This window comes from Lagopus leucura, unplaced genomic scaffold (assembly GCF_019238085.1).
Source record: "Lagopus leucura isolate 7727_CA_CO unplaced genomic scaffold, USGS_WTPT01 Super-Scaffold_100002, whole genome shotgun sequence".
Lineage (NCBI taxonomy): Eukaryota > Metazoa > Chordata > Aves > Galliformes > Phasianidae > Lagopus > Lagopus leucura.
The window spans coordinates 67,712,114-67,784,202 of record NW_024962263.1 but is presented as its reverse complement, the minus strand read 5'-3'; positions in this window follow the sequence as shown (position 1 = coordinate 67,784,202).

The following is a 72,089-nucleotide window of genomic DNA, read 5'->3' as shown; positions in this document are numbered from 1 at the left end:
AAGAAGTTAACCATCACAAACATCTCAGGCAGTTGACTAATATCTTCCCAAGGATGCTGATGAGTTTCTGCCAAAATATTTCAGGCAGCAAATGAAATTGCTTCAGTTTTGGAGCTACCATTGCCTGGTTGCCCTGGTCAGCCTGAGAGCCACAAGGGGTGGCTAGAATGGGGAGGTTATAAATAGTCTCTACAGAACAGACATGACACCTACAGTGAAAAGATAGGGTTAGAAGAAAGGTGGGAGACAGGAAATTGAGGATTTTGCAGGAAAAGTTGCTTTTTCTTTAGGGAATTTCCTTCAGCAGGTGCCTCCCTGGTCATGACACAGCTTAACTGAAGTGTCCATTGAGACCTCTGTTTCCAAAGCACATGTGAAGTTCATCTTCAGTTTTACCTGATAGTTCCAAACACTGTGAGTGCTATAAAGATGTTTTCTTATAGTGACATGAAAATTGATTTCTGGTCAAACCAAATACTCAGGAATGCCTATCCAAAGGCCATAAATAGAAAAGCTGATATTGTATCAGTGAAGGCTGGCAAGCGTGGGGAAAAGAGGTTTATTCATTCTGCCTAGAAGAGCTATGTAAACAAAAACAAAACAGTCTTTCAGGAGAGGACATGAAGAACTGGCAAGAAAACAAAAGTGTAACGGAGAAGATTTCTAGGCCACCCAGCTGCCTAATTACTGGCAGCATCTCTGGATTTTTACAGCATGCCTCTCTAACAGTCTTTTGGAAAACAAAATGCCATATTGTTGCAAAATAGTTACAAATTTAAAGTATTCTGCACCCTGTAGAATTCAGTTTTTACCTACAGTGGGATTTTTAAAAGATTTGTACTGTAGATTGAAGTAAATAGAGAAACTTAACTGCTTTTTGTAGTAAATCAAAATTTAATTTGCCAAGATGAGGGAATTGAATGTCTAGTTTCATTTTCCAGCTTGATCTGGAGGACAGTGTTGGCATTATTCACCATTTCCTTGGGACAGTAAGGAAACTGCTGGATTCGTACAGCCTTACACTTACAGTGTCCAGACTGTGCTGTTGTGGAAGCACTCTCAATAACTTTTTATATCTGATTCTTTAATGACATTATTAAGACTTGATTGACTAGAGCTCAGAATGTTTTTGAGCTTTGTTAACGCACTCTTGCAAGATGAAATTCCAGCATTTAAAAAAAAAAAAAAGAAAGAAAGAAAAAAAAGGCCTGTAGAGGAAACAAATAAGTCTTATTCCATTTCCTGAAACTGGCCTTGCTTGCTTGTGGATAGAAAAGACCTTTGCTTGTTTTAATAATGCATTCCTAATCATAAACAGCTGTATAAGATAATGCAGATGTATGTAATTATAAAACTATTTAAGTTTTCTAGGATTGAATCTTTGCAGTCTTTCTGGGTTCAGAAAACAATGTTGTAAATATATATTTTTTATTTCCAGATCTGAACAAAAATCCCCCATCATTTTATTTTTCTTCAAGTTGCTGCTCTCCCATAATGCATCATTGATGCTGTTAATACTTTTTCTATGTATTAAACCTTGTTATCACAGTATTACTGAGGGAGTAATTGCAATCCATTTAGCAGAAGAAAAAAAAAAAAGAAAAAAAAAAAAGATGAGAGTTACTTACTGCTGTTTCTGCTGTCTCTAGTGACTAGCATTAATTAACTCTGGTTTCATCTGCACTATAAAAATGAGCAGTTTTTAAATGGTTGTGAAGTAATCTCGAGGCTCTACTATATTTGTAAAATGTATTTCCATTTTTAATCCATGCAACCATCCGGCAGTTTGGACATCTTGCAGATCACTCCAGGTAATATAAAAGTCATCTCAGGTATGTTATGTGTAATTCTGTTTACCAGAAAGTATCAGTATCTAAAGCTTCAAACACAGGAGAATCAAATGACTCCAGATAGGGGTGGTTTAATTTGTCTTCTCTTACTATTTGCACATTTAAGCCTGTTTCCAGCAGCACCTTCTGCCCTGGAGGAGTTTTTCCTCAGAGCCCACTTCCACCCTAAACAAAGCTGTCTCAAGTGTTTTCTCCTCTGTCTCATTGTTGTCCATTCCTACACAAGGGGATCAACAAAGCCTTGGAATCCATGAAAATTAGATTACTGAGGGGATCTGCATATTTCTGTGGTTTTGGGCTCTGCTCTTCCTGCCTTGAGGTGTTCAAGGCCAGGTAGGATGAAGCCCTGGGCAACCTGGTTTAGTTCCAGATCTGGAGGCTGGTGATCCTGCCTGCGGCAGAGGGGCTGGAACTTGATAATCCTTTGGGTCCCTTCCAACTCAAGCCATTCTATGATTTTATGACTCCTTCAGTCATTACCTGTTTTACCCAAGTACACTGCTTGCCTTCTCCCAAAAATCTGAACACCAGGTCAGTAGTTACACATCACCCTTAGCAATGCTTAACCCAAAATTCGTATTGGTTTCTCTGATCACTGGCAGGTAAGATCACATTTATTATTGCTCATAAAGCAGTATTTAAATCTTTTTATGTGCATAGTGACTGTAAATGAGGGTTTGCAAAATCATTGTCATGTGGTCCCCTTCCAATGCAACACAGCCAGCTCAGCACAGGAAAAAAAAACTCTTATAAAGAAGGAAAGAAGAATCTAGTTATATTGATGCAAAGCATCCTAGCACAGAGTGCATTCTTCTACTGTGAAGTCTCCTGTTAAAAACAATTTTTAGACACAAATGACAAAAACAAACCACTAGCAATATGCACTCTGGTGAGTGTCCTAACAAACTCCAAATTGAGCTCTGTCTGGCAAGTTCCACTGTTCCCAGAGGATAAGAAAGATTTCAGTATAAAATTTCAGCAGGAAAGTTTGGTATGTTGGCTGATGATACTCTGGTTGTTTTTTTGTTTGCTTGTTTGTTTGGTTTTTTTTGTCTGATATTGCTTAAATATATTACTCCAGTAAGGAAGTGGCAGGACAGTTGCTGCATATTTCTGAGAAGATGTTCTGAACTCATTGCCTCAGGTGACTAAAAATACCATTTTATTCTGCATGCAAGTACTGATTATTTATTCTCACCGACTCCAGTTACAAATGAAAACTCTGTGGTGGACACTAGATAACATATCCTAAGGTGATCCTTAGCATTTAGCCTATTAATCTAAGACCTCACCCAGCTCAGTTGTGATGGATGCATCTTTGCTGCCCAGACTTCTCATGTGTTTTTTTCACTAGATTGAATATGAATAAGTGTATGGTGACATACACCAAATCTGGGTGCTACACTGTGACGTGGGCTGCTCGAACCTTTGCAATGCTACAAGGGTAGCTTTCAGTTATTTTAAACCTTTGATATGTAATAGAGAAAAATTCTTGCTGGACTATAAGTAATATTGGTTTGTTAATTGCTACTTGTGTTAAATCTTTGGTATAAGCGGATTGCTTACAAAGAGTGGGTAGCTGTATTCTGTCTCATTTAAAAACAGAAACCAGAAAATGTTACATTGTTGCCTAACAGATCTTGTATTATCTTGGATTGTTATGACATTTCCACACGTAGTACAACATAATGGCAAGAGAAAGTGAAAAAGCATTCTGGCCTGTGAGAATGTTGATGTAAATAGATAATGAAGATTTCCATTGTATACCATGATAATAGCCTTGGAATAGAAACAGATCTTTACACGATAGCAGCTTTGATTTATATATTTACTTGGATTTATATAGGCATTCATCGTGATTCTCTACTCCGGCACAAATAATTACATATAAATTCCTCATGCCAAGATATCAGAGCCATTATCTGCAGCAAGGTCTTTTTCAATTGTCTAACCAATTTAGCCACTGAATAGGATAAAACTTCTTTCACGCTAAACCTCCTCACTATCCAAGACCTTTTGAAATGCTGAATTTTGGACTTCTTTTAAAACAAGTGAAGGGATGAGTTCATTCAAGCTCATTGCATCATAAGTGCTCAGTCTTTTCAAGCATGAACAACTGAGGCTTGGCTTTGTGGCAGTCTTGCTACAGCAGTATGACACTAGGAGAGAGCTACTTTCAATTGGACTCTAGTTGTAGTCTACTTATTAACATTTTTAGCCCATACAAGCCAACTACCAACACAGTCTGTCAGTCAGTGTGAGGTCTGGTTGCAGCATCAGCCTCATCGTGGAGATTCCATGGCTTAGACAAGTATGGTGAGAGACAAACACACTTTTTTCCAGTAGGATATCAAGAACTGATGTGATCCTCTGGTCTCAGACATACAAGAGCAGTACTGCAAGTATCTCTGACTCCTGGCATTTCTGCATCTCTCACCTGCTATCTATGAGTGAATCATACAGACTGACTCCTAGAAGCCTCCTGTGGTGCAAAATGACCTGAGATATACATCAGGGTTACCTCTGAGAGTTTAGAACTGCAATGTAGACAAATTTGCTGAAGGCTGGAAGGTATGATATAGATGGAGTTTTGTATTAAGGGAGCTGTAATGTTAAACCTATATGTCAAAGGAGAAACAGTCTGCTATCACTTGAAGTCAGAGGGTCTTGACAGCAAGTTAAATCTCCACAGGGAATAAAAAGATCAAAATAATTTGAATTGGGAACCCTCCCCCTCCCTGAACAGTTACAAACTGAAATAGTTTAAGGCTTAATAGAGCAATAACAATGTTTTACATTGCCTTCAAAACAAAAAGCAATCTGATACAACCTGAGAAACTCTGCTCTAAGTGTATTTCTTGGTGGTGACAGCAAATGGGCGTGTGGGTATTCTGCTCCCAGAATGGGACTTTCAAATTCAGTAAGAGTTACCACTGTCCCACAAAAAGAAATTGTGTGTAATGTAGAAAAGAAGAAATGAAAAGCTTTTCCCCCAGCCATTTTAAAATTATTTCTTCTGAAGCATTCTCTTCTGCTACGTTCACCTTGACCACTGGACTGAAAGTCCCTTATTTGAAAAATTTTGATTAGCAGCCAAGAGAAAGGCATTATAACAGCTCTCAGGTGCATCGGACTTTAGAGAATTTGTAGCTGGACTATGTATTTCCATAAACACTTATACATTAGATTGAGCAGAGAAAGACAAGAAGAAAAGAAAAACTGGTGCTTTAAGACATCTTCTTAGGTAACTTGACACTGGACATCCAAAAAATAAGGTGATTCAGGAAAATGGCATGAAAAAGGGAGGAATAGAAGGCAATAGCTGGTGATAAAGATACTCAGGAGCCAAAGCTCTTGGCAATGTCCATCAGGAGCTTGACAGTGCCAAGATACCATGTGCTCTGAACTTGATGGACACCTCTAATCTCCTGCACCACAAAGAAAAAAGCAAATAGTTTCACTATGAACTGCGAGGTCAGATTTACTACATCATTACTGGAGATTCTTTAATTGCATAGCTTAATAAAAATGCAGAAAGTAAAAGGAATTAGAAAGAACAAACTCTTATATACTCAAAAGTGATAAGTATATATATATGAGTATATATATTATATACTCATAAGTGAAAAGTATATATATTTTCAGCCCTTATAAGCAGTCCTTATATTATGCATGTTAATATGTATCTTTGAGTGATATTAAAAATAGCATTCTGATCATATGACAAACCAGTTGCTATAGTAACTACATTTTTTTTTGCCATAGAACAGCAAAGTAATAATGTGTAAAATGTGTAAATTATCAGTGTGTAAAAGCAACTGGTGTATCTTCACTCTGCTATTCTGCTTTAAAATGAATCTTTCTATGAATATACATATCTCATTCATGTATTCTTATGACACTCCTGTGGCTGGCTCCATCTCTTCCATTGGCTACCCTTGTGCTTAAGTGAGACGTGACATTTCAGCCAAAAGAAAGGAGCAGAAGCAGCAGAGATAATGGCCTCAACCCAAAGTAGAAAGGGTTGCACTGATTTCAGTGGACTTTGCCTCAGGGCTTATGCAAACAAAGGTGATTTATGAAGGATAGCATAAAAAGGCAGAGCTCACTCATTTTTGTGTGCTTGTTACTACATTCTCTTGCTGAAATCTGAAGAGATGTTGCATTTGACATTGGGGAAGATCAAGCAGTAACATATTGGAGATTTCCATAGCAGCCTGAGAATCTGTGAATGTGGAACCAATTTTCCAGACCTCATTTCCCATCACCCCAAATTCCAAGCTTCTAGATTTACATGCCTGTCAGATGTGATTGGGTTGTTTGTTTGTTTGTTTCCATTGAAATTTCTTACGGTAGATAAGTGTGACTAAAATTTAAGAGTGGATGAAATACATGGATTGAAGTCCTGGTGTACCTGAAATCACCAGCAAAACTGATGGTATTGCACTTTTTCTGTTTAGTGTTGCACTAAAGAGAGCAGTGACCTGCTGGCCTGCAGGAGGTTTTAACCCCCCAAAAAGTAACAGAGATATTTAGGGTAGGCTCCAGAGAGAACAACAATGTTCATAGCAGTGCTGGCTGCAGATCAGACCTATTCCCATCTAGGGGGAATTATACAGTTAACCAGCACATCATCTGACTCACTCTCTTTAATTATATTAGGTGATGTGATATTTTGTTTTACTAGGCTTTCTCATTTTGCTACAGTCCTCATTTTAAAACAAGTTAGTTGAGTCATTCCTAATTTTAAAGTTTCTAGGTATTGTGTTTTCCTAGTTGCAACCACAACGTAGATGTAATTATAATCTGCCTTGTAACAGCACCTGCCTAAGTGGAACAGATATTTACTAAAACTCCAGGAGGGGCTCCAGATTGAAAGAGACAGCTGTGTCTCTAAACTCATTGGTATCTGAATACTAAAACTTCAGTCCAGATTTACTGTAGCTGCACTTCATGATACAGCCCACACACTGTTCTGCACAATACAAAGGCTTTTTGCTCAAATAAGCCAAAAAACATTACTGCAGCAAATACAAATTCCAGAATTTATTTAAGTTGTTATCAAGATCTTCTGCCTTTCCTTGGAACATTTGAAAGGCAAAATCATTGTTGCCTTAAATTCATCTGCAAACATGCATTCTGGGACATTATGATACCAGTTCAGCCTGTAACTTGTTGGATCAAAGCTTTTTATAGTCATTTTCTGAAATCTACATATGGAAACCAGCAGGGTTGGTATCAAACTTGGTATGTACAGAACAGTTTTGTTACCAATTCTGTATGACACCAAACTAACATTTTTCCATTACCTGTGGGATTTCTGCAGTGGGATTTTTTCATTCAGCTCTGTCACTGAATGCTGGATTTTAGACTCTACATCATGAAATTGTGACGTAAGAATTCTGTGGAGATTCCCTTTCTTTCTGGTAGGAAATGTCAGCTTTTGGCATATATATATCAGAAATTGGTTGGTTGGAAGCGATGCTTTGGTACCTGCTGCTTTCTTTTTGTGCTCTTCATTCAGCAGCTTAATGGACTGTCATGATGCACTGTAGAGGTAGCAAAAGCTATTGAGGTGGCCAAGGATCCAGAAAATGCGGGGCTCCAAAATGCTGAGTGCCAAACAGCTTGATTCACACATCCATTACTCTTGATCATGTACTGCTGCCCTAAGATACATGCCTGTATTTTTATACACACTGTTATTAAGGCAATTGCAGTGGTAGAGACGCCAGCCCAAACAAGATTGGAAGCATGAGGTGTCTGACTTACAGTCCTTGTAGTGTATTGCAGAGGCATTTCCAAAAAGTACACCACTAGTTTCAGTTTTAAGAAAAAGCCTTGAGATGAGGAGATTATGTTCACCTGCACAGTCTTCCCTTTGACATCCGAGATCTCTAGGTGGAAATCCAGGGTTTTAAAACAAAGGAAAACCCTTTTTTCTCCCTTGATTATCCAAACTACAATAGCCTCAAAATAGAGGAAAAGCTTACAGGAAATATTTTATGAGAAGTAAAGCAGGCAAAATAATGATGAATAATCATAAAAATAAATATTCTACAAATGATTTGTGGTAGGAAATTTTTAGGAAATGTAAACTCTGCAAATTAGTGACTGGGTGGTTTATTGTTCAAGTTCCCACATATACTTCATTTCCTCAGATAATCATTTTTATCTGACAAGAAAGAGTTAAATATATTTCTTTGCACTTTTTAAAGCCAAATAGTAAAGTATGTCCTGCTGTATGTCTTCCTACACTTCCTTGATATTGAAGCTGTAGCCTTTGTTAGCAAGTCACCTTAAACTTGATGAGTCATCTTGTGGAGTCAGAATTGAGTTATTTGAAACACTTGTCTTTCTAGCAGTGTGATATTTACTGATGGTTATGAAATAAAGGTGATGATTAGGAGCTGGTCAGGATTTTCTGACAACATAATTGAAATCAATTAGTTGACCTTGAAGTTATGGTAAGAACCAATTTCTTGGGTTCAGTCTGAGATTCCTTAGCAAAACAAAGACGTTGTTGGCTACTCTTAAGTCATCTCCTTCCCTCTTGCAGTTGTGTCCATTTTAAAATCAGGGCTTGCAGCTCAGCAGTTAAGGATTTCCCACTCCACTGGAAGTACACCAGGATTTTTTTTCTTCCCCTTTGCTGTTTCTTCTTCAAAGCTGCTAATTTTCAGTCATCATAGATTCACACCGGTACAAAGGGGATCTTTTTTAATGGAGGAAATTCTTTCTGAGTTTGGAAGATTACTGCATGCCCAGCTGTGATCTGAAGGTATAACCATCCATATCAGCGTTTTCAGGTAGGAGATATTTTCCTTTCAAATGGGGAGCAGACAGCTCCCAGATGCACCCATTTGGTTATGAAATCCAACACCTTCACAACATGTAGCTTGCACTTGGTAGCTTAAATAATCTGAAGGCCTAGAACTATATAGGAATACTCAGGGAACACTGTACAAATCAATGAAGGAAAAGACAGCAAAATCTAGATTTCAGTTTGCCAAATATCTGGACAGAAGCCAGAGATCCATTTACATATAAATATACAATTTATAATATGGAAATGCTTCAAGGCCTTGCATGCAAATGCTTCAGATTTTCAGAAGAAGAAGAAAAAAATTCTCTTGTCTTTTGTTTCAATTAAATCATGTTCCATTGTTGCATGCATTACAATAAATTAAGAGGGCAACCTTCTCTCTCTTTGCGTAAAACTGCCATATAAATGACACTTCCTGCATGACATAAAAACTCAGATAATTGTTGTATAATTAATTTCTCTAAATTAATTTTAAACAGAAAAAAAAAGTATGTTTTTGTTATAAATGTATCAAGATCATTCAGAGAATAGACAGAATTTGTTTTCTAACTATTCTACTCTCTTCAAAACACCATTCCTCGTAAATGGACTAGGTGTTGGCTTTTTTTTAGCTACTACTGTTTTTCTCATTACTGTTTTTGAATGTCAATACATTTCTGGATTCTGGCTGAGTTAAAAGAGGTAAACATAAAAATAGCATATCTGAGAAAATATTTCTGAAAATATTTTCAATATTTTAGTTTTCTAACTAAAACTTTGTTTCATGCTTATGTTCAGTTGCTGTTATAGTGAATTTATTTTATTTGCCATTAGTAGCACCAGCAATTGTGAGGAAAACAAACTGACTTTGCAGCAGGAGCCTCTGATCACAGGAATTATTATTATTATTATTATTATTATTATTTGCTAGGAACTGGTCTATCAATTGTGGATAGATTTTTTAATAAATTGCGCTGCAGTCATTTATTCAGACCTAAAAGAAATTCTTCAAATATCTAATGAACAAATACATGAAAAAATACTTTTGCTGGTTAATTGATCCCAGCAGGGGAAAAAAAAAAAACAAAACCAAAAACAGCAAATTCGTACCATTTCTTCAAATTCCAAAAGAAAAGCCCTTCCCATGGGAATAAAGATCTCTTGAATGTACAGATTAAAGAAACACCAGAATTTAAAAGAATGGACATTGAGAAAGAGAGTTAACGCTGATGAAGAAGCTGGGGAGAAATATAGTCCTGCCTAGTTGACCAGAAAAGATGATGAGAAACAAGAATTTGGCAATAAATTCAGGCACCTGACTAGAAACACTGAAAAATACATTTTCCTGGCACAGGTTGTGTAAGCAGACATAACAAAGATAAAGGAAAACCGGTCAAAGACAGCTTGGACTTACAATGTAATAATTCATGGAGATGAGGGTGAAATTGCTCGAGGAAAATTAAGAAAGAAAATAAAAATGAAAGTAGTACAGGGTTTTGGATGCTAACAATATGTTAAACTGTTAGAAAAGGATAGAGTGCAGAAAATAACGTGTTGGAATGAAAACATTTTTCAGAAGGCTTAATAAACACATTGTTTTCCATGTGGTAGTAATAGTAGAGTTGGTAACCAACACAATTACATTCAGACTGGCCAAACATTTATTGAACAGAGAAAGTGTTGCCAGGAACTGCAACACTGTGCTGTTAAAGAAGATCCCAACAGCAGCCTAAAAAGCACCATTTGCTTGTGCAGCTCTGTCTGGACATGGTGTTATGAATGAATGGACCCAGAAAATCCTCTAACTTGATCAAGAGTGGTTTCATTCTAAATTAAATGGAAAGTGGTTAAGTAAGTTGTTAGGTAAGGTTAAGTAACATTAAATGGCAAGTGCTTAAGTAAGGTTTCCTTAAAGTGCTTAAGTAAGGTTAAGGAAACCAGTTAGGGAAGTGAGCTGGATTGAAAGGTTCAGTGACTTGCATATGGATGAGTTCTGAATAGTTTAAAGTCAAAACAGCAAAATCTCTCTAAAATTTTGAAGGCAAGGAATGTAGAAAGGATGTCAGGTCCAAATACACTGTAAGTAAGAGTAATCGTAAAGGACAAAAAGAATGAACAGAGAAGCCACAAAGAATGGAAAAAGTTATTGATCAACAAAGAAAGCTACTTCAAAAGTGAAAAGCTGTTGGATAGGTAAGAGAGAACTCCCTTAAGTCAGACTGAATTAAGCATTGCAGAGGGAATTAAACAGCAGAAGGTTTAACAGTAGTAAAGCTAAGAAAAGAGCAATGAAGAAAGCCATTTTCCTATGAGGGGGTTTGGGTTAAGAATTAAGATTTACCTAGAATAACATTCCTTTTTTTTGTGTTTTTTTTTTTTTCTTTTTTCGCCAGGCTTGAATATGTTGAGCAATTATTTGTCTTGCTAAATAGATCAAAATATCTAATGAAAAAGAAATGTTTAATCTGACATCATAGACTCACATACTTCTGTTCCTTTTCTTAAGAAAGAAATTTCCACCTTTGAGACAGAATAAAAATCCAGGAAGTTAAATATCATCAAACAAAGAGAGAAAACATGCGCATAATTATCAATCCCATCAATCTCGTATGAAATAACCAGAGTTGTTAGCTATTATTTTTACATATTATTTCAATAGGTGAAGAGTATGTCAGGAGAACAGGATTTACAAACCTATGCTATTTGTGGTCAGTGGAGTTAAATCCAGTTGGCGGCCAGCCACGAGTGATTTCCCCCAGGACTCAGTACTGGGGCCACTTCTATGTAACATCTTTGTTAACGATCTTGATGAGGGGATTGAGTGCACCCTCAGTAAGTTCGAAGACAACACCAAGTTGGGAGGGAGTGTTGATCTGCCTGAGGGGAGGAAGGCACTACAGAGGGACCTGGACAGACAGGATTGATGGGCCAAGGTTAACTATATGACTTTCAACAGGGCCAAGTGTCAGGTCCAGCACTTTGGTGATATCAACCCCAGGCAACCTTACAGGCTTGAGGAGGAATGGCTGGAAAGCTGCCTCATGGAAAGGGAGCTTGATGTAGGTAGAATATGAGTCAGCAATTTGCCCAGGTGGCCAAGAAGGCCAATGGCATCCTGGCTTGTATCAGGAATGGTGTGGTGTGCAGGACTAATAAAGTAATCCTGCCCCTGTGCCTCAGCATTGGTGAGGCCTCACCTTGAGTACTGTGTTCAGTTTTTGGCACCTCAGTACAGAAAGGACATGGATGTGCTGGAGCAGGTCCAAAGAAGGGCAACAAGGCTTGCGAAGGGCTTAGAGAATATGTCCAACAAGGAGAGACTGAAGGAACTGGGGCTGTTTAGTTTGGGGGAAAGGAGGCTGAGGGGAGACCTTATAGCTTTCTTCCAATACCTGAATGGTGCTTACAGTCAGAGCAGGGTTGATCTCTTCTCACTGGTGACAGGTGACAGGATGAGGGGAAATGGCCTCAAGTTGTACCAGGGTAAGTTTAGGTTGGATATCAGGAAAAACTTCTTTACAGAAGGGTTGTTAAGCACTGGAATAGGCTTCCCAGGGAGATGGTTGAGTCACCATTCCTGGATGTGATTAAAAACCGTTTGGATGTGGTGCCCACGGACATGATTTAGCAGAGGGTTGTTAGAGTTAGGGTAGTATGGTAAGGTTGTGATTGGACTCCATTATCTTTAAGGCCTTTCCCAAACTGAGCAATTCTATCATTATGATTCTATGCTCCTATATAAGGAGAAAGTGTGTTCCAAATTATTACAGGTTCATGAACTGAACCTCAGTAGTACATAAAGTTTGGAATGAATTTGAAAGGACAATCAAATGCATGAAACTAAAGTTAAAAATTCAACTTGCTTGTACTAAAGTTAACCTGGTATTTCTTAGAAAAATAAATGGCTTATTCAGCTTGGTTATAAGATAGGTAAAATCTGCTTGGACTTCAGTAGGACATCTAATGAAGCTCTCTGCTGGAATTTACCACTTGCAGTAGAGAGGATGGGAATTAGCAGGGAACTTGTAAAACAGGTAGAGAGCTGACTGAAGGCAAGGTAATCATGCAATGGCTTGTGATTAAAGGAAATCATCAGGTTGGTAGGAGGTACTCTGAACTCTTGAGGGATCATTAGCAACTGACTATGGAGACCTAATCAATTGTCATGACTAGAGCATGTGGTTATAGCTTTTGTGGGAAGTATTTCTTTGCAACCTCTTGACCTTCATGATAAAAACAAAGCATGTCAGCAGCTAATGTACAGTTAAATGACATTCTGGCTTTCCCTACTTTAAGCAGTTCCTTTGCCTATACCTTCACTTAATAGCTCTAGTAAAGACAAAGACATATAAAGTGGCAGTGTGATAATGAGACAGATTGGAGATTTTGTCAAAATAAAGAGGTTCCAAGTTTAGTGCAGGAAGATCTGTGTTACCTAAAGGACTGTAAAAGTAGAAAAAAGTTGCAACTCAATAGGAAAATGCACAAGGTCAACTACAGGAGCAACTAAAAATTTCTTTGAGCTGAGAGCTCCATGGCAGGAAATGGCAGAGGAGGAGAGGAACAAGGGTACACTCACCAGCCTTAGAAGATGTTGGAGCCATTGGAGGATTGCTTCCAAAAAGGTGACAAGCATGAGCCTCACATACACCAGCTGATTCCCATGTCAGCCTACAGGTATTAATAGGAGTTTACAGAAAGTGTTCTGCAGTTCTCTTCACCTGTACTAACAAAAGGAAATTCAAGCTGAAATATTGATTGTTTGGGGGAAAAGACAGGTAGTTTTAATTAGAAGAGATTGGAAGATCTCAGTTGGTTTACCTTGTGAAGGAAAAAGGACTGGGAGAGAAAATTACTGCCTAGCAGGGGAATAAAACCCAGCATCTGATGGGTCTTACTGGGAGCAGGACAGGATTGGTTAAAGTCATAGTAATGAGTGGGCCAGGAGTGAGCTGAATGTCAAACTGGAATTAAAAGGTGTCTGATTATTAGAGAATAAATTCTTGAAATTCCTTCGGATTGGAGAGTCTTCATAGCCGTATGAACTGCATAGGAGTAAAAACCAACAACTCTATTTTAACAGAGGCTATACTTAATGACTTGGTAAGCTCTCTTACAGTCTATAAGAGGGCTTTTTAGTACTGTAAGAATGGTGCAGCTGTCCGATGAAGTTCTTGGCAGTAGCCTGTAGTTAATTGTATGCTAATGTGCAGTTCTTACTGAGGAAGGGCTTAAGGACATGTGGAAATTGTCTGCAGAATTAGGACAATAGAGATGTCTGGAACTGCTAGTTAAGTTGTGCTTATCTACTGTTTTAGAGTAATTTTGTTCTGCCCCGTCATTTTAAAATGCATAGCAGAATGTTTTAGTGCTGTATTTTTATATGGTACATTTGAATTTTTTTCCTGTTTACAGAACTCAGTGTAAAAGTCAGGAAGATATAAGTCCTCTTAATAGTATGGCCATAGCTCTTTCAAGTTTCTGGCAGCAGTGAAAGTTCACGTTCAAATCTGTTCCTTTAATTATGATCAGAATAAGTATCTATCTCTATCTTCAAGTGATAACATATAGATGTTCTTGCTGGATAATTAGTGTAAGTAAATCTTTGTCTTTGACTAGGAATATCACTCAATTGAAATTATTTTTCTGAAATTTTTTAATGTTTCCAGTCCTACAGTGAATGAAGGCCATATGGACTTCCAGATGTAACCAGAATTTAAAAAGAAGTGGGGGAGTCGATCCATAGTCCATTGAAACCCAGCAGTTACTTTTAATCTTCAATGTTTGGAAATACACTTATTTCCTTTAATCTGAAACTCAATGCGAAAAAATCCTTGATGATTTCAGCTGAAGGTTGCACAGCTGCAATGGAAGGTTGCTGTAAAGCAATTTCAAGATGGGCGATGCATGTAGTTAGGTAGCTGGAGGCTTCAAAATATTTTGCTATACTGTAGAAATGCAAAGGAAAATTTGGGTCTTTGCAACACTGATGTATGAAGATTTCAAAACAAAAAGGTTTGAAACAGTGGAAATTATGTGTAAGCAAAAGGTTTCACTGTACAGTAGAGAACAACAACAAAGTTAAAAGTGATCTCCAGATAATAGTATACAGTGGCCGTCCATGTGAATCCGTCTGAAGGTGCAGTGCTCACCTTAGGTGAGTGCTTCCAGGGAGGGGGCATCCACCACCTCACTGGGCAACCTGTTCCAGTGTCTCACCACTCTCAGACTAAATAATTTCTTCCTAATACCTATTCTAAATTTACCCTCTTCTGGTTTAAGGCCATTTCCCTTAATCCTGTCACTACCTGCCCTTGTAAAAAATCCCTCCCCTGCTTTTCTGTAGGTTTTTCTTCAAGTACTGGAAGGCTGCTGTAAGGTCCCTCCAGAGCCTTTTCCTCTCCAGGCTGAAGAGCCTGTGGAGGTACTTCAGTCTTCTCATCGTCTCTGTGGCCCTTCTCTGGACCTGCTCACATATCTTAATGACCTTCTTGTGTTGGGGGCTCCAGAACTGAATACTGTACTCAAGGTGGGGTCTCACAAGAGCAGAGTAGGGGGGCAAAATCATCCCCCTCAACCTGCTGGTCATACCGCTCTTGAGGCAACTGAGGGTATGGTTAGCCTTCTGGGCTGGAAATGTACGTTGCCAGCTCATGTTGAGTCTTTTATCAACTGACATTCCCAAATCCTTCTCCTCATGGCTGCTGTCAAGCCATTCTCTGCTCAAACTCGATTTGTGCATGGGGTTGTCCCTACTCAGGTGCAGAACCTTGCACCTGGCCTTCTTGAACTTCATGAGGTTGATATGGGCCCATGTCTTAAGCCTATCCAAGTGCCTTTGGATAGCATCCCTTTCCTCTAGCAAATCTTACTGGCTTGTGTCATCAAGAGAAATAAGAAGGCTGAGATCGTGGGGGCATCTGAGATGAAAACTTCTGGGAACAGGAAGAGGTGGAAGGTAATGGTAGAACTTGACTTGGCATTAGGCTGCTTAGAAAAGAAAGGAAATACTGATGGGCTGAGCTACAGAGCAAAGACACTGAAGAGGACTCTTTTCACCCATCCTTCTGCACAGGTCTGCTTCTCTCAGATACTCAAAATCCCTTCTTACATCTTACCATCTCCACTGTGGATTGTTTTTTCCAGTAAGGATGTTGAGGCAGTGGGACAGGCTGCACAGAGAGATGGTGGCTGTACCATCCCTGGAGATATTCAAGGTCAGGCTGGAGGAGCTCTGAGCAACCTGATCTAGCTGTAAGTGTCCCTGTTCATTGCAGGGGAGTAGAGCTAGGTGATTTTTAAGGGTCCTTTCCAACTCAAAAGATTCTAACTGTACTCTTGCGTGCCTATAAGAAGAATTCCATTTCACTGCCTATGGGAATATCTGACATCTAGAAGCTGGTGAAATTTATTGATCTCAAGTAAAATTTTTTTCTGGCAAACTGAGTATTTACATTTGTTGCCCTTAACACAAGAAACTATTTTAAGCATGAATACGAATAAAGTTATTTTGCTGGATGTGTGGAGTACTATTATTCTTTGTACCTCATCGTATCTGGTGTGTAAAAATACTCTCAATGGAAATACCTGGACCAAAACCAATGAGGAAGCTGCACACACACTCCAAACACCTGCATATCACAAAAAAATTTAACAGTGCCAGCACCAAATAGTTCTGGTTTATCTCAGAAGAATGTTTGCAGCTAATCCTCTCTTGTGGACATAGATAAACATACCGCAGCTAATACATACTTATCATAATTCAGCTGAGACATTTCAGAGTGCACCACTTAACTGCTTTTCAATTTCTTTTCCTGTTTTGTCATTATCACTCTTTCTCAAAAAAAAAAAAAAAAAAAAAAAAATCATTTGCAGGTGATTGTTTGGCCCTGTCTTGGAGCTATAACCTGCAGTATACTTTAGCTTTCTTTTACTCTCACTGTTCTTTCTCTGTGGGTAGAATTCTACAGAGCTGTGAGAGAGGTTTCTGCTGAGCACCTTTAGCTACTCTGCAAATTTCTCAGGCCCTGTGCTGGCATTACTAGAGTTGCTTTGGTGTAAAGAAATAATATATATATTTAGTTGGTTCAAAAATTAATATATATATATTTAGTTGGACAGTTGATTTTGAGTCAGGTTTCAATTTTCACATCCTGAGTGATTTCATTCAAATCAGTGAAATGCCATTTATCTTTACCTTTTTATTAGATATAGTATCAAGTTCTAATCCAAATTCTGTATAGAGTAGTTTACAGATACACCACTATATCCTAGCTGGTTCTACACATTTCTGACCCTGTGTTCCTGTATGAACTGCTGCCATGTATTTAAAAAATTCTCTCTATAAAGATGGTATTCTTCTACATGGCTCTTCCCTCCTGCATATTCCTCAGCAGCATATTGTAAGAAATTTGCTGCTGGCCCTTGGCTAGGCATGACAGAAGGCTGAATTTTGACACCATTCCCTGACCAACAGGCTTATCCTGCTTTAGTTTCCTCATTGTCTGGAGATTTTCCTGAAACATTTTCCTTCTGTGCTTCCACATCATCACTCCTTGTGTGGTCTTCAGTAGTTTTATGAAATTTCAGGGAAAAAAAGTTATTGTTGAGTGTAGCAAACTTCTGGCTCTGAGGTAAAAAAGAGTTCTCAATTCCACTTCCATAGTGTGAAGCACTCTGATACGTTTCCACTGCTTTGATTTATCTAACATGCTTTGGAGCGCATGCAGAATGAATGTCTTTTGTCTTTGATTCCATGGCCTTTTGGGCTAAGAGCACATTTGCAGCGTGTCCAGGTGATAGAGCCATTCTTGCTACTCTGTGAACGTTTATACTCAGCCAGGGTTTATGGTGGCAGCAGGGTAGAGTTTCCTTCTGCTACACCAAAGGTCATGAGGTCATACCTTGAAGAAAAAGGAAGAGAGTGTTAATTTGTTACATTAATTCAACCATCTTTAAAGGAACTATATGTCACAGATTCCTCATTCCAAATCTATCCTTGATCATGCATCCAATAAATCAGATGTCTTGCCTCTGTGTGAATGCCTCCTGATGGGCTCATTCTTTGATTGTATGTTTACATCTCTATCCTCTATTTGCTGCACAAGCTTACCTAAAGCATGTTGCATCTGAGATCAGGAATTAAACACAATCTTATTGCATTCTTCTTTGCAAGATGTGGCAACAGCAACCTACTTACCTTGTACATCAACATGTTCAATGTGTATTTTTTCTGAGATTCACTATAGTAGTTCAAAAACTTTTTTTTTTTTTTTTTTTTTTTGGCAAGGCACATTCCTCTTTTACATAAATTCTTGCATGCTAATCTTTTGGTGCCAAAATGAATTGATAACCATTACTCTTTGAGAGGAGACAGAAAGCATGCCAGTATAAAGCTGGTGGATATTTCTTACAGATATGTGTAGCATAATATCTGTGAGAGGGCATCCATATATAATTTTGCATATAAAGTGGGCTTGAATCATTCATAGGTATTAAGGAAGTGCCTGTAAGCCTGTTTTCACCACCATGGTAGCCCTGGAGCAAATGTAATGCTAATACTCCTGCTTAGTGATTTTAAATAGTTTGTAAGCTGCTGTAAAAAAAGAAAAAAAATGTGTTGTCAAACTCTGCAACTAATTTACTCCTTCCAGTCTATAAAACAAGGAAAGGAAACATCTGTTTAAAAGGAAATGTAACAGCAACAGGGATTATACTTCTCTCGTCTCTGTTGTTGTTTGCTGTGCTTAAGAGGTTTAAATATACAAAAATGAATGTCACTGATTAATAAGTAGTAATATTTATTAAATCTTGAGACTCTGTATAAGCCTCTATAGATGAACATTTCTGTGACACTGCTGGCATTTCTGAAATAAATTAAGCAGATGTGGGAACATTCCAGACATTGCTGAAGACATAGTTCACTCCACTTGGATGAAGTCATGGCGGAGTTAGTGCAGATGACTGGAGCTATCAACACAACTTCTTTGTCCATGAATTCTTCACAGAAAGGGTTAACATGTAGCAAAAGACGTGTCCTGCATGGGAATTTTCATATTCCTCTGTGTGATTCATTTATTTATATGTGTTCTATGTCTGTCTCTCAGATTATTCAACCCCTGGTACACAAGAATAAATGTTTTGGAAAGCTTAGCTCTGCTTGCAATAAGCCAGCCTCATCATCTTCAGGACTTGCAAAACCCAGAGACTGTTTCTTGTGTTCATTTTACAATACCTTTGAAGAAAATGTACTAGAACAGCATTCAGTGGAGTGTGAAAAACACTAAAGGGTTTTACACTGGCCATTGTTTACTGTGAAATGTCAGTCTAGTTCTCTAGCGCAGCTTGGGCCGAGGGGCCTTTCCTTGTCCGCTCTATTCTACTTGGCTTTTCTTGGTCTCACAATAGTGTGGTTTTTGTTTCCTGCCTACAAACTGAGAAGACAATCCAAGGTTAAGCTGTTGCTGACAGAAAATAAATAAATAATTTGAAATAAATATTTTGACATAATCAAGTAAGATGAACAAAAATACTGGGGGCATGTTCTATTGATCATTTCTTACTCTGGAGTGTGTAGCACTCAGTTACTGAGCCATGAGGACCCTGGAAAAAACCTAACCAAGCCATGGGTGTTACTCTATAGATTTGGATATTGATTAGTATTCAGAAGTTGTAAATGTGCGTGAATAAAATAGTGTAAGAAAAAATTTTATTGATTCAAACACTTCAGCAGTATGTGTGAGAGCAGCCAGGAGAAAGTTGAGGAGTAATTGCTTTAGAACAAAGAGCAGAGAAACCTCTGTAGAAAATACAGATGCTCTTGGGAATCCAAAATAAAATATAACGAAATGCAAGGATAGAAGGTATGTGCTCTTAGACCAAAACAATAAATAAAAATATCTTGGGGAAAAAAAGAAAGGAAAAAAAAAGGAAAAAAAAAAGTACTTGCGGAGATGTCCACTAAGTTACAATGGACAATTCAGTACAATGAGTTGGCAGCAGTTCGTGTTTGAGTTCTTCAAGCACAAACAGAAACTTTTGCAGTATACTGGCTTTAAAGTGACATGTAAAGTTGGGATTCTCAAAAGAGATGGTGCACCGTAGCCAGGGCTAAATGCTCCCGTACTCACTGTGCCATTGCAGATACATTGCATGTGGTCATCATGTAAGTGTTTGTGGCTTGCCTCGGGTAGCTGAGGTGGCAACCAGAACTCTGTACAGTTGCATAAATGGGTCTTGAGTATTTCTTATTATTCTCATTTCTTATTTCCTAAATTTTTTTTTTTTTTGCTTCTAAGCACTATTTTCTCTTCATCAAATCTTTGTGCTCTGTAATACATAATGCATGATTTGCAAAGAGTTATTCCTCCTCCTCAATGACTGATAGAATAAAATCAATGGTGGAGCACTTCTGGTGGGCAGAGAGGTAAACAAGTGACACGCAAATTGTAAACTCTTGCTGAAAGGTCAGGGCACTAAACATAAGACTTAAATCCAAATGAAGCACAAATATGAGTCCAATTAACATTTCAGTATAAAAATGAATATATTTTTTTCTAAACTTGAATTTTCTGAACTAGTGCTCAGGCAGCATTTCTGAAGTTTAAAGTCAATTTATAAGACCAGCATGTTTTTTTGTCTAACTGGAAAAAGGCAGCTTGACAGCAGTCTCTAACACAGATTGTATCTCTTTATTTTCTTTTTTTCATATTTATATATTTTAATCAATCTGGAATGCCTAAGGCTGATGCTGTATTTTTACCCTCATAACACCCAGTAGCTACTTGCGGTTGAAAAGTGAAATTCAAGGTTGAAGAGATTTATTTCAAAAGAAATATACATATGTATTTAACTCAGTGAAGACACTAAGATGAAAGGAGGGACTTATTTTTACTTTTTGTTTTAAATTCTTCTTAATTTCCTTGAAGACTCACCAACCTATGATTTTGTAAATTATTGTCTTACCAATGGAGAAAGGAGAAATAAATCTGTGCTTTGAAATATGTCCTCTTCACATGAGCAGTGAAGTTCAGCATATGCAATGCCTCATCAGAAGATGAGCGACTCTTTTTTCAATGTCTAAATGGCAACCATCGCTTTTACAAGACCACAGAATGGTACAGCTTAAAAATACTGTACATAGACTTTTGTCTATGTTTGTCAAGTTTGTTGAATAATGTCAGTCAGAAAAATTTGAACCAGTGGGAAATGATGCCATTGGTTTTCTAGCTTTGATCACAAGAGGGAGTATTTGCAAGTAATCTTTCCTTGTAAAAACAAAAATGCTGCTTAACGATATGAACAGTAGATTTGGGCAATTGACTGTTTTCTGCAGTGCATCAGCAGCATCCATCTCAAGCTCACAAATGCACAGTCAGAGCGTACACTTTCTTGTTGTATGTTTGTGGAAGTGCACATGATGAGGACACCTTCAGAAATTTGATACAGATTGCATACCTACCATAATGAATTGTTTTAGAGGGACAAATTGTTAGTCTAGCACTTGGTACCTTAAAGTCTTTGTGTCAAAGAAAGAAGTAAGTCTTTCTTCCACTTGTACCTTTTTGTGAAAAGCAGCTGGCCTTGCCACAAAGGAACTTTGAATTTTCATTAGTTATCATCTTTTTTAAAATGATTTTTTTAATTATAATTTTTGAGAAAATAGCATGTCAGTGAAAGGAACATGTGGAGTGTAAAAATAAAAGAAGGCCATTTTGGACTAGTGTGATTTAAAGGTCACTGTTTAAAGCTATCTGCAAGTTCATAACAGCAACAAAAAAGTCCTCATTCATTACCAGTGACATGACTTGCAGCTGTGCTTCGTGCTGATCTGTTATCTTACATAAAGAAAAAGGAAGACAACCCTGCTAGTAGAATTAAAACAATAATAAGAAAACCCTAATGTTGCCACAGTACACTGCGTGTACCATGCAAACATCTCTAAACTGTGATATGCATTAGTAAAACTCCATAACTTTTCTGGAAAATACGGAATAATTTTTGCCCTCTCTTTGACCTATAAGCAGATTTTGATCCAGAGAGGGACACATTGCTCAAGCGGTTGGAGGGCAATGGTGCAAAGAAAGGATGAGAGCCAGCATTGTTGTGAACATAGAGAATTGCTTGAGGTTTCAAACGAAAATGGCCAGAGGTTTCACAACTCCCAGATTACTGGGTTAACCTTTTCCTTGATTAAAAATGTTACAAAACTACTTGGGGATCAGAGGAACATGGAGCAGGGGAAGGATTTGCTTTAAAGCCACATTGTCATATCGACGAGTTATGCTCTATATAAATGTGATTTTTTGAAGACTGCAAGATCAATAGAACATTTACATAAAATCAAATGTGGAAAAATCCCACCAGGGGAAAAAAAGAAAAAGAAAAAAAAACCAAAAACTTTTGTTTCTATTTAACCATTCTACTACAGCGTCTGTGATCCAAAGAAAACAACTGCGTTCAAATTATTCAGTGCAAATTTTTCTGGCCTTCTATGGGAGCAATTAATCATTTCATAATAAGGAGAACTGCTCTTTGTGGTTGACATGTACTTTTCCTGACCACACGGAGGTGTTCTGTTGATGGTTGGCAGAGCTGCATGTCACGATCTCACTTACTGATTCTGGTGATAGGTGGTAACGTATCAGAGCCAGTGGGAATGTCTGAGCAGCCAGATTGTGAAGGGCTGGAAAATGCCAAGGCAATGCTCTGAGGTGTGAGCACGGATGGTGCTTCTTTGCCTTTCCCCTCTAAGCTGTCATGCACACCTGCTGGCTCTGCAAAGCACTATAAAGATGCATGCTTGAGGATTGCACATGTCAGCAGGTAAGCAAGGTAGAAGGAGGAGGCACAGATAACCATGGCCCCATGTGTGTCTGTCTTCACACTTTGAGGGATATGTTGTTGCTGCCTAACAAAGGGAAAGTAAAACTTCATAGCTTAAAGTGAGTTTTTCTTAGCACTGGGTTTGTTCATCATAGTACATAGATTTGCCATAGAGTCATAAAATGGTTTGGGTCAGAAGGCACCTTAAAGACCATCTAATTGCAACCCCTCAGCTGTAAAAAGGGGCATGTTTCACAAATCAGATTGCCTGAAGCCCTAAACAGCCTAACTCAGATCATTTCCACTGCGATGGCATCACAACTTCTGTGGGCAACCTGTGCCAGTGTCTAATCCTGCTCTTTATCTTCTATTCTGTGCCAGGAGTCACTCTCATTAATGCCAGGAATAAGCACAGAAAATAGCTTTGCTGGAGCCAACTCCTACCTACCCTGTCCTCTGATGAGTGCTCTTCTTGAGGGTACCATCTTGTGCAGAAGAGGCAATAGAATGAAATCCATTCCTCCCCAAATTAGAGAGTCCATGTCTTGGGGAGACTGCTAGGAAACATACCTACTTGACAACCCCAAGAGCCAAGAGACAGTGGCTTTTTTTTGGCTTTAACTACATCAAGGAAGCTTTCTAGCAATGAGTTGAGAGAGTTTCCTCAAAGTCATCATTTTTTCCCAACTGTTACTCAATTTCTCCTACTTTTTATGATTGATTTCTAAACTGCTTCTCTAAAAGCTGCATGTTCCCTTTGTCACAAAGTTGCCCTTAAAAACAGGATCAAGAGAAAGAGAATATCCCTTCAGCTCAATGTGAATTGCAAAGCAGAGCTCTCTCCTTCCATTCTTAAACACGAAGGGTGGTATGAGTAGCAACGCTGACAGTGTACATTTGCAGATGCCACCATATGGGTCTTGAAAAACTAGTTGCACCGATGATTCCCTGCACATGTAGGAGACAGTTTGCATTGTTGGCATCGTCCCTGCACAGAAACAAGCACAGCTTAGCAAAGCTAAGCAGATGGCACTAGATCTGGTGCCAGGGAAGCACTGAATTAAAGGTTATACCCACCAGGTTTGATGCGGTGCCAGTTTGAATTGGTACAGAAGCTTCGGCCCACCTGCTTATTGGCCCCATGACATCTGGCATCTTTTTTTTTCCCCCCTTGGACTAAGCTAAATGCAGCAAGGAAAAATGTCATTTTAAAAGCTAGTTACCAATAAATGGGATTAAAATTCTCTAAGAAAAGTGAAAGCTTTACAAATAGATTGTGCTTAACACCATTATATTAGAGAATTTGGGACAGCTTTGGGAAGCTTATATGGTGGAAAATAAGGGTCTGGGTAAAACCACAGAACCACTTTATGGTCAGGGCGGCACACTAATGAGCACACTTAACTGTTAGGAGTTCATGGCTATCAGCAGCCTGCACATAGCAGCTCACTGTCTTCAGACTGTCACCATACATATGTTATCACTTACAGATTTTATGCCGTGCCACCTGAGTGTGGCCAGTGTATGTGCCTAAAGAACAGCAATGCACTCCACTCAGCATATTGTTCTGATCCACTTAGGTTCCTCCCCCACTCATTTCTTTTGTCCTACATGCTGCACAAGTCACCTTGTGGAGATGGCTATTTTTTTGAACCAGTCCCTTCTTTCTCTTCACACGTTCACATGGTGTATACACCAATAAGCTGCAATGGGGACTGTGCTTGTTGCAGAGACTAAAACTGTTTATATTTCTTCTTCATGAGGGATTTAATCCTTGCTCTCTTGGTGTGAAATGAAAGCATGCAGCTGTATGGCACTCTGGAGATGATTACCATTAAAGCTAAGCTTGAGTTTATACACACCATGAGCCAGATTAATCAACAATTTATTGACTCAAAATTGAATCCATACAGCATTGTTTTGAACTTCTTTATTTATTTATTTTTAAAGGAGGGAGTTGGGCTGCCTGTATAATTTTGGTGTAGAATTGTCAGAAAATCATTGAACCAGATTTATTAAATATCTGAAAAATAGTGACAGGCACTGTGTGATTTCTAAGGCTCCATCACAGAATGGCAGGGAAGTCGATTTGCTTATAAACTGTAGACATACATTTTTAAATCATCCGTGCTGGTTTGGCGTTTTCATTACAAAAGAAAAAAAAAATGATCATCTTTGGAAACTGCCTTGAATTTTCTTGGCTGCTCTATAGTCAGCAACAATGTTTAGGAAAAAAAAAAAAAAAAAGAAAAGCTGATAGGAATGGATAAATAAGGCAATATATAGCTGCAGAGATAAATGCATAGATGAACCAGTTACAACATTTTGCAGCAAAAGGGTGTTGGTCTCCTCCACAGTAACATCAAAAGCACTGGATGCTTGGCAATCTTTAGATTGAGAATGTTTAAACAAAGCAAAACAAAACAAAAAAAAACCTGTGAACATTATTTAGCATCCAAATTTTCCACTTCTGATGTTTGAGATAGAAATTATTTGCAAAACCCACTGAAGTCAGTGGAAAGTCTTTTGGCTTATGTCCACCCTTTCTTGACTTTGATGTCAGTTATCTCTGCCTCTTGCTTTCTCCAGAACAGACAAAGACACAGTGCTTTCTACTGCTGGAAGCCATCTCAAAGATTTTTTTCCAGCTCAGATATGCTTTGAGTTTCAAGTTGGCCACTGACTTTCTAAACTTTCCTGCAGCAGCGCTTTGGAACGTACCTTGGCTATTGATTTTCAGAAGTCCATAGCTTTCAGCCCTAGCCTTCAAGATTTGCAGCCTATGGACAACAGCGTCATTGCAGTAACCAAGGATGCAAGAGCTGGAAATCTTTGGCAAGGTACTGGTGATGATCAAAGTCTTAGAGGTAACTTCCTTCTCCAACTCTCTCTGATGCAGCCTGATCTGTGAATATATGTGTGATTCTCCAGACATTAGAGGTACAGGTGTGAAAGGACAACTCTGTTTGCTTTAAGATCAGGTGGGGAGAGCCAGGCTGGCTTGACTTATTTGTCTTTAAGTGTTGCCAAAGCAATGTTTGGGCTACCATCTTGTGTTCTACTGAATGCCTACATTTATATAAAATCAATGGGCCGAACTTGGAATCTTTAATTACAACAGGTCCTCCTCCTCATCATCATCCTCTTGGGAATTTGTCATTCAATCCAGTAGCAGAACCAATTGAAAATTAGTTTGTTTGTTGTTGGCTTTTTTTTTTTTTTTAATTTCACTAATGTTTTATTTATATAACATATTGGTAAATAGTTTGGAGCAAAAACGCTTTCACTGCCTCCTCAAATTTCCTTCTCAAGTGCTGTTTTCTCAGAATATAACCTATTAAAATGATTCCTTTGCATTTTGAAATTACAGGCCATATCTCATTTAATCAAGGAAAATGATGCTGAATTTAAGATACCATCCATATAGACAAAGGTCATAAACGAAATGGTTTATTACATATTGTAACCAATATACAATGATAATATAAATCGTTCACTAACAATTTGCCTGAATTCAGTCTATTTTCTTCTCTTATGGCTTATTACTCAGATGTTTCACTGAGAAACTCTTCATCACTTCTATCACCCTCTTCATCATCTTCAGCTTCTTCCCCACTTCTAGTGCTTTCACCATTCTCAACTTGGAACAAAAATCTTCATTGTCTCCTCACAAGGAATTTCAAATATGGTATTTCCTATAAACCTTCAGTGTAAACTCCTGGTTTTGTCTTATCCCATACTGCCTTAAAACAATGACAAAGCAGTGCTGCAGTAGAACCTCTTTATCTTTCCTTTAGAGGTTACAGCAGGATTCCCCATCAAGAACCATAAGGGCTACAAATGCTCCTTAAAGGGATGTTCTCTAATACATCAGGCACCTGCAGTTGTGACATTCCTCCTGGTACGACTGCAAGAGTAATATTCTTTTCTCCAATGATGTCCTTAACAGCTGATGTTAGATATCCTTTGAATGTACCTAGGACAAATATTCTCTTTTTGCATTCCAGCACACCTGGTCTCTTGTTCCAAACGATGTTCAGCCAATACTTCATTAAATCTGTAGATATCCATCCTTGGTTTTGACATCTAACAATTATTCCAGTAGGCAGCTGGTCCTTCAGCATTGTTTTACGCTTCAAGATCACATACGGTGGCAATTTCATACCATCTGCTAACACTGCCAGCACTGCTATACTACACATTTTTTCATTCCCCAAAGTTTTGATGATGACGGATTTTGTGCCTGCTTCTTCAATGATGTTATTGGTTGGCTTGTCAAAGGAAACTAGAGTCTCATCTGCATTTCCTATTTGGCTCAACAGATAATCGTGACCTTTATACAATCCAATCACATACTGCTGGAATGGAATGAATTTTTGGGGTGAAGTCAGAAGGTAGATGTTGGCAAAGCAAAGTCCTTCTCTGTAGGCAAAAGCCATTATGACTCATCACCTGCTTGCAGCAGACATTAATGGTCTTGAATTTTTGCCATGGAATTTATTATGCTTGTCCTATTTCTTGAGATTTCAGTTTACTAATTTCCTGGTTAATGGCTTTTATTTTTTTTTTATTTTATTTTTTTGAGCACATGCATTTTGCATCTTATTGTTCTGCTTGACACGGGGAATGGACTAGAAGACCTTCAGAGGTACCTTCCAGACTCAACTGCTCTGTGGCTCTGTGTGCTCTGATGATCTATGGGAGTGTCCTTTTTCAGGGACTGAAGGATTTCTGCATTGAGTTAGTGCATAACAGCTTCTGTTTTGATTGTTTCCATCTTGGCACATTTGCCTCAGTAACATTATATTTCCTCTTGAATTCACAATTGTGTTTTTTTTCTCTGCATACAGTACCACTGCGAGATTAAAATTTGCATTGTAACTCCTGCTTATACTATTTTTATGTCTCCTTTTGCACAGTCCCACTCATCCCCCGATATTTTGCTGTTTTTCAATTTCCCTAATACTACAAACAAACAAACAGACAAAAAGAAACCCATCCCCATACAGTGGAATTCTCTCAACCACCCTTCTGCTTAGCTAATGAGTGATAAAAGCAGTAGCAAATCACTGTATTGTCCTGTTCAATTCCCAGGCCATTTTGGGCATAACTGAACATATAAACTAATGAATTTCTCGTGCTGCATTGCCATGGTGTCATATCATGCAAAGGGATGTCAACTTTCACATTTTAATTTAAACTTTTTGGAAATAAAACATCCTAGTCTTACTTCTGGGTACATGCAGTACTGTTCAGTATTGTTAAAATTTTAGTCAGATTTAGTCGGTGGGTTTTGGTGGTCAGGAAACCATCAGTACATTCAGTCTGTATATCACTCAAGAATAGCTAATTGCATTTATTTAACTATTTGTTAAACTAAGTCTGCATACCACAAGGCCTGTGAAATCATCTTTTTTTTTTTTTTTTTTTTTTTTTGCCAACTGATCCTGTAGAGACTGCATGTACTCCCTAGTAGAGGTATTTGGCTGTGTAGAACCCATAGCTAACGCCAGGCCTTATGCCCCATTGAGGCACACATACCTCTGGTTTACTGTCCAGTCAACCAAATAGTATTTGTGTACCTCCACATTTCTTCTGGTACTCCCTTGCTATAGGGTATGTGACAGTTATACTGGATATTTAGCATAGACATTTCACATGAACAACATACGGTACATAAGCTACATAGACAAACCGTGTCATGTTAAGCGATCATAACAACCCAAATACAAACTAATTTGTGCATAAATGCATAAAAGAAGCTATCAGGAAGTAAAACTCTGGTAGTGAAAAGATACTGTCTTGAAATATTTTCCCAACTTTTTAAAATACGGAAGTCTATAAAAAATAGAATGAAATGATCTGCATTAAACTAAAAACTAAGCATACAATTGCTTGAAACTAATCACTAGCACTGTTTGAAAATAACAACAAAATAAATTGGTAGCATCCTACCCTTCTACTACCTTAATCCATAACAGTAAATACTGAACTTCAATTTTTTTTCAGCCAGGGACCAATTCCAGATAATAAACTTTGTGTTGCTGTGATGCCTCATAGCAGTGGAATGTATTTAACTTCTTTAATTAACCTACAACCGGATCCATTTTAAAAAGAGCATTGTTAGTTCATTATTTTGGTGGGTTGGATTTAACTTCACAAGTTACAGAGTAGAACTATTTTATAGACTTTCTTTATTATTTGAATGGTAGACAAATAAAAGTGAACATAAAAAAGGTCATTTGTTTTTGACTGTTTTATTGCTACAGTTGCAGATAATACGTATAAGTGTAAAATGACTGGGGCCATATTAGTTCCGCTATATATTTCTGGTTTTGCTCTTTAAATTAAAAAAGTGTGATGGCATGAAAAACAGATGCGTTCAGCCCATTTTCCTCCAAAGTGAGAAAAAAATGCATGTTCCTTCTGAGATGCTAGGGAAATTGTATATAGGGATGGATCATTCCAAAAATGTCTCTAGTTCCTACACAAAATTATTTGGAATTAGCATAGACAACATTGTAATTCACAGACTTAAATCTATATTTTGGATGTTGGTGCTTGAAGGCTAAGAAAACAAAGGTTCTGTTTGTTACAGAATCAGTGCAAAGCCTCAAAACAAGACTGCATGTACATGTGTTGCATCTTACTTTCTGGTAGAGATCTTGAAGCTGGAGGTAGCTGAATTGCTGCAGATCTGCTCCATGCTGAATACTTCTGCAGTGCACAAATGCAATGTGCTGTGAAAAGGGAAGTGACTGGAAATCTTCTCTTGGCAGGTCTGCATAATCTTGCTGCTTCTGAGTTTAGTCAAATATCAATGCAAGTCGATCTTTACATTCCCTTTACTCCAGATATTCTTGTATATTCATAGTAACAAATAAACCTAGGACAGCTTACAAACTCTTCTGTGGGTGTTTAGATTCCTCTTTTTGATAAACTTCTTATTAATTAGTGTTAATGTAATCTCTTTTCCGTGATATAATATGCTAATTTTTGCCTGGTTATTTCTTAAAATGTTAATACATACTATTTTTTTTTCTAGTTTGATTTTGCACTAAGGTTATTTCACTTTCAATTTTATCTCAAGAAACTTCAGAAATTTTATGCTAAAATTGAGGATAAGTGTTAAGAGTACCAACCAGAGTAAATGTTAGATTATCAGTAGAGTATCAGACCTCTTTTTTAATGCAGTTTTGTACTGGCACATCATGTACATATGTCAGTTTCAAGCACTAGCACTAGTAGACAGTCCATGAAGTGTCCAGATAGAAAACCTGCTCAACTGGTACTGAATTTGCATTTAAAAATGGGATTTTGCCTGTAAAAATGTTCTCATTTTCTTACAGCTGACAGTGACATCCTCAAGACTGATCTCTGACAAAACTCAAGGAATCATCACTTTAAAATTTGGGTTTCAAGATCAAGTTCAGCATTATTCATATTACCCCCATTGATTTCAGTACTGGCATTTCTAAGGGCATTTCTTGTCTTTGCAGTTATAAAGCTTTAACAGAATTTGCAGCATGCTCTTCATTTTAAAATCAAGAACATTTGAGTGGGAGAGAAATGTGGGAAAAGGACTTTAAGAGCTTCATCTTAAATACAGCAGGTGAATAATTATGTCATTATAATCATACATATACATATATCATAATAATGTTCAAACTCTGTTAAATGTTTATATGGTCTAAGTATATACATATGTATATTTCCTTCTCTAAATGTCCTTGTGACATAACAGAAAATACATGCTTTTGAAACTTGTCTTAAATGCATTTTCAGTTTCCAGTGTAGTATTTCCTCAAAAAAAACAGAATTAATGTTAACTCAGTGATGGCTTTTCCTTGGACTCAACTGTCAGTGAGAAGAAATATACCATTTAAACTGCTTCTTTGGATACATTACTTAAGCATTGCTTGTCAAATGTATGCAACACAGTAGCTACAATTACAGAATTATAATGAGAAATTATATGACAAATGGTTTTAGAAAAGAAAAAGATTATTTGTTTGTGAAAACATGCAAACATAATTATATGCTTAATTATTCACACAGCGTTATTATTGATAACAATTCCAAGTCCGGAAGAAATGCTTTCAGTATTTGGACAGTAAAATTAAGAAGCACCTATAAAACGTGGAACTGGCTGTAAATATAATTAGGTCCTACTTCAATTTGAAATTAGTGTGGATGTAAGGACCCAGCACTAGGTCAGTAGTGAGCAATGGTGACAATTCTTTGTGTGACAGTCAAAGCATCTAGTGGAAGTACCCACTACAAAATGTTTTTCTCATACCTACAGGTAAGAGATAACTAAGCAGTGACTGCTGTTATCAGAGTTTTCCATGCAAAAGATTCAGTGTGCTCTAAAAAAGTATCTGACGTGTGACTACAATGTCGCTAAGTTATGACAAGGAAATATCTGTGATATGACAGTGGCATCGTACAACTGTCAATATAAAGTAAGTGCGATGGGATTGCTCTGTACTCTAAAGCAACTGTCATGTAATGCAGGCTGTGACTAGGCTGTAATTGCAATGTGACTGCAATATGCCAGCAGAGTGACTGATAAGTAACTCCTAGAAGAGAGGACTCTCAAGTAAAATCAGCTCTAATAGTTTTAAGTGCTGTGGACACTATCTGCGGTGACAGCAATGCCCATCAACCTCAATGGGCTTTCAGTTGGCAGCGCATGAGAGGCCAAACCAACTTATTGCTTGCGGCTGCATCATGGATCAAACATTCTGATGCCCGGTCAGATTCTTGAGGAGGTCCCAGTGGTCTGAGTGGTCCGGGCCACTGTCTGACCCTCTGCACAGATCAGGTTCTCCTTCTCTGTGGAATTAGTCCGAAGCTCTGAATGCTGCAGGCAGTTGGCAAGTGAGGAGAGAGAATATTACAAATTAATTAAGAAACAGGGAAGAAGTATTATATTCATATCACAGATGGAGATATTGGTGTTCAGATTAATTGATTTACCCTGAAGCTATGCAGCATGTCATTAGCAGCTTTGTGATTGCAGTGGCTTTGGTTGAAAAACGGTTGTCACGGATTGTATTCAATTTTCCAATTTATCAATGGAGTATCCTAATTCTCTGAAGGAGAAATATATTTTTTTTTGTAAAAAGAAAACTGTCAGAGATTCCAGTTCTTCTCTGCTCCCTGACTCAGATTTCCTTATCTTTGCTTCAAACATTACAGCTAAAATGAGGAAAAAACAGATGAAAGAGTAAGAGTATTTGTGCTTCATGTTTCCTTTTATCTTTTGGGAGTACAATGATCATCTTTACTCTTTAAGGAGTTCTGGGTGGAAAATGAAAAGATGCATCAGAGCGCCAATTTTGCATTTAAGATGAAGGCATGGTTATGTTTTCATCAGTGAGAATGAGGAAGTCAGTCCTCTTGTTAGTTCTTGTTTAGCAGAGATCAAACTTATTCTTATTTTCTATACTGCAATAATTAAGAAAAGAAATATGATGTGCAATAAAGGTAATAATAATTGTTAGCCCAAAATAATCTGATGGGAATTACAATCTGTAGTCTGTGTCTCTTTAAATTCGGCCAATACCTTAAGTAAATGCTTTTGTTTTTTTTCCATATCACTGTATTTAGTGTCCTGATCATGCAGTTTAAAGCCTACTATTTGCTGACTTCTATCTATATTCTGTTTTACTTAGTACTTACTGGATAGACCCAATAGATGTGCTGGAATGTGGTTTGTAGCATAGCAGGTATTTTAGAAAACAAGATAATTTGGAGAACATTCCTTACCTGGGAGATTGTACAAAGTGAACTTTGGACCCATCATGTTGTAAAGGCTCGTGTGGAATTGCTGCAGTCGGTCATACTAATTATTCTTACTGCCCTTGGAGTCAATAATCTGAGCAGTAATATTTCCTTAGATCTATTTTGTCAGTCCAACTACTGGATGTGCAATTGACCCAGAAATTCAAAGAAGTTATGTAGTCAGATCTCTGTCCCCTTGCACTATCATGTTTAAGAATCTCAAATACCTTAGTTCATGTAATGGATTGTTGGTATGTCTGTCATTGTATTCAGGTCACAAATCAAACCAGCTGTGTTGAAAAGGAATGCAAACATCACTCAGATGAAGAGTAATGTTTCATACTAAATAAAGGAGGAGAGGAGGAGAAGTTTATCCTATCTGAAAATGGTTCTGTTTCTGCATACCAATGCCTTTTATCAGCAGAAACACCTGCAGCCACCATAAGTTCCACCCTTCAAAGGCAACATTTTCATCTTTTCTTTTTTTTTTCTTTTTTTTTTCTTTTTAATATAAAGGAACAAAATAAGTATACTGATGTGCAATTAATTGTAAAGGCTCACTGCTGAAAAGATTTACTTGTGGTTCAGCAGTGTAATCATCTGTTGGGCATTTGCTATAAATCATGGGTGTCTGCTGTTGTCTCCACTAATTAGTACACTAACTTATTATTAAGTCCCTAAAACATTATATGAGATCTGGGCTGCACACAGAATTACTGGGAGAAGGGAAACACTTGAAGTTTTATTGCACAGCTACAAAGCATACAGTAAATGTCTGGGTGGTGGACAGTTGTAATGCATGAGACGGGATGGAATGTATATCCTTTAATAACAATTCTACCCATCCATAAATATAAAAAACCTTTATTGTGCAGGCTTCAGTGTGCCAGTTCAGTCACTCAGGCACCAAATAAAGGTCTCAAGAACAATAATTCAAAGCAACTGGTACAGTAGAAAGTGAAGTTTTAAACAACAGTAGACAAGTTGATTAGAGCCTTTGGAGATGCAAGCCCTGAAAAAAGGTTAACCTTTGTGAACTTTGAATACAAAGCTTTCAGATGAATTTTATATGAAATCTGGTGACAAAGAAAAGCACTATTCAGCAAGGGCTGATTAATTGAGTTACACTTCATTGTAAACCCCTGACAATGATGGAAAATAAATTTAGTAATGTGCTTTGTATCCGTGCAAGTTGATGGGATCTCACTAAAAAGCAAGAAACAGACCACATAAAAGCCCTGTTGAATACCTCTGAAGATAGTCTGGTGAGTGAAATGTAAAGCCAGGATTTACAAATATTACATAAGTGAACACTGTTACTGCACTCAGGCTGAAAAATCCTGTTCAAATCCAATAAGTGGTTTAAGATGTGCAAATAGAGGTTTCTGCAGGGAGTCAGGCATTAGAAGCCACCTGGAGCATGTGGTAAAGATTGTATCCATCAATACAGCAGCTGGGCTGAAATTATAAAGAGAGCTGCTTTCCATCACGCTTGTTTTAATGCATACATTTCTCCTGTCACTAGCACCCCAGGAAAACTACTAACTACAAAAACGAATGGTACCCATTACCTGATATTCATACTTGTGACAACAGGGACAACAATCACAACACAACAGTAAGCAAAAAAACTGATATCCAAATTATTTTTAAGTTGTTGTGGTGGAAGGATCTTGAGAAGCAGTTAGTTGGTAATATTTTAATAACACTGTAGGTTAGAAGAATGAAGCAGGCATCTGGCATTCAATCTAAAGTTTCCTTCTGCTCCACACATTCCATCAAATCATGCACCAAAGCAGTTTAAACAAAGATCAGTAACATTTTGTTCCAAGAGGGGGAACCCCATGTAAAGTTCAGCTGCATGCCAGCACCGAGGAAAATGTGACAGTAGTTTTCATTGTGATTGTTTCAAAATAACATGGATTTGCCTTAAATGTGTTCCCTATGCACAGAGAGTGCTTGTTAGTTATACAACTAGCATGCAGGGACAGCAGAAGCAAATGCAGAAGGCAGCTGCTTGCCCCAGGTAGCCCAGAAAAAATATTGGTTTCTACAACTGGCAGGGGCGAAGGGGTCAGAGAAATGTAGGCCTCACATTACAAAAGCTCCTGAGAAAATGATGCACAAATGCCACTCAGAAACAGGAAAGGAAACTGTTAAATTTCTTGCTGTAAAGTCGTGTTAAAAAAAAAAGAATAATAAAAAAACAAGCAAGCCATATTGCATTAGCAGGGACAGACTGTGCCACTAAGTCACAGGCCCATGCCGTGGGTGGTGTTGGAGCAGCATTGTTCCCCAGCAATTAAAATGAACATGCATGCCACACGAAAATGCAATGTGTTCTTCCCCTGCGAGTTGTGCCCTCCTTCTGCCTGCGTTCTGTTCACCAACACTGTGATCATGACAAGCAGCAGCACTCCTTGGTGTTTCGGAAGAGCTGTGTGATTGCAAGCGTTGTTGGTGTCTGTGTGCAAAGAATGGAACTGAGCTAGATTCCTCAGGTGCTTCTGTTCCCTCTTCCAGCGTATCAATTGCAGAGTAAGGAGCTTCCAATCCTGTACTGAGATCACTGTGGCATTGCACGCTGATTTGGAACAAATGCTGATGCTGGTTCAGCAGGTTGTGCATGAGTGGGTGAGATGCAGGTTGTGTATGCATCTCTGTGCAGGACAGATATGCAGGGAGGTGCCCACTGTCCTAGATATAGAATCACAGAATGGCATAAGTTGCATGGCCCCTTAAAAATCATCCAGTTCCAAGTCCCTGCTATAAGAAGGGTTGCCACCCACCAGCTAAGGCTGCCCGTGGCCCCATCCAACCTGGTGCTGAATGCCTCCAGGGATGGGGCACCCCCAGCTTCTCTGAGTGGCAGTGCCAGGGCCTTACTGCCTTCCAACTTAAGAATTTCTTCCTATTATCTAAACCTCCACTCACTTAGTTTAAAGCCATTCCTCCTCATTCAATCCCTGTCAGACCAAGAAAAAGGTATGTCTCCCTCCATTTTATAAACTCTCCTCAAGTACTCAAAGTCCTCAGTGAGGTCTCCCCAAAGCCTTCTATTCTCCAAGTTACAAGCCCAACTTCCTCAACCTTTCTTCATAAAAGAGGCCCTTTAATCATCTTCATGACCTTTCTCTGAATTTGCTCCAACAGCTCCACGTCTTTTCTGTGTTGGAGGCCCCAAAGCTGGATGCAGTACTCCAGATGGGACCTCACAAGGGCAGTATATAGCGGATCAATCCCTTCCCCCTTCCTGCTTGTCACCCTTCTTCTGATGCAGCCCAGGATGTAGTTGGCTTTCCAAGCTGCAAAAGCACACTGCGGGCTCATGTCCAGCTTTTTGTCCACCAGAACTCCCAAGTACTTCTCCACAGGTCTGCTCTCAATGAGTTATCCCAGTCTGTACACGTATCTGGGACTGTCCTGATCCAAGTGCAACACTTCACTCAGCCTTGTCAAACCCCATTGGATTCTCATGGGCCCACTTTTCAAGCCTGTCTGTGTCCCTCTGGATGCTATCCTTTCCTTCTGTCCTATCAACTGCATCACCAGATCAGTTTCTTACCATTTTTTTTTTCCCTTCCTCTGATTTTTTTTTCTGTAATTGTCTACAAAGAGAACAGCAGGTTTGTATTCAAGCTTTACACAGAGCAGCTTTTTTATCAGTTAATCATTTGTTGTGTTTTAGGAGAACTGACAACAACCCAAACTCTTTCATTGTCTTCTTTGCTGTGGAGCTTATTTCCTCCGTAGCCAGTCCAATTCAAATGTTTTGATGAGCTACCACAGCCCTGCCTTGAGCAATTAGTGGACCAAACTCATTGAGACATTTCCCTTCTTCTGTTCTCCCCCTTACCTGAATAGTGATAGGGATTGCAGGCTGTAAATAGCAGGGTGAGAAATCCTCCATGTCTGACACGTGCACACAGATTCTCATTAATCTCTGCTGGGCATCCTCCAACCCAGCTCCTTTTTTCCAAGACTCTTGCTTACCAATCTGAAACAATATAGTTATTATAACAGTCCCCATAATCTTTGAGGACTGTTTTCTGAAGTACTGATGGAGGAGGGGAGAGAAGAGATGTTTCCCACTGTTCTTTCCTCCAAATCGTGGATCCTTTTCACTCAGAAGAAATCTATATCTCTTTCTGCTGCCATGGTGATTCAATGACTTTGAGATTATTTTGCTAAACCTGCCTCTCCCAAGAGACAGTGATTTTGATTCTTGCTGTTCTTAGACAGGTCAAGAATCGCATTAGCTCGGGTCAAAAATGTTCCCAGTACAAGGAGGTGAGTTTCAAGATCTTGACAGAGCAGCAAAGAGGACTCACTCTTGGTTCTTGTGATAGACATTATGATGATGTCAAATAAAAGCTGTTTTGCTGAAAGAAAACTCTCAGGGTACTGCTGTGGGCAGAGATAGATGAGAGGTGGGGGTAAACCATCCATCTACAGAGGAAGATTAGGAAGAATTGAGATAGCACTGGGCATAATAAAGGAAGAGATGGCAGGAGGATGACATTCTCATTTTACATCTCTGAAGCCATTTAATTTGAGACAAACTGTGTGGTAGCCACTCAGTAGCCCAAAGGCAGAATCATGTTTATGCTTTGCATATCTGTGATTTGTGTCAGACAAACAGCAGTGGAAAAGGCCTCTGTTCTGGGTGTGCATGTGCATGCAAACTGGTCTATTCACAAATCTACTTTCATTCAATGCTCTTATTTCTGTACACCAGTCAGCTATATAGTGGAGCATGGAGCCCTTTCTGAGGGTACAATTGAAAAGTTAACCTACTTATCTTGAAACAGAACTGGGTAAAAAGCAGAACTTTTATGTCCCGTGTCAAAAACAATTCTAAAATAAGTGATCTATTCTGAATTGTGATTAGAAAAATTACAGGAATTTCCCAAAGTGGTTAATGGTATCTTTATTATGATTATGTCTGATACTGCAAATAATCTATCCACATTTTCAAGATGAGATTTTATTTCCTATTTGGGAAACTATGCTGAGAGATTCCACAAACTGGTATTTCCGAATCTTTCTTTCTTACCACCAAAAGCTCAGTAAAAATTGTTTAACCTGTATCTATCTTGAAATTCTCTCATCATGCAAACTTCATTTGTGTTTTAATATCTTACATGCCAAGATTCAAACAACAACTGCAAAGCACTTTACAAGCGGTGGGTTGTATCTAGTGGTAATTATTACATCCATGTTACGGAGATTTGGGAGAATGCTGGTCATATCAACAGATTTCTTACTTTTCCTTAGTCTCACTTTGAACATTCAGTAAATCTGGGCTCATTCTGATGTTCTGATGCTCACTGGGGTGGTTACATTCATGGCTGTGTTTTTCCAAGGCTTTAGCAATTCTTCAAATTCTGACACCAGTGCAGTATAAATACAGGACTCACAGAGACAGAGACACAGCTCAGGGTACACCAGGTGCCCAGATGATCAGCTTCTCAGCTCTGCTTACGTTGTCATATTTGTGTGCTGCTTTCAAGAAAACATTTTGGGTTAGAATACATTTCAGTTTATAGCAATAATAGTGTGCTGCATATAGACTTTTTCCTCAGTAACTACGAACTTTAACTTTTCTGTATGAGTGCAGAATATGGCAAGGAATTTTACTTCTTAATGCTTGTGTCATGCCCTGACCTGTTCCTCATGACTTCTTTCTTCATCTGTTATTTTTAGTTGACAGCCTTGTAAATGTAGACTTGCCATTAAGTGGAGTTCAAGTTCAGTCTCCACAAAAAAAGAAAAAAAAAAAAAAAAAAGGCTTTTAAAAAATAAACATGTTATCTAAATGTTAATTTGAAGAAAGAAAACATTTAGGGTGTGACAATGCCAGAGTTTCTGAATTCTGTGCTTTAGAAGGAAAAGAGTAAGGAAAGAAATCAGATGAATCCTGTCCATGGAAATTTGCAATTTTGTTAAAACACCAACAGTTAAAGTCATTAATTTATGACTCATTCAGAGCTGCAAAGCAGATTTACCTATATATGACAATACATGCCTGAACTCTCAAAGGCAATGGAGCTGTGGGTTGTTTGTCTTGGAAAGACTTTTTTTGTCATAATTTTTACAATATATATATATTTTTACAGGAAATTTTGTCTGTTTCTGCTATTCTCAAAGAATGCTAACGGGGAAAAACTGACACTGCTCACTAGCTCTGGGAAAGTTATTAAGGGATTTGATTCCCTCATCTAGAAGCATGAACCAATGTTCACTCTGCAAGGACTGGGGTGGTTTTGTCCTGTTGCAGAGGGGGAACGCCATGGGTCTGCTTCTCTGCAAATCTTCCAATTCTCAGCATTAACTGCAGTAGATTTCCCCTGCAATGCGGCTTCTTTGAGGAAGTTCAGGTTAGATATCAAGAAGAATTTCTTCTCCGAAAGAGTTAGGATGCATTGGAACAGGCTGCCCAGGGGAATGGGGGGGCTGCCCTCACTGGAGGTGTTTAAGGAAAGGGTAGGTGCAGTTGTCAGGGACATGGCTCTGTGGGCAATAACTGTGGTGGATGGATGGTTGGACTGGATAATCTTGAAAGTTTTTTCCAATCTTAATGATTCTATGATTCTCTTCAGCTGGGATGAAGGAAAAAGCACAGATGCACTTCACAGTGGAAAAGATAATTCAGAGATCCATAAAATGGACTTGAGGGCTCCAACTTAGTCATAGGAGGACCTCAGGCAACCAGGCCAGATGTAAATGTAAATTCACAATCCCAGACTCTGAAAAAAAACTGTGTTATGGTAAATATGAAAGGATATAAGTTTTGACTAAAAATTAAGATTGTAGTATGTGTAGAATTTTTAATGTATCTTGAAGTCTTAGAAATCAGCTTTCCTCATGCAAATTATAGTAATTTTAAATGACAGACTATGTGGGAAAAAGGTTGTCAGAGAAAATCTTTACTTTCCAGTACATGAATATCCCCTTGGCTGAAAATTGAATGCAACCACTCATTTCCTGTCCTCATCCACTTTGTACTGATCCTTTTCCTCCCTTCCTTGTGTAACTGCCTAGATTAGGCCACATGTGATCAATTTATGGATGACTCAAAAGCTTCACCAAAAATATGTCTTGTCTATGCACTTCCTGCCATCTTTACCCCGTGCCCTCACTTTAGGAAGTTATTTGAGAAAGAAAGAAGAAAAAGAAAAAGAAAGAAAATAGACTTTGTTTTTCTTAGAATGACCCTGATCTCCTACTTTGCCAGAAGGGGATTGACCTAAATTTTTGTTTTTATTTCATATAACATTGAAACTGAAGAAACATAGCTTTCCCTACTGTAGAGTAATCTGTATACAATTTGCTGTTGCTGCCAGTTCCGAAGTTGCTATACAGGGATTAATGGTCCCACCTGATCTGAACACAGTGCTTAAATGCCAGTAGTAGCATGGGAGCTGAACTACACCATCAGTGTTCACCATCATAACCTTTGTAAGTATCAGAGGACATCTTAACACTTATGCCTTCACTTTTTTATTGAAAGTACTCCTTGAGAAAGTGAATCATCACCTTGAGGTACATTTTAATTCACCAGGGACTCCTTAACCAAAGGCTTGATTCTGCTCAGATTGAAAAAAAGTCATGAGCCCTTTTACTGTCTAACAGCCAGATTTTGATTATTTTTCAGTCTTTGTTTTTCAGCTCCTTCCAGAACGAACATAGTCAACAGAGATACGCATCTTCTAAAACTGTAGTATATAGAAGCATGGATATTTTTATGTGGCAGGAATCCTGGCGTTACTGTCAACCATTAAGCCAAGTCAACTTACATTCAAAAGTTCAAATTTGGTTTGTATGCTAGTGTTGGAAGTGAATAAAGATATTTGAGTATTGCATAAATTGATGGAATTCTGACTTTTCAAAAGTTGTATTTTTTTCTTATTCTGTAAATATTCTGCTCTCCTACGTATGCTTCAATTGGACAAATATCCTCTCTGTATTTCAATGCTCAAGATGCATTTATAAGCTATGTAGTTTTCTTTGTTACTGTAGACTTTCCTTTCTCTCTAGCCTCCCTAGTCACTCATAAACAAAACAGACCACAGTACATTCCTATTTTTTTTCCATCAACATCTGCTTATTGCATTTATCTTTTCGTTTTTGAATCAACAAAAGTTAAAATTAAAATAATATTTCTTTCAGTAAGAACTATTTAAAAAAATTGAAGTAGGTAGTAGACTAATTTCAATTAAGTTTGTGCATTTTATCGATTTGCTTTGACTCTACAAGAACTGCTCTGAAAGTAATGCTTCCTATGCTTTTATGTTGACCCATGATAGCAGAGGCCCGTGTTGGTGGTACGGCAATAGAGACCAAACTTTCTCATCAATGTTCTGCTACGTTCTGTTGCCATGTGAAAGATGGCAGCAGAGGAACAGTACGACAAAATGCCATCTGACATGGATGCGTGGATGAAACAAAGCTGTCTCATTGAATTCCTCCACGTGGAAAAACTTGTATTCACTGACATTCATCAGAGCTTGGTGAACGTTGATGGGGACCAAGGTGTGGATGTGAGCATAGTGAGGTGGCAGGTGGTGCATTTCAGGAGTGGCAATAGCAACGTGAATTATGGTTATGTTACAATTACGGTTATGACATGCATGCTCTTATTCATAACTGGTGAAAATGAATACCTAATGGTGATGGCTCTGTTGAAAAACAGTATTCTGTAACAGAGAATTTAGTCTTTCAAGTAGTGTTATTGTGCTTTTTGTGTCTGTTGTTGTATCCATGAAATAAATAGGTGGCATTATTTTCAGAGCAACCTACATGTATTAAAATGACAACTTAATTTGTGGTTGTTGTTAGATCTAATAAGGACAATGAGCCTTTTCAGGTTGGCACATAGATATCAGCAAGTTACTTGTGTATGCTTCTGTAATATGTATTAGGTATCTCGATGCAAAGAAAGTATAAACATGTCTATTCTCTGCATCTGGTACTAATGTAGCAAAGCAATATTCTAAAACATGACAAACATGGAAAAAAAATTAAAATATTTTGTAATATTTATATTAACATAAATTAGCATAAGTATCAATGTCTGATTTTCAAATGGGGTTTGGCCAATTTTATCTATTTTTAATAAAAAATAATTCTAAGACATGAGGGAGATGCACTTAAAATTATCTAATTATGATTACATTTTTCCTTCATCAAAGAAGATTCTGTCAGGCTTACCTCTGAAGCCCTTGAAATAGCAAATTATCTGTTTCTGGCACCGAATTCATTGAGGAAAGTATTCACATTGCTTTCTTGTTTGTTTGCCTGGGAAAGATGCAGACCTTGATTGCTGATGCAAAGTATTGTAAAGTGCTTATTCCTATCTATTGCTGTATTTCCTTCTTCCTCCATCCAAGTATAATCCTTTCGCTTTTTACGTATTTAAAGGTTATAAATGTCTCAAGGAGGACAAAGACATTTGAAAAAATAAAGGCTGTGTTCTAAGAAAGCAATGTTGATGTGCTGAAAGAAACAGAGAGTCAGAGAAAAACTTTATAATTGAAAATAAGCCTAAAGCGAGTGTAAATTATGCCAGGTGTCATATGGGTTTTGAATGGTAAAATCTTGTCATCCTCTTTTTCTGTTGTTCAGTACTTGGAATCTTTAGTAACAGTGTAATTCAGCTTCTTCTTTGTAAAAATAAATTGATAAATAAAATGAATGTTCGCATATACTTGTGTGTGCATATATGTATACCAGTGAACTAGCATCTACATGCATATATAAAGAAACATTTCTGTTCTTCTCCCTACCACATATTCCCAGGTGATCTTGGACAAGATACGCTAAGCAGAGATTCTGCAGTAAATTGTCTGTTAACAGGTTTGATTCGAGATATTTCATCCATGTTCAGAACTTGTTGCTCCCACTGACATATATGATAGTTCTGTTTTGAACATACAAAGAATAAGATAATGCCAATTAATCGAGAAAACATATCTCACAGTCTCAGATTGGATACCCAACAGCAGCAGAGATTTTTAGCATTACTATCTACAGCTCTTGTCCCCAGCTGAAACATAAAGAGTAGCCGTGCCGTCATTTCACAAGGTTGTTATGAAGATAAGTGTGATTAAACAAGATTTGGATAATGTTGTGATGAGCACTGGAGAAACATTAATCATTCTGATTTTAGACGGCTGTTTGAATAGCATGCATCAGGGGGCTGCAAATGGGACAGGAGAAAGAAGAATGAATAGTTGTTCATTAACTGAGTAAGCATGATCTACTTTGAACCCTAAGTGAAATCAAAATGCCATGCAAAAATGGCTTGTGATGAGGTAATCAGAGGCAGTATTACTAAACCTACATACAGAAAATTGAATTTTCCAACTTTACTTTCTAACCAAAACTACAGTCTTCAAATGTTTTTTAAAACATTTTGTTTGTAGTGGCCTATTAAATTGCATTTCCTACTTTTGGAGCTTTGTGATTTATGTGCGAATCATTTAACATTGCCATATCTTGCCGCCTGCACTTGATATTTTTGCTCATTACCTGCTCAGGATTTGCTAAGATATCCTAGTCAGGTTTTTCTTTTCTCATATATTGGCACGTTTAGGTTATCACTGGGGCAACTTTTTGCAATCTGTTCTTGAAGTTTATTCCTTTTTCTTTCAAGAATGAGACTGAAGAAAGATTTCTTTCCAAAAGTCTGTCTCTTTTTTTCTAATCAACAAGGCTACTAGTGACAATCCACTCTTCCTGCAAATCAGAGATCACCACTGCTAGGCACTACTGCTCACATTGCTCATCGTTTGATGCAGCCCTCCTGCTCTGGGATGCAGCTTTGCATGCACACCTTCTCTCCTATGGTTTAAGGAGACATTGAAAAGGGAACATGATGAAATTGTTTGAGGACTGAAGAAAAGCTACCTACCAATACATCACAGAGTACAGAGGGCAAATTGTTTCTGTTTCCAGGATGTTTCATGCAAATTATCAAGGGAAAGCTAGCTCTTTCTTAGATTTATCATTAAATAGAAACTTATTCAATGTGACTTCAGCAACATTACAGCATGGAGTGTATTTTACAGCCCTGGTTTACCTGCCCTGTACTTGGCATTCTTACAGGCAGTAACTGTGCACACTGCAGACTGCAGCTCTTTGAGCACATTTAGTAATGTGCACACCACTACAGAAGAAAATTGGGCCAGAAATCATAGTCTGGAGGCAAAGAGATTTCCCTTTCATTAAACTAACAGCAGAAGCTCTACCAAGCTTTTCTGTGCAAGCTGTCACTCTTGGATGTTTCTATAGACTTTCCAAACTGCTAAGTTGCAGTAAATAGCAAATAAAATAATTTGGCCCAGTCATCATTTGGATCTATGAAGTTTTACATCTCAGGAAGCTTGTAACAATCAGACAAGCTCAACAGATTTTTAAGAAAGTGTAATCAAAAGCCTGGAGGATGTGTTAGAAGTATGAGTTCTGCCTGACTCTGCTAGTGAAGATGAAGCCAACTGACAGTGCATTATAAAGAGTATATGTCTCTGTAGCAGTGCCTTTCATGGAAGAGCACTTGATACTTTCTGATGATGAGCAAAGGGATTGAACAGTGTGGTTTTAGTACAGCAGTCACGCAGTCCCAGCTATATGAACTGAGTTCAGAGAGGTAATGGCCGTCTGAAATATTTGACTTATGTTGGAGGTTTGCTGTTAGACATAGATCAGTGCTTTTTGGACATTAGTAGGTAATTTGTTCTTTTTCTGTAGCAGGTGAATCATTAGAAAACAAATTAGAAATGAATTGGGAATAAATGTTTATCACTGCATATTTGTTGGTGGCTTTTATCATTTCATTTTTGTTAAGCATGATACAAAGTAGTAGTATGGCCTTGCGCTGTACATGATGGGTACGTTCCAGGAACAAATTTGCACGAGTCAGTGCTGATCCTGTAAAGCACATTTTAAAACCATTCAGTTGGACTTATCATCAGAGAGGATAGAGATGTTGTATGGCAAGGATGTCTTTGATGTGCTGCATGTATAGTTCCAAAATCACAGCTTGCTCTTTGAATCATCCAGAAAGACAGAGGGAGAAAACTGCTGGGTATATAGACTGTGATTGCTTATTTTAACTCAATATAAAACATAAGAATACAAGACTTCTGACAGCTTTAAAGCTCAGCAATCTCCAATATGTTGATTCTGCTATTCTATACATTTAATTTTCTTTTTAAAATGTATCATATTTCTCCAAGCAGCGATTTGTTTTTCAAATTATCGTTGCCTAGCTAAGACTTGTGTACCAGGTGCCATGTAAAAGCATGTTAAAACTAGATAAAAGCAATTTATCCTGCCCTCTAATTAGAGATGTCTTGTCTTTACCACTGACAATAGCAGTATGCAGCTGTGGTAGAGGAGAGATAATAGCACCAGAGCAGGGAGAAATTAAAGATAGGTTATCATATGTTGGCTGATGTAGAGTGTCATCTCTCCATTGCATAGCTAAGATGGTCTTTAGGAAGAATACTAACTTAGCTCTTGGCCTGACTCAAGCAGATTTATTTTAGTTATTAAATCCAAGATAGGGTTTTATTATAATGAGGCAGAGGGGGCAGAATAATAATGTCTTCATTAAATACGCAGAAAGAGATTGTGTCTTGCTGTGATTACTGTATCAATAAATACATGCACACCACATCCCAGAATGTGCTGGATGTTCATGAAGGTGGGACTGACGTTCATTTTTGCTCTGCGTTGAGTTCCTCTTCAGATGAACTAACTGAGTGAGAATGAGTGTTGTGGGGGTCATATAACAGCCCAGTGACATGCCTCAGTGACATGCCTCCTGGACAAAAAAAGTGAAGCTGTAGATCAACAAGAGGCTCACAATGAATGGGAAAGTGTGGCATAAGCCTGTACTGAAATTCTCTTTTTAAATTCAGGGCCATCAACATTTGATATACAGGAAGTCTGCTCTGAAAAATTAGTGTGGTAACAGAACTTACCATCAGGGTTAGGACTGAGCAGTTTCTCAGGAGCTGGGAACAGGCTTGACTGAGACCAGAGTTGGAGATATGATCTGTGTTGGCTTTGTTAAAGCTGATTTCCTCATTCTATAGCAGCAGTACTTGGGTAAAACTCCTCAGTCATCACCACAAAATTTGGTTGCCATCATGTTCAGGAGTTAAAGAACTGATCTGTTGTTTTCAGGAAAGTACTATTAGGGGAGTGTTATCACTCTCACACTTTTTTCAGGACAGAAGAGATCTAAGACTAAGGCCAAAGCTCATCTGCAAGGGAAAGTGTGTTGGCAGTGACAAGGCAATGGAGGGGAATGGGATCATGAGCAGAAAATGGGCAAAATCATGTGGCAATGCTGTGTGCTTACACAGTTATTGATATGTTTCCCTGCTTTGGAGCTCATCTATGGTCAGATCTGTTGGACTGTATAATGTGGAATGTTTTACTGAATAAGCTTTCCACGTCCTAGATCCTGACAGTGTGAGAAGGCATATTTCACATCTTACTAGAGTTCAAGATATATGTGTAGATAGTATAAAACAGAAAGAATGGAGATCAAGGCACAGAAGAAAATTGGATATTGTATGTAGAATTCAGTCAGCAAAGACTCTTGCAAGTCTAGACAAACTTCCAGAATGAGTAATATTTGCAAAAATATTATTTTAGTTGGCAAATAACATGTTTGTTTAGAACATCACGTGTATGAAATTATGGGTCTGTATTTCTTTTGCAGCACGATGCCTGGTAACAGCACTTGTCAGTCCCCTCATGCTGCAGTATCACTGGTACTATCCAGTGTTTGAAAAGCAGATATTTTTTTTAACTCTGTCCTCTCTAGCTCCCAATTGCAAGGAAAGGATATCAAAATATACCTCAGTCCTTTTCTTGTTATATCACATGCAGACATAAAGTTTGGATAAAGTTTCATATGCTGCACATGACATTACTAAAACATGTTAATAGACAAAAAACTGTTTACTTGATTTGAAATAGACTGATAAGTTCCTCCAGAGTTTTCACCTGACTAGATCCCATTCGGGACCGACAGAGATCAGGCTCATTCTATATTAAATAAAATGCTGATGTTACCGCTGAGTGTGAACAATTCTTGTAGCTCCCACAGGGATATTGTCAGTGAAGAGGCCTGGAGATAGATCTACTATACATACTCTGAAGAGTGGTACCCAGAGCAACAGAGAATTATCTCCTGACATTAAATCCTAGCTTTGTTTTCTGTTCTCAGAGAATGTGTAAACACTGAAATTAATGAGTTCATCTATTTCTGCACTGTCAGTGTAAGACATAGGGTAAATTTGAAGGTCTTAAAAATGCATTTATGTAGTGTCTGAAATATCACAAAAGTTCACCCTGTAATTTTAGATTTATATTCTGTGGCTCTAAGCTTTTCAAACAATTTTCTGACTTTTTAAAAATTATTTTATGTGATGCCTGGTGGGATTTCAATGTGTACTGTAGGACCGTAGCTAGACTTTCAATTAATGACCTCATGCTGCTGCTCAGTGTTGCTGGGGAATTGTTCAGTTTCTCTAGGACCACAGCATCTTCATTGTTTTAATAGCAGTTAGGTCACTGATACTCCTATATACCTGTTAGGCTACATTATAAATGTTTTTTTTTGTTTGGTTTCGTTCTGTTTTTTAAGCTGCTTTTATTTCCTTTTGTTTGCTGAGTAAATCAATGTTTGTAAATGTTTATGATGCTGGCAGCTCTGGGAATAAAAGTCCCAAGTGTTTCTAAGTCACTAACACTATGAACTGTGTCCTTCTGAGTGACTGTACTTTTTACAGGATCCTTGCCTTCCTAAATTAGTTGAGTATATGATGTAAATGCAGGTCAACCTCTCATGTAACCAATTAAATGCTGATATTGCTGTGTTTCCCCTTGCAGCCAACACATCTTCATAATGCAGGCCAAATGCTATGGTAACAGAGAAGAAAGAAAAAGATAGAGGGCATTCCATTCAGACCAAGTCAATGGCAATGTATACAGTCGCCTCTAGCATGGAGATAGATTACAGAAAAGGTTTCTTTGGCTCTGAATTCTCAGGGAGAAAATAAGAGGAGGGGGCAGGGGAAACTACCAGGCAGAGAAGTCGAATACACAGTCTGCAGCACGCTTGCTGCCCACCACTTGGAGGTTGAAGTTGCATGAAGAAGATGGGGAGTGGAGGACTGGGCTCACAGCGCACTACAGGAAAGAGGCCAGAGACAGGGAGGTGACATGGAGCCAGAGATGAAACAGTGGTGGAGAAGGAAAGGAGAGGAAAACAGACTTGTCATGGACTTGGTAATATGACGGTAGAGAAAAGACAGAAAGCTTAAGATAAGGAGTAAAAGGAAGGAAGTATCCAGTCAACTCTGTGTCTGAGAAAGGAAAAGGAATAGGAAAGGGAAAAAGAAAAGGAAAAAAGGAAAATGAAAGTATATTTTTGGGCTTGGGCAAATGATTTGTGATTCATGAAAGGAATAATGATGACTTTATGCTGCTTTAACAGTTATTAAATCTGTGAATTAGCAGCATTTTCCTGAAAGGTGAATGGTCTTCCAAAGATGATGTTAGCAGATGTTCATTTGATGTTTTATTGACCTTCTGTTCACATCAAACTTGTAAAAAGAATATGATAGGTGACCTCTTACAGTAAATGATTGAGGCACTAAAATAGCTGTTTGCTGACTCCTTTCCTAGACCTGCCCCTGGTGGTGGCATCAGGAAAGTTCATGAATGCCTGTGACGAGAGGCTGAAGGTGAGCAGACGCACCTGTCAGTAGCAGTCGCCACAACCCTGCCTTTCCCCTTCTCAGTAGTGACAAGAATGGCAAATTTTCTTCCATGTTGGCATTGGTCTACTGCTTTGCACTCCTAGGATCATGGGTTAGCCCCAGATTATCATTTCAGTGGCTACTCCATTTTTTTCCTACACCCTGAGAAGACATAATCCAGTTTCTGTCCATTTCTGTGCTTCCTGCAGAGTCTGTTAAGAAGTTGGCCCTCACTCTGGGAGATAAACCTCCCCTGAGCAGCGAGGCTGCCTTTGTGGTTACTTCATGTCCCTAAGTGGCACAAACAGAGGAAGCTGAGATACTTCAAAGGGGTTCTTGAATTTTGAAATCACCAAGCAATTTCCTTTCAGTCTTCTAGAACTCAAAAGTAGGTAATCTTAGATGTGAGATAAGATGATGCTGCCAGCAGTACGTATATATTTACACTTTTAATGTGTATATTGAATCTGGCAATGATGATTCTGAACTCGTGACTCCAGCTCCGGCCTTGGCTTGTGTTGGAAGTTTGCTGTTATTGCTGAAGTCAGATCTTTTAGAATTGAGCGTGTACAAATTGCAGACACTTGCCAAGCTAGTTGGGTGCACGAATAGAATCACAACTGACCAGAGATACAAAGGCGATGGTTGGCTTCATGTGCAAATAGCTAACTTGTATTTGCAGTTCCAGCATCTGCACACATACCAGGTCTAAGACTTCATTTTTCATAAGTGGGAGGCAAGACTTTCAAAACTGGATGTTTAATACTGTAGATTAAAAGTACAGAGAAATTAAAGTAGCAACTAATTTGCTGCAGTGGTGGGCTTTGAGGTTAAAATCATTCATATCAATAAAATATTTTAGGTCATTGCATAGAGGTGTATATTTTACAGAGCAAAGATACATATGTAATTGGTAAAATGCAGTATTTCATGCACAGAATATTTTATGGAGCTCTCTAGCGGACTAGGTAAATGTATTGCTCTATAAAAAGTTTACCAAGGCAATAAAAAGATCAAAGACATTTTTCACATTGCATCTCAAAACATCTAAACCACTGAAGTTTAAGAGTTGTAATGTGACCTTCCAGCTTTGAAAAAATTGTTACAATGACTAATTGTCAAGCTTTGCACTTTCAAAAGGTGATGACTGTATGGAAGTTGAGATCTGAAGAAGAATAGATGTGAAGTCCGGGTGTAAAGAGGCAGAAAATGGATTTTGTAAACAGCCAAAGGCAGAAAGTTTTAGACACAGGCTATACTTAAGGCCTAATGAAAGAAGAATGGGCATGACATAAACAAAACGCAAAAGCTGAAAAAGGAGGGCAGAGAATATGACAATGAAAGGCAACGTCCCATCATAAGTAGAATTAAGAGCACATACAGAACAGTGGGAGAAGTAGAACACTAAAGAAAGCAAAATATGCATGTAGCTTATGTACATTTCACAAACTATAATCAGCATTTGCTTTGCATTGAATTAATAGTTCACTCCTGGCCTCACCACTTAGGAGATAAACAGACATGCCATCCACTAGCCAGTAACGTTTTTATAATATACATCAGAATATTATTTTGTCCTTCTCCCCAGTGCTGTTACAGTTTTATATGAAGAGAGTATATGAATGGGTATTACATGCTGTAAAGGACAGAACTGAGTAGTCACGTACCGAGCTTCAGCCTGGGACAGCTTAGGGGTGGGTAGTCTCAGAATGGAAGCCACCTCAGTGAGGATGAGGGTCATCAGCCCAGATTCCCACGCCTTTCTGCTGTGGTGTTTGATTGTACTTGGGATAATGAAACAGGCTGTGGGGCTGCTCAAAAGCTCATGAGAGATCGAGCTGATGAGTTAGAACTCAGAAGCAGAGCGAAGCAGATAACTGCACATCACTGATGTCACCCAGTGCTTGGTTCACAGATCCAAGATCACTGCTGAGCATCCCCTGCAATATTCTACACATCTGCTGCAAAGCTCTGAATCTCTTTGGCTCCCCAGAGTGCTCAGCACACAAAGCACCCTAAAAAGTCAGGCTCCTGGATGTGGTAAGTGTCTCAGACAGTCATAGAGGTTCTTTCTTCTCTGCTCAAGCATGCTTTTGCGTTCAACAAATCATACATAACTGGTTCAAATTATTAGTATCTCATGTTTTGGAGTGCTTTATGTTTTTGTAGGAGTGCCTAATATTTTATGCAAACTATTTTGCTTGTTTTTCAGAAAGACTTTAGATCGTTTTTAGGAAAAATTCACCTATTTCACACACAAAATGTAATAGTCCATGCAATAGAAGTTGGATTTTCTTTTTTTTCCCCCCAAAATTGAGTGTAATTCTTTGTCCTGAAGGGAAGACCACACAGGCTTTAACCAAGTGAAAACAGCTGTGTACAATCTCTGGTACTTGCTTTGCAAGATCACATCTGTGTGGTCAGCATGTGCTGCAATCCTGTGAGCAGACTATTTATAGATCAGCTATTTAGATGTGTTGATTTGTCTGAAAATGTCAGTAGCTGCTCTGTTCACTTGGTCATCAAAATTATATTTAGGCAAATCAACAAATCAAGAACAGCTTGAAACATATATCAGAATTTTTTATTATTTTCTCTCAGTATGTTTACTAACTGATAGTCACCTCGAATATTTTCCTACTTTCCAGTCCTCCTGTAGAAGGACGAGAAGGGAGTGCACTTTGCTTGTGAAATTCTGTGTACCAGAATGTTGGTGTAATGCCCGCTTCCCACTTAATTTCCACTGAGACTGTAAGCATCAGGAGCTTTGTATTGCAGAGGATAATGTTCCTGCATGTGTATCCAAGGTGAGTTTCCACTGTAGTCTATTAGATTGCATCAGACTTTCAAACAAATTCAGTTCTGGGGCTGACTATTTCCAGAGCTTTGGCTGCCTACTCAAATATAACGAGAATACCTCATGTATATGAGCAGATACTTGCCTTGAGAAATACATCATTTTACAGGATCTCATTTTGGAATAGGCATAGTACTGCTGAGGTTGTGTGATAAAATGTTTTAAATGGATAATGGGTAGCACAGACTTGTAAAATTGCCCCTGAAAAAATGTTTTTTCAAGTCCATTCAGCAGAGAAATATTGGATGTAAAGACAGCTGGTTTTCTGACCTCAGTTTAACAAAGACGAGAAAAGGCCAAGAGGGAGAGTTGCACTGTTGCTACAGTTCACAAAGTGATGTGGTTTCTTCTTTGTTTCCCGTGTTGTGATTCAAAGGTGAGCATAGAGGAAAGCAGTGCCGGGGGAAGGAAGTGGTGATAAGAACATGAACAGATGAGCCGAGAAGTAGCTTGAGTGTTTCTTCATTAATTGATAGGCCAGTGTAATGTGAGGATGAAATAATGAAGGTATCCTAGCAACTATATTTTCATAACAACCATGGCCTGTAACATAGTGATGAATGCCAGCCACATTTTATTAATTCAAGAGGATGAGGGCAGATAATTTTAATTAATAAAACCTAATGGCAAACTCCAAATGCAGAAATGTGATGAGCCCTAAACAATGGGTATCAAAGTGACAGATTTTCAGAGCTTTTAGATTTCTCAAAATTTGAAATTGTGAATTAGTCACAGGTATTGTAGAGACGGTTCACATAATGATGGAATCATTAAGGTTGGAAAAGACTTCTAAGATCATGTAGTCCAACTATCTACCTACCACCAATACCATGTTTTTTAGTACCACATCTACACATTTCTTGAACACTTCAAGCAATGGTGACTCAATCATTTCCTTGGGCAACGTGTTTCAGCACCTGATCACATTTTCAGAGAAGTTTTCCTAATACCCAAACTGAACCTCCTTTGGCACAACTTGAGGCCATTCCCTCTCATCCTGTTACTGTTATCGGGAGAAGAGGCCGACTCTCAACTTGCCACAGCCTCCTTTCAGGCAGCTGTAGAGAGTGATAAGGTCTCACCTGAGCCTCCTCTTCTGATTGAACAATCCCAGCTCCCTCAGCCACTCCCCATAAGACTTGTGCTCCAGACCCTTCTCTGGATATGCTCCAGGGCTTCAATGTCTTTCTGTCATGAGGGGCCCAAAACTGAACATGGCACATGAGGTGCAGCCTCAACAAAGCTGAGTACATGGGGATGATCACGTCCCTGCTCCTGCCGGCTGCACTGTTTCTGATACAAGCCAGGATGCCGTGGGCCTTCTTGGCCACCTGGGCACACTGCTGGTTCATGTTTAGTCAAGCATCAACTGACGCCCCCAGGTCCTGATGTTACTCTTAATTTGTAAGGTAAGAATCAGACCAGAACCTCCTGTCCTTACTGCTAATGACAGGGAAAACAATAATTTTAGAGGGAAAAGCTTCCTTTCCAGAAGAAATCTTCATTGGCAATGGACCCTGTCACCTCCCAGGTGCCCACCAGGCCTGTTCCCCATGAGGAAGGAGCAGAGCTGGGGTTTTCTGTTGCTTTGCCAGCAGCACACATGCATATTGCACAGTGGCAGCCTAACTTGTTCCTGGGCCAAGCAGCTGTCACTTAAAGAGCAGCACATGGTTTGTTGCAGAGCAGATGGAATGGAGAATTGACCCTTTAATTTATTTGTACATTTGTGTATATAATGACAAGAGTTGTACAAAAATGAAAAGTGGAAAGAAAAAAAAAAATAAAGTTTAAGATACACAGGTTATTCCATGTGCAGAATAGGAGGAAAAAAAAGGAAAAAAGAAAAAAAAAAAAAGGAAAAAAAAAAGAAAGGAAAAAAACCCGGAGTTTTCCAGCTGGCATAATTCAGGTTAGCTTTGCAAAACTTATGTTGCTACGGTGGATTTCTGCCAACTTATACCAGCTGATGATCTGGCTGATTATGTTTGTTAATTTGTGATGTCTTTAATGCCTTCTTAGACATTTAGCTCTGGAGATGATTTGCTGGACTCACCACACTCTGGGATGGGTATTAATTTTTTTATCCTGTGCGAGCCAGGTCACACCACTCCTGCAGGCTTTACCCTTCAGTGTGTTTCATCAAGACATTTCCATTTGCAGTTCAGCTGGGCTGTCCTGGCATGCAAGTGCCAGCCACATTAAGAGGAGGCGCATCCCTGAGGTCTCTGGAAAAGATCTTCCTGAGATGACACCAAGCACTGCCTCCTGGTGAGGATCCTTTGAATCCATTCATCAACATAGGTGACAGGACTGCTTCTTTGGGGAGAGTAGGTAACAACGGATTCCAGACCCATCCCAATATCAGATAATTCCACAGATAATCATTCACCTTTATCTCTGCACAGCTGACATGCTTGCTAGCTTGTCGTTTCCACTGTCACAGGCACTGCAATTAAATGTCATGAAGAACATCAAGAGGTTTTTTCCCCCCACAGCATCCCTGATAACTGTTTTAGTCATCCAATGTACGGATACTGTAGGAGTAGTGGAGACAGCTTTCCCACACTACTGAGAGAATATGGATGAAAATGTTCTCATGAGTCTAAATTTCAATGCGCATTCTCAGCACTTTTGCTTCTTTTACTGTCCATAAGTATTTCCTCAGAATAAAAACTTGTTCACCTGGAAATATTCAAAAGGGAGAATGTGAACCCAGCCTAAAGGTAAAGTTCTGCCACATGCCCTGAGTGAGATGGTATTTCATAAAGGCATGGAGATCTTACAGCATGAATCTCACACTGCATGAAAGGGTGGGGATGTCAAGTGGAGAGAGCTCAGCCAAATGCTACTGTGAAAATGGCCATGTAAACTCAGTGCTAGGGATTTCTGGTTAATTAAAGAATGTAACAAATGTGTAATGAAAGTAACACTTACCTAAGTTAAATAAGTCCTCTATAGTGAGATTACTCATTCTCAATGTAGAAATACTAACTGACAATTTTCAGACAAGACATCTTAAATTTCTCTTTCTTCTGTTGTTTTCACTTCTTCACCCAAGCACTCATAAATATGAAAATGCAATAAGTTAATCATGGAAAATCTGCTACATTTAACAATTTCCCCTTACATCATTTGAGTTTAATGTGACTTACTTCACTCTTTTTCTTTTTTAGGACTTGAACCATATATTCTGAGAACACCTTTACCAATATTTCTGTATTTCTGTATGTTCTAGGGCCAAATTTTTGTTTTGACCAAATGAAATATGCCCTGTGATATCTACATCAAGCAATTTTGTCGAACCTTTTTTTCACTTCTATCGATTCTGTAGGAAAATAGCAGAACATATCCATGCTTTTACATTATTTTGTTGTTGATGGAAGTGAATCCACCATGACCAGACTACTGAGCAAGATGACCAGTAAGACATTAGAGATGATGGCTGAATATATTTGGAGCAGAAGTGACTTTAGGGGATGGAACAAAGTTGGGAATTGCCCTGAGAAGATCGAGCCTAGAGCACAACATCATAGAATAAAATGTTCAAGATATTTTCTTTTCTATAATGTTCAAGAAAATGGAAGGACTGTTTTACCACATTATTCATTTTTAAAGGCAGAGGTCATGTTATTTGAATCAGTGGTCTTGAACTATACACATTTTTTTAGGGTTTTTTTTTTTTCTTTTATGTTTGTGCATGGTGTTTTCTTTCAGACCTTTTTTTAGAGGCAAGAACACTATGGAGAACAGCTGATTTGTCTTTGTCTCCATAAAACAGAACTTTGGAGCCCTTGGCCCCAACTCAGATGTGATGGTGTAAAATTTGCTGTACTGTGGTGTGTGGTGATAGATAAACATAATTATTAGCACAAAAACTAGTAGTCCAAGAGATCCCATTTTAAAATGCTGTTCTATTTAAGTAACCCTACAGTTAGTTTTTGTGCCAGAAAGCTTCCCATCTTAACAGAGGGAGCGAAAACTGAACTCTCCCTCTCTCTCTGCTATTCATGATACCTTAGTTTTTAAAATAATATATTTTATTATTTATTATGTACAAATAAAACATCATTTTATTTGCGAATTAATTATAGTAGAAATATGTAGCACTTATGTTTAATGCTTACAAGGTTGTGTTTTGTGGCTGTTAAACTGTTCCCTAAACATAATTGTTAATTCTAGATCAACCGACCAAATGTTTTGTGAGGCTGAGCATCCTCATCTCTTAATCTGAAAGATTTTATAAGCCATTTTTGTTTAGTTGAATAGCAAAATGGAAAAAGGTTATTAACACTTGAGGATGCGAATGGAATAATAATGTTGATCTGTTTACAATATACTTCATTACAAAATGCTTAATAGATAGAGAAAATAAGAAGTTAGGGAAAAGATCGTGCAATACAAATTCTATTAACTATTCCTGATAAGATAGTCCTTGCTTCAACCAGTTTTATCCAATCTGTTCGTAAAAATCCCACATATTTTAGTATTTATTAGTGTGATTTAAATGCCTAAGATGCCTACTCCCTAATTACTGTATATATTATGAGGTGAAATTATAACCAGTAATAGTTTTTTATTAAAACTGTAAGCACTGAAGATTCTACACTTCTCTCTCTGAAAACCTATTAAAAAAAAAAAAAAAAAAAAAAAGCTACAAATTAAAATGAAAGTACAGAAATTAAACTATGAAGGTATCAGCAGAGTTAGAAAAAATGATCTGCTCCCTGGACTTTAGTCTCATGCACTATACAATTTTGCTTCCTACAACTCCATTAGAAGGACCTTTGGCACCCAATTAGAGGTGGTTGAGTATCTAAAGCAGAAATTCCTGCACAAAAGCTGTGAATGAAGGAATCTTATTTCAGTAATCTTCTGCGGGTTGTCAAAAGACTGATACACGCAACCTCTTTTGAACAAAACTGCGTGTGAACATGAGCTTGTTTTTAGTTGATTTGTGGCTAAGCTGAAGAGTTAGAAAAGTAATCATGTACGGTGGCAGTGGTCTATCTCCACTTTGGAAAAAGTGTTAAGTAACAGTGTGACCTGAGAGAATCTAGAAGCTAGAGATCCAGTGAGATGACCACATTCAGAAATGGGCAATCATTTGTGAAGAGAAAATGATCAGAAAACAAGGCAAAACACTAACATGTTTTATCTATCTGGGGAGTTTATGTGTGTGTGTGGGGGGAGCTGTTTGTGATATTGCAAAATAAAATCTATCCTGCTCTTTGAATGCTCACATCAAGGGTAAGCATTTGAATAAATGCAGCATTTTCTTCAAAATACCAGAATCATATGATGCTACTGCAAAGAATACTGCATAAGATTTCCAGACAATTTGGGTACCCAAATACCATTAAAAGTAATTCACCTTAAAAAGCTTCTGTTACTGCATCCCACCTTATGGCTTATGGAAGAATTGCGATAGACTGAAAGGAAAAAATGCAAATTTCTGCAACAATCTTGGCAAAATACTGAGATTTTTGATGCTGATACTGAATGAATGATTAATACACAATTTGTTTTCTTTTCATAAGATGTTAAATACAGCAGTGCAATCTCTTGCTTTACCCTGAAATATCATCAATATATTTCAGCTGTCTTTGGGCTTTGATATAAACTTTCGATATAAGCTGATTTTTGAGTACTGTTGCAGTGCTGAAAGAGACATGCCTGATTTTCCTGCTGAGCTCCAGTGGCTCCTGGTTAAGAATCTGGTGAAATCCCTGAGAAACATTTCTGTCTCAAAGCTCTGAGAACTTCTGCTTATGAGTTCATAAAACATGAGAATGGGTACAAATTCTGTGCTGTGATTCTTTTATTTGGTATTCACGCCTTCCCAAAATTAACTACCTCTAAAATCTTTACCAAATACTTTCTCCATCAACAAGATGTGGAAACTGTTGACTCAGAAGATTTGATTTTACTACAAATCAGAAGCTCCTTTGTCTGTCGCTTTGAGAATGTTGCATGTCCTGAAGTCATGAAATAAGAAGAAATTCTAGAAACATGAATGAAAAAACAAATAAGAGATGTGACACTTGGTGGAGAAATACTAGATGCAATTGCACATACACAAAGAACAAACCCAATCCCACAGTCAGCAAAAAGTCATATACAAACCTTTGGACCTAATCCAAACACAAAGTGCATCAAAGGCTCTGTCAGTATAAAGATGGAAAGGTATCGAATAGAAATGTTCAAGAATAGATAGAGTAACAGCATAATTTGCCAAATGTTCTGCTGTACATTAGAGTTTTGGTTTGTTTTGAAGAAATTATGATTGGTACAGTTTTGAAGAGCATCTAATCAAGAAAACTGCCTCCTCATTTGCTTATAGATAAATTTATCAGGCACCAAAATCAAGATCATAATCACAAGTTCTTGCTGTATACAAAATACAAACATTACTAGAGGAAGTATGTTAGCAGTCACAGTTAGGATTCTGGAATAATTGTTTTTGGCTCAGTGGCTTAATTTAAATGATTGTTGGAAATTGTATCATCCTGTTAATTAATTTTTTTTTTTTTTTTTTTTCCTTGCAGACAATTTCCATCCCCCAAATCATCAAAAATCTGAGCAAGCCCTAGTTATTCACAGTGGTTTTGTTCCAGAGGATGGAATATTTCCCTTTAAGACAATTTCAGAGAGAATGCAGACAACTGCCTTTCTCTTTGAGACAACTGTTGCTGGCTGCTAAACAGATAGCTTCAGCAATTCCTTTAAAATAATAAATTACCTTTGAATGTGAGAAATACCATAGAAATCCCAAGTATGATTAAAAAAAAAAAAAGAAAAAGAAAAACAATCAAACCAACACACAGATGTGCAAAGCAAAGGTGTGGAGAGGTTATAAAGAATAGCAGCAGTTGAGCCCACATAAGAGATTGTTTCAGTGGTAGTTTATTATTACTTGTTAATACTCTAATTAGGATAATCTTATTTTTATCCCTTGCTAAATGTTCCTGCAAAGGGATTGATGTAGCTTTGCCATTAAATTCAGCTGTTTTGCACTGCTTGGAGAGGTGCTCTGATAAATCACCATCACAGGCAGAAGCAGGATGAAGTGGGTTGCGTTTGGCTTTCTTTTCCATGAAGACTGCTGGTAGAGGAGAACTCGACTGGCTAAAATCTACCTTAAGATCAAGCTGAAACCACTGACAAAAAAGTCTGTATTCAAGTTTAGCTATGTTTGTGTGCTTTAAACAAAGTCTAAGTTGTAATGCAGACACTTCCTTCAAATCCTGCTTGAAAAATCTGCCCTGTGATTCCACTGAGAGCATTCCTACCTAGGATTCTTTGACACAGTCTATGAACATGTGTTTGGAGCAAAAAGAAGTAAAGTATTAACATGAAAGTTAATGAAGTAATTTTGATTTCTGAAATCTAATGAAGACAATGGAAGAAGCACCCATATGCTCCGATCTACTTTTTTGTCAAGGTTCTTAGATTTTTTTTCTCTAAATTGTGTTTTAAAACTTAGTATGAAATCTCAATGACTAACTCAATAAAGTGGTAAAGTTTTCTTACATTATAATACTACGTAGCTAATACCAATACCAACAACAAACTTTACACAAGAGTTTCTCAGGAGGAAGTGAAACAGTGCTAATTTCTATTTTACACATTATTTAAAAGTATTTCCTTTGAATGTCTTTTTTTTTTTTTGTTTTTTTTTTTTTTTTTTGAGATAGTGTTGTTCAAATGTTATCCTGATCATTTGTTCTGTTCACTGACTTGAAAATTTAAACACATGAAGGAATGCATTTTCTGTTCCTCCATGTGATAAGTGCTTACAACAGCGCTAGAATAAATCAGCCTGTACATATGACCATTTCCTATGAAGTCATCAGATAGTTACAATTCAAGGTTATGATACTCTTGAGGGGCTCAAAAACAGTCACAAGAGTGCAGAGAACCCCAGAGAGTACAGAATGACTCCTCCTTTGGTCGTGAAGCACAAATAGATGTTGCATTATAGAATCACACAATCCTTTATATTGGAAAAGACCTTTAAGATCATCAAGTCTAGCCGTCAGGCTGACCTACTGAGTCCCATCATTATACCACGCCACTGAGTGCCTTACTCACACATCTCTTAAATAAATCCAGGATGGTGGCTCCACTACTTCTCTGGATAGCCTGTTCCAATGCCTGACCACTCTTCCCATGGGTAAATTTATCCTAATATCTATTAATCACAAGCAACACCTCCTATATACCCTTTTTTTTTCCAATGAGATGGAGAAAAAGCATCAATTTTTTTCAATTTTTTTCTTTTTAAATTTTTTTCTGTTCTGAATGCATTGAGCACAGACAATCAGTATTATTTAATAGACATTTTGAATATTCTTTTGTGCACTGCAGTGGAATTCCGAGTCCTGTCCAAAGTAACATGAACAAACCATGTAAAGATCATCATCTGGCAAATGCTGTCAGTCTCCATCACCTCGTATTATGTATGTATTTATATATATATTTAAAGAACATGAATGTAAAATGTATGCTATATTCTAAATATATTTAAATAATAAATATGATCTACATAAATAATGTATGTACACACATATTAAATTCTCCACACAAAAAAGATTTAAAAATTCAAACTTTATTTTTACTTTTACAGAAAATAAAATAATACTGAAGTAGTATAGGAAGTTCTGTAGTAGCTCATTACAAAGATTTCAAAAATCTCCTAAATATAAATAAATTCATCATGTTAAACCAACGCTTTTCTCTACCTGGTGCACTTAGTTTCTTTTATTTGCTTTTTTTTTTCAGATACTCGAACAAAAAAACTAAGGTAAATAGCATGATCTGGGCAGCACTGTTTAAATCAAGTCAAAAAGGAAAGAAAGAATAATGGACTAATTCATGTCACTCAGCAAGGTTTAAGTGAAAATAGATCTGTCAAAATTTTTTGACAAATTCACAAATTAGACTGATATGGAAAGTTTGATGAAATAATAAACACCTATAAAGAATCCAGCTTAGTCTCCCATAATATTTGGTTTAATTTGGTATATGAAATACATACAGCCAGTATTAACTGGATTAAATACAGTTCCCAGCAGAATATAAAATGCAATTGTAAACTGAAATCGTTGTCCAAAAGGAGGTTTCTAGTGGGTCCCTCTGGGATCTATTCTCTGCCTACATACACCATCCTCAGTGGCATTTGAATAAGAATATAAAATAATTGCTGGCAACATTAGCAAAATATTAAAAAGAAGGCAGAAAATAGAAAATAATGATGGGACAAAGTCGATGTGCTTGGTAAAATATGCTCACTGTTACACAGCTGAATTTCAGCTTATTCATTGAAGAACAAAGAAACTAATCTTAAAATGTGTCTTTCTCCTGGAAACCTGTGACTGTTGACTAGGAAATATGGAGAGCACATTAGTACAGGCAGCCAGCCCTACATGAACTACCAGCATGATGTAAAACCGCTTTGGGATATACGATGGGAGAGGCTGTTGCCATATTGATGGCTGTTTCGTGATTAATGCTGGATACGTTGTTCCGGTATTGTTGACTGTAACAAAATAAAAAGCATACTGGCAAATTCAGAATGACTGGGAGAATCTGTTCAAAATTAACCTGATAGCTGAAAAAAATACGTACTACAGCAGTTCTCAGGAAACTAGAACTATTTAGCATATCTAAGGTGAGCTAAGGACATTACTTCATATATTAAATTAAAAATGAGAAACATGAGTGCATATAAAAGCTGGGGCAATTATTGCAATTAACCGGGCAGTGGTGAGGTCAGAAGTACAATTTTTAGGTAAGAAAGCACCTTATAGAATTCAAAGGGGTTTTTATCATCTTTTCCTTTACATGTGTGGCTTTAAACATGTTTTCATGAGTATGTTTATCAATGTACCAAACAAAAGGGGAGAGATGACCCAAGAATTTAAGAGTATGAGTGTTTACCTCCTACTGAGCTACCTCTAGTTACAGAATCAATAGCTGTGTGCTGGAGCAAGGCACTTGGGAGCAGGAGTGTAGTGATGCAATGCTTTACACTTCTTCCCAACTCCCTGCTCTTGTTTACACATTAAGATTTAGCTCTTAGGTTTTGCTACCTCTGCTCCTTGGAGGGTATACCAGATTGCTGGGTTCATGTCTGCCTTACACAAGACAGCAATTCAAATCCATCCCTGTTTTAAAGCCCTGGTAAGTAATGAATTATAAAAAGAAAATATTTTGTACATAATTAAATATATGTATGTATATATATACATACACAGTTTTTATCCTTTGGTCTGGGTTTGTTGTTTTTTTTCAATGTTCTGTGAGATTGATACAATCCTAATTCATGTTCATGCCATATGGAACATATACTTTGAAGACCCAAAAATAGTAATGGCTAAGGACAGCAGTGACAGGAAAGAGAACTTTCTGACTGGCAAACTGAGTGACTGTACATGAAGTCGTGGAAATAAAAACAAGAAACACATGTACTCGTGTGCTAAAGTCCCGAAGGTGTTTTCTCAACAGGAACGTTCTATAAAAGACTTTTTAATATGTTTCTTCATGATTCTATCTTCAAATGCCATCTGACCTTAATAAAACTTCCCTGGCTGCTTTACTGGGTGTACCGCACCATTTCTAGTGGCCTCTTACAAACAGCAGTATTTTTATAGTCTTCTCTGATAATCTTTCAGAGCTGAGCCCAGTTCCTGATAAATTGGGGTTATTCTCCCTGGTTGATTGCAAATAGTTATTAAATATGTAACACAGTGTAAAACATGACCAGGAGTTTATGTGCGGAAAAATTTAGACTAAATGTGAAAGTATGAGTAAAGAAAAATGTTTCTTACTTTACTTAGGTGTTCTGTTTGTGTTTTTTTTTTGTTTTGTTTTTTTGTTTGTTTTGTTTTTAATGGGAGCCACTAATGATAGGGAGAAAAAGTTGTGTGTATTCTAAGTATCTTTCTTTTTAAATAATTGATTTTATTCAAATATTCCAATAGTAATTATTGTAAGTTTCGCATCATCAGTTGAAATAGGGTTTTGCAGCATTCTTCTACCTTTTCTGGAATTCCCTACCAGATACTTTCTACTGCTGTGCAATGTTTCTTTCACAAAGTGCTATGGCTTATGTAATAAGATGTTGCATAAAATGAAATGGCATTTCATTGTTCTACATTTTCCCAAGACATTGCATTGAACAAAATATTCAAATTCCACTTCCAAGTACCTGCACTTTAGCAGTGTTCACCTCTAAGGATATTGTTTTAGCCCAATATGAACGCTCACCTTGAAGCTGTTGTGTTCAGGCAGTGTTCACAGGACAAAGGAAATCTATTTGTGAATTTATTATTTGTGAGCATTTTGGTACTTTTCTCTCTAACTTTTGCTGAGGGTTTAACTCTTCAGTGATGGAGAGAGCAAAGGCAGAGCAAAACTTGAAGCCCAAATTCTCTGTTACCTCTGCACAGTCTTTAGAGATGTACTTGTGAAGGAATTAGAGGCAAGGCTTATATGAGTAGCTAGAAATATTTCTGCCAAAATGATGCTGATCCTACTAATAGGCCACCACCTTTGACTTGCTCACATGTATGCAAATTCTGCTTGCACACTTCATAGATCAGTCCCTTTCTCTAAAGACCTTTTTGCTGCCAGTTTGTATAGTAGTGGTTCCTAATTCTACCGTTCATTAAGTAAGGCTGTGAAGGTATACCACATAATTTTGTTCCTTTTGTTTTTGCATTTTTCTATTACAAGTGTGTATCTAACATTCTGTTTCTTCTTCTTACTAAATATCTAACATAGTGTGTTCTCACATGTATTGTATCTTGCATTTTTCAGCTTTAATTTTGTTTTTATTCCCTTCTTCCTAACCACTTGATGTTATTTTATGTATTTTTTCCTCACTGGTATTAGTAGTTCCTCCCACCTTCATATAGACTTTGATTTTCATTTATATGCTACATAACGAATGATAACATCAAATATGCCTAGACTGAGCACTTACCCGTGCAGTACCCCAGATGAAAACTCTCCCTCCCCTAAACTGATACACAGCCATTTATCATTCCCCTTTGTAATTCCCCTGGAAAGGTTAGATCTAATGGGTTTCTAAGCAAACACATAAAATCTTAACTTCCCTATCAGAAGTGAAGTGGTGGAAGACAGAGTTAGGACTGTCTTTCATCAACATAATATTTATAGCCAAGCAAATGAACACTTCAGCTCTGCAAATCCTAAATTTGTTGCCAGACAGTATCTGGAGATTGTTTTGCATGTTTTGATTAAATGCAGATTCCTTAACTTTTTTTTTCTTCTTCTTTTTTTATTTTTTTTTTTTTTCATTTTAACAAAGACAGAGTCCTGGTTTAGTTCTTGTTCTTTGTTTTCTCTGGTAAGGGTCTATGATGAATGAGATGTCCAATTAATGACCCACGTCACTGAGTGTAAAAAGTTTCTTTGTTCATGAGTACAGCAGTTCACTTGAATTAACTTTTTACAACAGTTCTGAGGCAAAATCCAAACCTCTGCTCCAACAAGGTGCCTGGGGAGGCGCATAAAAATAATAATTTGCAAGCTTTAAAACAATTTGACTTTTTTTATACAGGTGAAAGCTTTTGGATGTTTCAGTTCTGCCAAAAGTTGGACCCAAGGAAAGAAGTAGTCTACTTGAGTAAACAAAACGTATCATTTAATATGTTTGGATTCATTTACTGCTAAAGTCTGTTGCCACGGTACTTGAAAATAATATATTTGATTCATAGGCGTATGAAGAAGGCAAAGCTGGACATTTGCAAAACTGATACAACTGTATTAACAAATTACTAACTGAAAATTCATTCCTGTGATTAGTGTTTCCGAAAAAGTTGCAGTCCTGATTTTACTGCTCTCAGAAATGTTTTTCTCTATGACAGCAATGGGAAAATAGAAACCTTCATTGGGAAAAGGAGTAAAACTGAAACAATTGAATTTGTCTTTCAAGCCAAAATATCTGACAGAGCTGCAGTCACCCCTTGGTGGCCCGTGGGGATGGGGCCTTGCGCTCCTCAGGAGCAGCTCTTAGCCTATGCACGGGAGCCCACAGTAAAACTTTGCATGAAACCATAGGTTTTATCAAGGTTAAAAAGCAGAAATAATTGCAGAATTCAATATCACTCATCACTGTAGCTGTTGAATTTCCAGTCACCCTTTCATATGACTCTTGCAATGAAAAAGCTGAAGATTGATGAAGAAATTTACCCTGTCACATGGGAGCATTATGAGCTCCACTGATGTTTTGTGATGTTGAGGTGTTTAATGAAGAGTATCACTAACAATTTGTGTTTGTGACGTGCTACAGAAAAAGATTTCTGTTAAAGAAAATATTGCACATTTTAATTTACCCTAGAATGCTTTGCAGACCAAATTAGTGCTGGAGAACCAGTTTAGCTACCTCAAGAATAGGTTTTGCACACTTCAGCCCTGTTCAGCCATGGTTTCACTCATTTATGCCTAAATTTGACCTCCCCGTGTCTAAATATCAAGACCCCACTGCAGGGAGATGTTTCATGAAATTATTCCCTTACCATGCAAGGTTACCCTTGATGTGGCCTTTATGCTCCAGCCAAAAAGTTTCTTCCAGCTTCCAGCCAGCTCTTGTGATGGGAACATGTAGTTGATGTCTCTACCAACCTGGATGGTCAAGTCTAGGTCATGCTAAGTGCTGATGACGCTCAGAAGAATTCCGTTTTTGTAAAGCAGCAGTGGTCACAGAGCAAAGCATAGGAAAAAAAGCGTAATGTACCCCTAGAATAAGATGGAGATGGTTGGAAGGAAGGATAAATACCCATATGCCTGATATTGGCTTTGCCATCCACACTGGAACTATTCTGTTCTGGTACTGTTTCACACACCATGTTGCAGAAAAACAGGTGACCACAAAAGAGTGGTAGATGGACAGCAGAGATGGTGTAGAGGGGATTATTGTAAGTGTTTTTTAATCCTTGTTCAGCTTGCGTGCTGCAGAATAGCATCTAAATATGAATTCTGCTAGCAAACTGCTGACCATACTTTTCTAGTTCACGTAAGTAGGCATGGACAGTGTTATAAAGCATTCTTGACAAATAATATAATACTTCACTAATAGGCTCTATATTAGCCAGAGGAAAATTTTTAGTAATTTGAGAATCTTGTTAGCTAGTACTGCTTGAAATATGATGATGATTGCTTTAAAAGTTGCTTTATTCTGCTTCCCATAAGACATTTCCTGCCCATAGGAGTCACTGGTAGGGTGAAGTATCAAAATATTCATAAGTTCTTTCATCAAATATCAAAAGCTCCCTATTTCCCCAGAGAAGCTATTTCCTCTATCAAAGGATATGAGAAATTGTCCAGAATCAGTGTTGCAAGAGCAACTCCTCCTGCTCCTTCCTCTATCCCTCCTTTCCTCCTTCCAGCTTCCTCTGAGGCTACTGCATGCACAACTCTTTCTGCATCTAAGTGCAAGAGTCAGGGAGGACACTGAGAGATCATCACAACCCAGTCAGCATGTCACCGCTGGCATCCTTAAAACCTTGCTGTTGATTTGCTTGCTCTGTCCTTTACCTTAATTCCTTTTTTTTTTTTTTCTGAGTGAAGCTGGGGCAATTTAACTTTTGCCCAGTGAGAGATTGTGCCCCTTTTACTTGCTTCCCTGTTGGCCAACTGGTCCCTCATCTATCTTTGGCCTGACTCTGGTGCTCATCAGGCCTTTCACTGAGCTAGATCATTAAGCTCCTGAAAACCACGCTGCATTCCATTACATTTTTGATGAGTATCAACGTTGCCACTTCTTTTGCCTTAGGTGTTTCAGGATTTGGCCACAAGAAAGCAAACTTCTAAACTTTCAGTGTTTACCTGCTAATGATACTGAACAACAGCTTCACAGAGTAATTCAAGCTTTGGAGCAATAAAATCCTAATCCTTCTGTTCACTGTTGAAATTTTTCTCTTCTCCCACTCCCTGCCCTCTGCCTTATGAGCAATACAAGTTGGTGTGACCCCGTGTGTACAATCACATTATATGTGATATGACTGAGAGATGAATTTTCTCCTGTCAAGGTGCATGGCAAGATTGATTTCACTGGTTTAGAGGAATCAAGGTAGCTGTGCTGCAGATGTGTCGGCTTGTATTATGCACTTTATGCTTATTGACTCCTTAGCAGAAATGGTTGTCCCTGACAATCAGCCTCCGGGTAATACAACATTTTTAAGAGATATTCCTGAGAATACGTTTTAATTGTTGCAAATCTTGCACCATCATTTCCATATAGCAGACTGGTTGCCCTTCCTTCCTTTTAATGATGATAATACTATTTTAAAGACTGATGCATTTTTTCTTTCCTAATTTCTATCTTAGAAATGGATCCTCTAGCTCTCACACTGGTGAGACTCCATTTTTCCCGCTATAAACTTGCTCAGCCTTGACACTCTTTGGCAGGAGAGATGACACCATGGCAGAGAAGGGTCTGCATTATGCATAACTGAAGTATTTAGCATAGCTAACGGGGTCTGCAGAGCACACCCACAGAGCTGGCTTTAACTTAATGAGACAATTAAAAGGGAGTTTTCCATTGTTTGTACAACATAAATAGAAAAAGATTGCGGTTTAAAAAAAAGGGGGGGGTATCTTTATTGCTGTTTTGAAGAACTACAACCATATAAATGGTACTGAAAAACAGCTATGAATCTGTTTGCTGTGACAGCACAGTGTTCTCATTCTGGATAGTGTGCAGCCAGTAAGATCCCAAGAAAAAGAATACCCTCTCTGTTTTCAAACCAACTTTAAAAGAAAGGCTTAACTAACAGCTGATGAGCTGCAAAAAGTGCTGTGTTTATTTGTGTCACAGGGAATCTGCTGATGAGGGCTGTCATATACACGGAGAAGCCTGTACATCCAAAGCAGTGGATAGACTCTGCCTTTCTTTCCAGCTTATGCTGCACTTTCTTAGAGTGTGGGAATCAGCTGTGAAATAAGCATGCAAAATGCTTGTTTGCTGGTTTTGAACAAGTGCTAATTTCTGTTCTGCTCCACAGCTGGGACTGAGCAGTGTGTGGCAGAAAGAAAGTTAATACCAACCTGCTGCTCCTGGGAGGTCCTGAGGCAGCGTGTACTCCACACTTAACAGCAGTCTTGGGGTTCTGTTTTCCCAATAGACCTTCAGCCTTCTGGATTCATATCCTGAAACCAAAAGCCACACTGAGACTGGAGGCAAAAAGAGAAAGAAAATCATCACCAACCTTAGTTTTGGACAGGCTACCTTGAAGGGAAGAGCACTAAGAAGTTTCGCCCTGCAGCAGGGCCTAGAACAAACAAATAAATTGCATTGAAGTAGAGGAACTATTGTCACATTCATCTATATAAAAACCAAAAGTATCTACAGTCCATGGGCACCAATGATAAAGTCTCTGTAAATCATGTTGCTAGAGATGGGTCCAGGCTCATGGTGTTATTCTAGATACAAGAGGTACTTTCTCAGAGCATTCGGATGTCTGTTGGATCTCCTTTCTCTACTGAACAAATAATATGTTCTCACAGAACAAAATTCTTGTCTGAAAGTCCTTTGGAAAATGCTCTGAGGTGCTGGATAACACTTGAGTGGGGGCTATCACTTGGAGAGCTGTCAGTATGCACAGAGGACACTTTATCCACTCCCCTATCTTTCCTTTCTTTGGATGTCTTTTGTTCTATGATGGGAAGAAGTTACTCCAGAAGTAATTGTTTCAGCACTAGACAGTTTGGCCACGTGTGAAACACTATTGAAAGCAGTGCAGGAACAAGTGTTCCTCTTTGCGGTCTGAGATCCTCATCCTCTCTGAGAGCTCTGGGGCAGCGTGCAGCTCAGAGGCATGTTGCAAGCTTGGTTTGCTAAACTTAGCTTGAAGCCCTCCTGCAGAGAAGGCAACTGGTCTCCCATCCAAGGAGGATGATCCCTGTGTGGGGAAATGTGGCTGTGGATGGTGGAGGGAAGGGCTGATTTCCACACTGCCTGTGGGGAACACACAGCTTCAGGGCACCGTTTCCACAGCCATCCCTAAAGAAGTTTTTAGGAAACTTTAAGAGCATTTCAGGTGGCCGGTGAAATGAAGGGATATTTTCATGTTTGGTTTGCAGAACTAGCTTGAGTGGATGTTAGATAACATCAGCTTTCTGCAGATTCCTGTGGAGAAGTTCTTTAGTTCTGTTCTCTTTAGCTCTGTTTTTAGTATATCATTCTCAGATCTGACTTAGCAGGACTTTGGAAATATGCTGTATTTCTGCTGCTTTACTCTTGTGTTGCTTTGATACACATATTTTCACAAGCTTTAAAAAGTGCCTGCAATTCATAATATTGCTACACAGCAGATAAAGGCAGTACTGCCCTGAGATGTCCACATCTAAATGGGATTGAGTATTAATTTTCTGTACCTTGCTTCCTCCCTACAGACCAAATATGTCCATAACTTGAAAACTGTTAGAGCAATGTGAATTCCTAGGGGTGATAATGCCATATAAAGTAAACAAGATGAAAGAGATCCTGGTAAGTATACAGGCTTGGCAATATCAGTTACAATGATACCGATATAATTGCTTACAGTTCTAGTCTAAAACATGAAAAAGACCTGCCATTTGGTCAGTCCACATTAAATAAACTAGAGATAGTGCTTTGATGTACCGATCTCCTTTTCCTTTGAGGGTACCTATTTAAATCCTGCAACACCTTGCCTGTAATGATGAACAGCAAGGATCTGAGCCTGCCCCCAGGTTGTCTATCAAGGTCAGATCACAATCCCCACACTAATGAAATTGTTCGAAGCCTGTAAGCTCAGCACTACTGGTTTCAGAGAGAAACCTCACAGGTCTGTCTACAGGCTCACAGGTCTTGATGTCTGCTTTGTTTCACCTGAAGTTATCTCAAACAGCTTCCTCTGCCCCTCCCCGAATGATCCTTTGCTCTGCTTAACACCAGATCTGCTCTTCACAACTTTTGTTAATACTTCAGTGTGAGCTGACTGTGCAATTTATTTTTATGACACTTTTACAATGACAGAATCCATAACATGCCTACTTGAAACACCAAATCCTTTGGTCAAAATTGTTTCTTTCATCCGAGAGATGCACGAAGCATGCACTTGTCAATATGCATTGTGTCTGCACCAGAAGGATTGCTAATAGAGCAGCACCAGCAAATCTTTTTATTTCCTAAAGAGAGTGGGTCTTCAGCCAGGTTTGCATTAAATGACTGTCAGGATAGCAAACCCTGTTGACAGCCCAAAAGCTACATTAAACACCTATTAAAGTGAGTTGGTAAAAATCCTTTAACTTATGACTTAAGTTTATGGACATAAACTGAACTGCTATTCAGAAGTTTGGACATCACCTCCCAAAGGTAGTTTTGAAAAATTTATTTGTAAGAGCTTGCTTCAGATAAATATCATCAAGGCAGCGTTTCAAAAGCAAAGCCTTCTAATCTGTGAGTGTATTTTGTAACATCCAATTGTTTGGAAAAATAAAAAATTTATTGGCTCTGTCCCTTTCACCACCTTATTAGCTATGGATAAGAAATGATGTGGGGTTTTTTTTTTGGTTATTGTTGTTTTTATTGGTGTTTGTTTTGTTAGGTTGTTTTTTTTGTTGGTTGTTTGGTTTTTTGTTTTTGTGTCTGTGTTTTTCTTTTAATAAATACTTCGGTATTTAATTTGGTATTGGAATTGAAAGCTGGAGGACAGATCTTTCATATAGATCCAGCCAAGGAAAAGCTTAACCATTTCAGCAAATAAAATTAATTATATCAGTAAAACCTATTACTCACATAGTTATGTTGGCAACATTACTTCTGATTTACCATGAATGTAGAGGAGGAGGGGTTTGGGAATTGTTACTGTTTTTACCAGGAATTATTTTCTGCTTATTATTTTTTTAGTTGGAATTACTTTACTTTTCTGTTTACACTTTCTTTCTTTGATATCAAGTATTTATTTTGAATACTTGCATCAAATACTTATTTCAAAATTTAAAAACCAACCAAACAAAAATAACAGTTTTCCAAACATTTTAATTCATTTTTAATCACTTTTTTTTTTTTTCAAAATGGCATTCAAATTCACAAATAATTCAAGTTTGTTGTGATATTTTTAATGGAGTCTGCACTACTTAACAATAAATTTGTTCATTTCTGTTAGCCACCCTTGCTTTTCCAAGACAGAATTAAGGGAATAGAAATACTGCTGAAGTGTTTTTTTTGTTGCTTAAAATGTGTTTGCTGTGTTTTTTTTTTTATGAAGCTTTTAAATGATAATATGTATCTAATTAACAAATGAGAACAAACATAACAAAAATTTCATTCTTTCCACCATATAAAGCCTTACAAAAGTATTTTGCTGTTGATTTTTCTTACAGCAAAGCGATCACATAGAGTTGCCATTCCACTCCTCAGAGAAGAGAGCTATTGTTTGGGGTTTGCATATTAATGTTAATAATGTGGATTTTTTCATCTCAGCATTGGGATTTCCTGTATCCATGTCCCTAGCACTAAGATGTCAGATTATTTTTTCTTAGTTCATGCAAGAATATTCCAATCACATCTAAAAGACTGATATAGCAGTGAACTTCTTGAAATAGTCTGTATTATATTATGTAAAGGCACTGGCAGAAGAGATGGCTTAGGGCTTGGTTCTATCAGATCCACTCATAAGAAAGGTTGCTTGCCACTGTGAAGTAACATTTGAGATTGGTTGGGTATTGAGTTCAGTGGGATTTGGGCATTTCTGAAAATCCTAATTGAATCTATCTAGTGTTACAGATGCCAAATTGTCTTAGGAAAGCACTGCCTATTGCACACCAGCATCATGTTTTAAAAGCATGATGTAAGTTCCTGTGCTCTTTAGGCAGGTTTGAAAGTTCAGTTTGCCTGACAGCTCTTTAAGAGAAAGGTCATATTTTCAGCTTTTTTATACTTTGAATCATAGAATCATGGAATCACCAAGGTTGGAAAAGACCTTCAGGATCACCCAGTCACCTATAATTCTCATTACACCATGTCCCTCTGTATAACATCTAAATGTTTCTTGAACACCTCCAAGACTGTGACTCCACCGACTCCCTGGACAGCTCATTCCAGCACCTCACCACCCTTCGGAAGAAGTACTTCCCAACTGTAGCTGATACAGGCATTGCAATACTCTGTGCTTCTTTCACCACCAGAAATTATTTGGTATAAATTTTGTTCTTTGACTTTTTTTCTCTTCTTGTATTCAGTGCTTACAAATCAGGCTTGAAGAACAGAGTCATTACTGTAGTACATGTACCTACAAGTCAGTGAAAATGAAGCACATGTACATACATACACATAGGCCACAAAAATTACAAGGTAATAGGGATTATTTTAAACCTCTTCACTTGCAGAGGGAATGTGTCTCAAACTATCTCACATTTGGTGAAAACTGAAAGCAGAATCACAGAATGGCCAAGGTTGGAAGGGACCTCAAGAATCATGAATCTCCAACCCCCCTGCCACAGGCGGGGCTACCAACCTCCGCATTTAATACTAGACCAGGCTTCCCAGGGCCCCATCCAACCTGGCCTTCAACACCTCTAGGGGTGGGGCATTCACAGCCTCTCTGGGCAGCCTGTTCCAGCACCTCTCTCTGTACAGAATTACACTCTCTCTGTAAAGAATTTCCCCCTGGCATCCAACCTAAATCTTCCCTCCTTCAACTTAAAACCATTTCCCCTTGTCCTGCTGTTATCTACCCTTTCAAAGAGCTGACTTCCCTCCTGTTTGTAGTCTCCCTTTAGGTACTGAAGGGCTGCAGTGAGGTCACCCCGCATCCTTCTTTTCTCCAGGTTGAACAAGCCCAGCCTGTTTTCATAGGGGAGGTGCTCCAGTCCCCTGATCATCTTCGTGGCCCTCCTCTGGACCCTCTCCAACAGCTCTCTGTCTTTCTTGTACTGGGGGCTCCAGACCTGGACACAGTACTCCAGATGGGGCCTCACAAGTAGAGGGGGACAATTATCCCTGTTCCTGCTGGCCACCCCTCTTCTGATGGAGCCCAGGATACCATTTGCCTTCAGAGGTGCAAGAGCACACTGCTGGCTCATGTTAAGTTTTTTAACTATCAAGACCCCCAGGTCCTTCTCCACAGGGCTGCTTTCAAGGGCCACTCCTTCCAGTCTGTATGGATGCCTGGGATTCCTCCAGC